Here is a 72,089-nt window from a genome sequence, read left to right as displayed (position 1 = left end):
AGGCCTTACTGCTCTCTACAGTGACTTGAGAGTAGGTGGTAGCAAGCTAGGGGTCAGCTAGTAGGTAACTAGAGACAGGACAAGAAGGAATGGGCTCAATTTGTGCTACAGAAGGGTCAAGACATATCAGGAAAAACTTTGCCAAAAAAGTGGTAAGCTGCCCAAGAGGTCATAGAGTCACTGTTCCTGGAGGTGTACAAGAACCACGCAAACTTAGGGACATTGTTTAGTGGGCAGTATTGGCGGTAGGTAGACAGTTGGACTAGATGATCTTAGAGGTGTTTTCCAAGCTTAATGATTCGATAGTGGTCTGCATAAATCCAAAACAATTGCCCCAAATAATTTAGAAATTAAGTCTTCACCATCCCATCCACTGTCTGAAATACAAACAGACACCAAACAGAGAGAAATGTAAGATAAGGCTTGTTTCTGTTTCTTTGAATACGTACTAGTCCACAATCATCCCCCCCCCAAATCAATATTTATGGAAAGGAGGGAGGGGAAGCACCTGTGTAAACAATACACAGTATAGACAAGGTAAAAGCTCTTGCCTAAAAAATTGTCCAGTTCTGAACAATGAATGGTTTCGATCATCTCTCATCTTACTGGTGACAGTGAGGAGGAAAAAAAGAAAAAAAAAAAAACAACACTAAATGGGATTTCTCCTGTGACTTGTTTAATGAGGTTTTGTTTTCGATTCTCCAGAAACATTTCATCTGAAAAAGTACTAAAAGTTCCAATAAATTCTATGTAGCTTTTAAGCAGGGTAATTTCAACAGTTTCATGATGCTTGTGCTCATCTTAATGTAGAAGTTAACATAACCCCCAAACACTTTTACACATAGCAAAGCACTGTCACTTAAAACCCCTGAATTTTGTAGTTCTTTTCCCAGATAGAAACACACTATACTCACTCCTTCAGATGGCCATTCAAGAGTTAGCTCATTACTGCCAAGTAGTTAGCTTATTCAGATGAATAAAACTTGAAGGTACTTCATGTTCAGGAGTGCACAGCAGTCATCCCACAACAACAGGAGCTGCTCCTTACTGACAAGACCTTGTGAGCTTAACTCCAAAAGTTTAGCATTAACAAACACTAATTCCCACATCCTCCCTGTTCTTTACCTGCCACAGAATACAGCAAATAGTATTCTTCACTCTAGCTTCCTTGCATGAAGCAAACTTAATTGTTACATGATTGCAATGCAATGGGAAGTGCAGCGATGACAGCGGAGCAAAGTCCCAGGCTGCAACAAGTAAGGATTTGCTCAAATGCAACAGCTGCAGGCATAGAAATAAAGGAAGGAAGCTGCTTACCTCCAGAATGCCTCACACAGTGATCTCTAGCAAGATACCCTTGCCTCCTTAAATGAGGTCTGAGAAGCCAGGATCCACCCATTCTAGTCAGCCAGGTGCACTGCATTGTACCTGAGCTCCCCTAGGCTGGCCCTGCCCTCCTACCAGGTGCTCAATCACTGTTTCAAGCCTTGACTTACCATTTCCACTACAATGATACTCCAGACTTTGTAACGAAGCTGATATGTTACCACTTGTTTCCTTTTGTTGATTGACTCTCCAGAACATAATTAAAACAAGTGGGAAGGCTAACTACTCCAGAAAGATTCTCCAGGGAACATAAGTTAGCAGTCAAAGTGAGAAGTATTTCTCATCAACCAAAAGCATGATAAAAGTAATTTTCATTAATAGGAAACTAGCACTGTCAATTTGGATTTTATTTTAACTTAAAACAAGAGTTGTGCATTAAAAAGAAAACAACAAAAAATGCACCAAGCTCCACCTCTAAAGACGTGCATGCAGTTGGACTCCAAAAGTCAACTATAAAGGAGACACAGGAATGGCTCTGGTAGGATGATTCTCAATCTGCTAAAAGCTATTTCCTTTCTCTTAATGTCATTCTCAATTTAAGCAATGGATACAATCTCTACCCTTTCCCACAGCACAGGAAACAAAAATAGTATTTGAGTCACTATAAAAAGAGAACAGATGTCTGATATCAACATGTTATCCTGCTCAGAGGAACCTGAAAATCAGTTTCCCATTTAATCTAAGTATTTTATGCAATGAAACTCTAAGCTGAACTGCATACTGCTTCTTACTCCAAAGCATTTCAGGTAGTGAGTATTGCATTAGCCCCAAGGGAGCCTGCCTAAGAAACATGGCATCCAAGACTTCCTAGGTTGTACCTGCGTCAGAGAATCTTTACACCACACTTGAGTTTTTACTCCCACTTCAGACTATGCAACCTGTAAACTTCACCACAAAAAAAAAAAAAATACAGCCTAGCTATGCTAGCTCATGAACCCTATGAATTCTGCTGCAGCAGCATGCTACAGGAATATCCTACCTCTACTCAGATCATTTCCACATAGCATTGTATTTCACCTTTAGCAGATATTAAATAGTTTGAGGCTCCCTCCGGCTCTTCACTCAGGTGAGTGAAGGAACAAGTGAATTATGAAAGATAAAATATGTTAGTGCTGCTCCACCACTCAGAAATCAGCTGTTCTAGGGTGACAAGTTAGATTAGTAGGGGAGATAAGCACAGATGGGGAGTGGAGGGGGAGTGGAACTACTACTCTCAATTCAAATTCTTCTCAAGCAACTTGGCCCAGTATCAGAGATTACCATCAAGATTTTCTTCAGTTCACTGAAACTTTGAAATCCTACCATAGATTTTTTTTCTGGTTGCTCATGAAGTCAGACAAAAAAAAAAAATCAGTTAAGTCAAATAGAAAAATACTATACAGGCTTTTCCTGTAATCTTATCTGAAGGTCTTAGAGGTACAGAAAAAGCCACCAGAATGTTAACACAAGTAATTTCCAGCCTCTTCATGGACTGCAGGTGGTTTACTAAATCAAGAGTTAACCCTTCACAACCATTGTCACTGATTGGAGAACTCTGATAAGAAGAATTTACAGAGGGCTTCATCTGACTTTGACTTTATTCCTCTTGATACAGACTTGCATTTCATTCCTGAAGCTGGTCTTCATTAATTCTTTTGAAACTCACCACCAATGCATTGTTTATCATATCAAAAATCACTTCTACTATTTGGTAAAGACCTACACACATAAGATTCCTTATTACACTGTTCAATGCATTGGCACCCTTTCCCATTTGACACCCCCACTTGAAATGCAAAGCAAGCTTAAGAGGCAGAATCAGATCTCAGTAGATATCTCCTCACATGCACAGATCCAGCAACAAAGACTGACAAAGTTATTTATGCCTTTGCCCTTCTGTAGAGCTTCCTCCAGTCATCGCAGAGGTGTACATCAGGACTTGGTATAATTCAAACCATCAACATCTTGAGATAGAAACAGCTGTCAGATTTTGAAATACTAAGTCTCTCTTAACAAGACCCTATGCAAAGGATAATTTTAAAGTAATGTTTCTCATGCAAATTGTTTATCTTTCCTAAACAGAATAAGACAACAAGCAAACAGTATAAGATAAAGAGTGTTGAGTGAAGTACTTCACTTCATGGGGAAAGTTGATCCAGGAGCCAGATAACACCTCAATGAAGCAACTGCTGTCACAGTGCAGCTGGCAATCTCTTCTATAGCATTTCTTATCTCTCTCAGAGCAGAGAAAAATGTTCTCATTAAGTTTCTTTGTTAGAAGACACTTTTAATGTAAATTCCAGCCATTGTTTGGAAAATAATGGCACTTCAAGAGTTAAACTCATTAATAAGTTTGATGGCCTTTATTCAAAAATAATTTTACTCAAACTAAGTTCCATGAAAACAATATTACTTGCTCCTACAAAGTCCAAGATAATTAATGTAATTTCCGCTGGATGTAATAGGAACGGTTTCAATTACCCTACTTTTCAATTATTCTCCATAATATCTTTTATTTTAGAAAGACTAGAGTGCCTTTATTAATAAAAGTGTTAAACTGATAATGATGATTGGGGAAGTTAGGGGAAAGAAGAGAGAAACTGTCTACATAGGAAAAATTGTATCGTACATTATTTATCCTAGTTCACTCAAACTGCAAAGAAAAGGAAAAGACAGAATAAGTGACTTAATGGGAATGTCTGAATTGGACACACAGATGAGTTATAAGGATTAAGGTCAAAGGATAGATAAAGGGCATAAATCTGTTCAACTTTCATTAAGATACAGATGTTTTATTTAAAGACACTCCTAATTCAGACCAACTTGAATTAAAAAGGTCTGCGCGATCAGTACTGACAGATTTTTACTACAATGAGCTCTTTCTGAATCACTGCACAGGATTTAAGCTAGTGGCACAAAAACGTAACTTCAGAACGCTCCTTCTGCAGCACTAAGTCCCCCATTTTGAGGTACTTTATATGAGGGAATAGGGTGAAAAATATTGCATTCCATTACAAATACTACACCCATCCCTTACAGCTGAAACCGCTGTTTACTGAAAATAATTTCCTTCCCTGACATAACATACTTGCTGATTACTGGGTATTCACATCCACACACCTACATTGTGCCTGTATAAGCAATGTCACATTCAGTTCTGAGTATGAAGAGCTTTCAGAACACAAAGGTAACACAAAGAACTCTAACACTCATTCTAGCAGGGTCCTCGTTATTTTATATAGAAGTCTGACCAGCAGATCCTAGAAGGCAGTGTTTTTTAACCTCAAAATTTTTAAATGGCTATGCTTGTACTTCTGCTATTTTAAGTGCTTTCCAGAGGACTATAAGCCACAAAGTACAGAATATTTTATTCTATGAAAATATTTCCATTTATACAGGTTTTTAATATACAAAGATCTCTGTGCATTCTTTCATTTATTTTTTTCTTTTTATTTCAACAGATCTTCAGTTTGAAGATTTCAAAACGCACCCTGTTAAGTTTGTTTGCCGTTTTAGAAGAAGTCAATGAACTTAAAAAAACAATGGATACTTGTTTATGCTAGACTTGGTATTCACAAAGTTCTCAAACTAACCTTAAGGAGTAGACATTGCTGTTTGAGTAACAGACCTGGGACTCTTCCATTAAGAGAATGCTGAGAGGGGATCTCATCACTGTTTATAAATACCTGAAGTGAGTCAAATCAATGGAGGCAGGCTCTTTTTGATGGTGGGCAACAGTAGAACGAGGGGCAACAGGCAGAAACTGGAACACAGGAAATTCCATATACCACAAGGAAGAACTTTCTCACTGTCAAGAGTGATGGAGCACTGGAACAAAGTGTCCCAACAGTTTGTGGAGTATCCTCCTCTAGAGATATTTAAGACCTGTTTGGATAGCTAACTGTGAGACCTGCTGTCACAACACAGTTGCACCAGATGATCTCTAGAGGTCCCTTCCAACCTCTCCAATTCTTTTATTCTGTGATATTAAAGTCATTAAATACATACTGATAGCACAGCAGACTCAAAGCATAAACACTATTAAAGTGCAACAATTAGACTATAAGTTATATTTAAACAAGTAAAATTTATACTACCAGTGGCACCTTGAAAACATGATATAGATTCAAATGTCTATTCATGCTTCCATTATAAATCCTGTTTTGAAGCAATTAAAGTCTTATCCAAGTTGATTTCCATCAATGCGAAGCCCAGCATTAGAGTTCTTCATTTGGATGCATGTTCACTTTCCTAATATTGAAAAAACATTTGATGTAAATCATTCCAGACCTTTTCATTATTAGATGAGCTTATAACCTTATTGCTTTTCCAACCAAGCACAAAAGCCTAATATGAAGAACTGATATAATCAGCTCATTCTTTCCATATTAAGTTTTATTTTTCAGTGTCCAAGAGGAAGAGGTTTCTCCAGAACGTTCATTTTCAAAAGTTTCTTTAAAATGGTGTCCCAAGGACTATATCTGTCCTGTGTATGAGCCCTACTTTTTGGAAAAGGCAGCTCTCATTCCAATCTAACCAAAGCTTCACTACATTGATCGACATTATAAAGATACACGTAGGAAGACACATTAGCCTGCAAAAGCCAGCGGCCAGATGTGATATTTCAAACCATTCCCTCAAAACCATTCACTCCCATTTTTGTTACCTTTCAATGTCATTTCAAGGGTCGAATGTGAGTTCCTGATCTAGTCACTGGCAGAACATCTTAAAGTAAGTTGATAAGATTAAAATAAAACAAGAATAATTGGGACAGTCAATCAATTGTACAACCAAATAGTCCTAATGGAATTTGCATACAGAGATCACAAATAACTGTAGCCCATAAGCACGTATGCAAGAACACTGTACTTCAAGCAAGTAGTAAGTTTTAATCCATCGCTTGTGTGCAAAGCAAAAGGTAAAACCCATGAACAAATGAAAATTAGAAGACAGGCTAACAAATACCAGAAGAATAGTGGTTTATGTAAGCTAAGAAAGCATTTCTAATAGTTGTATCTGAAGCCCTTTGAAAGTGCCAGGAAACACACAAACAATTTTGAACATATACATGTCCCCTAAATGCTTGCATCACAATTCCTCATTAAAGACTCTGAGAGAAACAATTTTAATTAGATGAGAGAAGATTCTACTTTTCCAAACCTTTGTCCACTTGCTGATTTATGAAAAAGTAAAACTGTCCTTTCTAAGCAGTTGCTAAGACAGTACTTGAAACATACATACTGGGTTCTTCACTGCTCAATAAACTCAAGTGATCAGGATGGAATGGTGGGAAGAAGACACATTAAGATGAATAAAAGCAGGCCACAAAGCTTGCAGAGAGCTAGCTGAGGATTACTGTGACAGGCTGTACAATGCATTAAGCAGATGAACAAAATCAAAGATGAATGCAAAGATGCACATGGAGAAAGTAAAATTATTCTCCTTCTTTCATACTAACATTTGACATGGGACAGTTACCACCAATGAAAGACACCAGAATTGACTCACTATGTAGAAACAATCCAAAAGAAGGCTAGAAGTTGTTAAGAAAGAAACAGTAAGTCACAATGCTTTCTGGCATCACTTCAAAAGGCCAAATACGCCCATTTATGAATTCTTATTTTATACAGTTTTATTAATCGTATGACAAAGAGAGGATGCTAAATGTTGTGAGGACAAAGTTATGTGAAAATCTTCTTTATTAAGGAATTAAGCAGATTAATTTGCTATTTAAAGAGAAAACTAAGTAAGAGAAATAGTAGTAGTTCACAAGATTATGCATAGCCTATAGAAGCTGGGAAAGAGATTATGCTGCACCTGGGTCACAACAACCTCCACTACCAATACAAGCTGGGGGATGAAAGGATTGAACATGGCCCTGCCAAAAAGGACTCAGGAATACTGCATCCAAGTGTGGAGTCCTCTTTACAGGAGAGACATGAACCTGCTGGAACATGCCCAGAAGAGGGCCATAAAGATGATTCAAGGCATGGAACACCTCTCCTATGAGGACAGGCTGAGAGAGCTGGGGGCTGTTCAGACTGGAGAAGAGAGGGCTCCAGGGAGACCTGAAAGCAGCCTTTCAGTATGTAAAGGGAGGCTGTAAGAAAGAAGGGGACGGGCTCTATAACAATCTGTTGTGATAGAAAACAAGGGGAGATGGTTTTGAACTAAAAAGATTTAGACTGGATATAAGAAAAAGTATTTCACAGTAAGAGAAGTGAACAGGTTGCAGAAAGTGATGGTGAAACCCTGCCACTGGAGACATTCGTGGTCAGACTGGACGGGGCTCCAAGCAACCTGATCTAGCTGCAGGTGTCTGCATTCACTGCAGGGAGTTAGACTAAAGAGGCCACTAATGGTTCCTTCTAACTCAAACAATTTTACGATACTAAGGATACTAGGCAGCTCTCAGAAATCATTGCAAAAGAATTTTAAAATTAAGCCAAAAGTAATTCTGCTTTATAAAAACTGTAATGAAAAGTTGTATATATTTGCTGCCAAAGAATATTGGTAAATGCTGCACGCTCTCAGGCAGCAGGATAAGATGGTCCTTGGTTAAACCTGGTACAGTGAGTGATCAGGCACAAATGGAAAGCCAATTAAATCTTTCTAAGTCAGCCTTGTTAAGGATTGATCAAAGGAAAGATGAAGGAGCCCTCAACCCTTTCTTATTTTCAGTCTCCAATTCATTATTCATACAAAATGTGTTGTATCTCCAATTCTGTAAGGAGTCTTTGTGTACACAAACATGTAGTCTGTAAAACTATCAAGTTCATTTATATTACATCTCTGTTAAGTGCAGTTTCTTGGGAATTTTTTTTTTCCTGGTTATTTAATTGTTCTCTCACACAACCTCACCCAGGGAAGTACTTCCTCGTGGTTAATTCTTGTGTAGTATACAGAACCTCATTCCAATCACGTTCCAAGGAGGATTGTAGAGGAGGTATTTTTCTATTCAATTCTATTTCCTGAAGTTTTGACTAAAATTAATTTCAGCACAAGACTTATTTGATCACTGCAAATGCTAAGACACTTCTGGGGGGGGGGGGGAAGAAAGAAAACTGCTCATTTTTCATTATTTGCACTTACAAAACAGTCCTTTTCTAAGCATGAAACCACATGCTTGGAACTACTGACAGTCCTCTAAGAACCTGTTCAGTTCTCTACCTGCTACTCTCACAAGACAGAGAGAACAGGACTGGCAGGTCCCCCACCCCACTTAATGCTCCTTATCTCTTGTTATGGACTTCAGTCTGACAGAGAACTAAGTTTCCCCTGAAACCACCAAGTCATATACCTGGATACCTAATCATGTATTCAAGTGTTTCCTGCAAGATGTAAAAACTCATTTTACTTTGATATTAACTACAGTAGCTAAATAAGGGTTGGATAGAAAAAAGAAATCATAGATGGGAAGTTTTGTAACATAGTAACCTATATGCTGAAACTAGTCAAACAGCTGCCTGAAGAGACTTTCCAATTTCAGATAATGTTTGATCACATGATTTAACCACACACACCTACACAAAGAGTGGTAGTTTGGGGAACACAATATAAATTCAGCCACAGACTTATCAAGCTGGACAGGTTTCCTAGTCAAGAACTAGCCAAAGCTTCCTTTGGTGCAGTTGTAAGTGAACATGGCACCAAAGAGTGTACCACCATTGTTCACCATCAGCTCATCAGCAGTTTGAACTACTATTAATGTGTCAGTAACTGCAACATGATTACTGTTTTTTTTTTTTTTTTTTTAAATATGAAGTTCTTGAGTGCATTAGCTTTTCTTCCCACTAAAAGCTATCCTTAGAAACAAAGACTACTCAGTGCAGTTTTGCATAATTCTACAGATTTTAGAGGCAGTGCATCAATTTACATTGAAGCATTTCACAATATTTTTTAGACTAACAAGGAGATAGATGATTAAAGGTCAAGGAATCATTTCTACTTCATACAAAGGGATTTCTCCTTTAGAATTATTTTGAAGACAAATAGAAAAATATATATATTTCTTCTACTTTAGTCTTGTTAAATTGAGTAACTCTTACAGTTCCTCAGGAAAGCAAAAGTGAGAGAAGCCTAACCTTCCTCACAGAGAAAAGATCATATATGAAGACTAAGCTGTAGCTTGACCTTTATCTTCATAAGTGATAACTCTCAAAAGTGACCAAAAGGTTAACTAAACTCTAAAAAGGTCACCTGTCTTTAATCTGGCTATATAGATCCTTTTTTGATGTTCAATAATACACAGCTACTGTTCATTAAATATCATCCGTCCATTCTGTATTTTTCACCTCCTGTTTTCAGCAACAGCAAGATTTTTGTTCTGTCACATTACATAAATCGCAACTTCTTTCACACCAATGCATTTTCTGGGATAGAAAATATTGTAGAATTACGCAGGTAAATCATTAATTGTTCTGCTTCTATTAATGCTTCTCCTACAATGTCAGGTATACGTACGAGTCAGATCACAACATAAGTGTTTTCCTCTTTGTCCTAGTATGTTTTTTCCCCCACACTATTACTATAATCATCTATTTTGCTCCACAGAAGCGATGCATTTCAAGCTGTATTCAGCTAAAACAGTACAAAACAAAGAACTAACCCAAAGTTTAGGTTTAGTCCCTTTCATTACACATTAATCAAAATTAAACTCGTTAAGTAGACAAGTGTTACCTTCTCATTTCTTCCATCAAATATATGAAGAAATCCATGGAAAATAGACTTTGTCTAGAACTCATTCTGTGTGCTTTCATTATTTTTTTTTGTAGACACCTACTAGAGTCAGCCCAGAACACTCACTCTGAGGAACTTAACCTTTCACTCGTTTTATGAAATTTGTGACACTTAGTTTGAAATAATATATTTTACACAGAATCTGCTAAAAAATACCTTTCAAACTACCATCACCAAGATGAACTATCTATCAAGTCACTCAAAGCATGTGCTGGATGAGCTTAGTCTCCTTCGTTCCTGGGTTTAAGACAAAATCCATAAGAGACCCACCTTCAGATGTTATCTGCCTGCTTAACCTACAGCAATACAGGAGGAAATGGAACGTAGTTAACCATCAAATGATTTTCCTCCAGTTCTTTCCTATCTGTAAGATAACTATTGTTATAATTATCATATTTATTGCAAAGTTCAGAAGTAGTTCTTCACTGTTATGCCCAAATTTGTGCATGAAAAGTCAATTTGGGCATTAATTCTAACCCAGCTCAACTGAACAGTGATCATCATCCAACCATGCAGTAGTTTGAAATGCTTGGGGAACAAGCTAAGAGAAAGCAGGCTTTCAAAGGAGGGATGTCTCTTAAAAGCAATACCACCACAGATGGATGTGTGCAAGACTCAAGATCAGGGTAAGGTATGATTTAATTCCCAGCAACTGCAGAATATAAGACAGGTCTGCTTGTCCTGGATAATCACAGAACAGATTCATGTAAATCCATCTTTCCTGGATATGAAGCATGCACCGGTTCAGTGATTCCTGAGAATTGAGGTTAAACAAAGAGGAGTGGTCCTGATCCACACAGCTGTAGTTTCTAGTCTTCTAAGAGCTACACAGTTCTTAAGGTACCCCCTGATTTCCCGTTGCAGCACTTTAGTCTGGCTCCCTCAGGGAAGAGTTACAAATGAAACATCATGATATTCTCACTTGCACGCAAATGCACATACATTCTTTCACAGGTCTTGGTCCAGGATCTGAATCACTAAATGTAACAGCTCAACTAGTGAGATGCTTAAATCAACAGAACTAATACTTCCTCATTCGCAAAAAGGTAAAACTAAGCATGTCGTGGGCATTTGACAATCCCATATGTTTCTGAGCAAATTGTAGAGGGTATCTTCTTAACCTGCATAGCGTCATGCCAAGGGAGGAGGGAGGGAAAGGAAAAAAAAAAAATCAACAAGGAGGGAAAGGTTTGTGGCTCAATGAATGCATGAAGTTGCCTTCTGACTCACCCTTCTCACTACACACATCTTCCCACATCAAAGATAATCACTCCTTCAGACTCAAAGAAAAAGGAAGGATGCTTTGTCATGCTTTGCCAAAAGCACAAGAGGGTAAGAGAGATTAAATGGATTTAGTGGGAGGGAGTCAAAACCTCAGATTTAGATATAAGCTTATTGTTGTAAAAGAACAATAAGAGGGTCAAAAGGCATAGGGGCAAGATTTGCAAGTTTACACATCTGTTTCTTCTATCTACATAATTCAGTCTAATAATAGCAAAATTATGAAGTGCCATTTCTGTTTTCAAAATTGAACTTTTTCCTCATTTCTTCTATAGCATCTGCAAGAAACAGAAGCTCAAGGGCTGAACAATACAGCATGCACTACACATTAGCATCTTAAATCTTAGAAACATTTGAGACGTGGTCTGACAACTGCTGAACAACATATTATGAAATAAAATAGAATCATCTAGGTTGGAAAACACCTTCAAGATCACGATAAAAGGTGTAATCATTAAATCACTTCTTGAATCTTCCAAAGGCATGCTTGCTTAAATATATCTCTACTCATAAATACAGTGGGGGGAGGTGTGTGTATGTAAGGCAAAAAACAGTATGAGGAAAAATTACTTTCACTCTAGCATGATTAAAGGACTTGCCATAGGAGTAGACTTCTAAGCAGTAGTTCTGCTGTACGCAACAACAATGACCAATGTCTTTCAAATTGAGTGAGGTTACTTTGATCAGACAAGTTCACAAACCTTACACTCTACAAATTGAATTGACTATAGGTTTGTCTTTTCCGATACCATCTTTCTTAAATGAAAAGATTCCTATGCATCAGAAGACAACACACAAAAAAAAAATAGTGCTAAGAACTAAATGGTCAAGCATTTGCAACTTTGAAAAGCTGACAGTTATTATTCCAAGAAATCATCTCCTGCCTTTTTTCTCCCTCATTCAAATTTCTTCTCTATTACTACTTTAACTGAAAGAGTTCAAGTTGAAACAAAGTCCAGAACCATACTGAGAGTTCAGCTCAACAAGGCTTGGAGGGGTGACTGCCTAATCTTTTTATGTTTTTTCTTCAAAGAGAACAGGCTTACAGACTCTAACTGTGCTTTATTAAAATGCTTTCAGACATCATTTTGCAAGATGCACCTAAGCGGAAAAATCTTAAATCTAGTGGATGATCAGATTAAAGAATCTGCTGAGGCAGAATGTCTCCCTCCCACTATTCACATCTCTGAAACAAGGAAAGGGGTCCCTTGCAGTCCCAGTTACCAGTCCAGCAGCAGCTTTCAGCTCTTCCCCAAGTTAAGCAAACATCAGACAATCCTCCCTCGGCTCGGTGCCAAGTCTTTCATCACTCCCGAAGTCTGGCTTGGCCAGCAGTTCCCTGAACTGCTGAAAGCAGGATCTCCACTTGCAGCTCATCTCACTAGCTGACCACAACCTCCCTCAGCCTGAGTATGCTAGGAAAGCAGCACTTCGCCCCTCTTCCCTTTCTAGAGGCAGTATGACATAGTAAACAGCACAGCAGCAGCCAGGACACTGTAAACAGATCATCCTCTCTTTCCAGAGGCAACTTAATGTGGCATTCACTGTTCAGCTTGCCTGATCGGCAAAACACTCCTTATACCACCTTTATTAATGCACTACTCTAAACTCTGAACACTCACTTAACACATTCTTGAATATTTAGCCTGCTATACTTTCAAACTTACCTGTACACCTGATGTCAGTTTGCATGATAATTACCTAACTCTGAACTTTGTTTTCCAGGTATCTGATACAGTAAATAAATAAAACTTATATCACCAGCTCAGAAATGAGATTCAGGTAGATGCTAGCACTGTTTTCAGCCAGTATTTCTCATCAACAAATTGGATTGGTCTTGCATTCAGTGCACTCATTTTTCTATGAGAATCTATAGACTATCTAAAAATTCTGCTGCAAATTCACCTGAACAGGAACAGAAGACAGGACAGAATTTCCTGCTGGAGACACCTGCATCTCTCTCATCCAAAAACCTTCACAATGTGCTGCATTAAAAAAAGCCATTTCAAGTCAGACACTGGATAATTTTTCTGTGAGGTTACAGGACCAATGAGCTGATAAACACAGCATTATTCCTAATAAACAATGATAAACGTGGCATCTTCATGTGATAATGTGTGTGAAGTTACTGCATATCTGCCTGTTGAAAGCAAGGACTTGATTTCAGAATGAGAATACCTGTCCTGCTTTTCCTCAGTTCCTTGAGGAGTTTCATGTAATTTTTGAAGTGGTAGACTAAGCACAACTTCTGTTTTTTAAATAATTTCCTTCACTGAAAAGCAAGAGACAACTCCATTGCCTACACCAAATAATTTCTAAGACAGAAGATCTTATCAGTTAAATCAGACTTCTCATTAAGTTCTCTCTTGCTTCCCACTGCCTGAAATTTGTCCATTACAAAGAAGAAAATGAATTGTTCATAGTGGCATTCTCATCACTTTTTTCAGTGCAGAAGAAAAGCTTTCAGCTGAGAAACCAGTTACAGCATAAAATAAAATAAAATAATAAGTGGAACATACGCATGAACTTCAATACAAACTTGACTCCCATTTCCCAGAAATTACAAGGTCTTGATCTCCAGATCCCATCAAAAGCTTTAAAATATTCAAGTTCTTAGCAATCTAAGAACTTCATTAAAACTTTCCTAGCCTTCGCAAAACTTCAACTCTTAAAGAAGTTGCAAGATACAATCATTGCAAAGACTATCAGCAAAGGGTATAACTAAGTTCATTATGTATTTCCACAGCTGAACCAAACACAGTGCTCACAGCCAGAGCATTTGAATTAGGATACATGACCTCACGAAGCTGATAACCTAGGGAAGAATCTGAATGCAGAGAAAGGGGGAAGGAAAAGAGGATGATAGAAATAGAACAATGAATTCTAGAGTAGTAAAAACATTTGCTTTAAATGACATTATCAATTTTTTTTTTTTTTTTTTTTTTTTTTTTTTACACAACTTCTACAGCTGGTTTTTAGTTGACCAGCTCTAAAGATATGCTAAATCAGTAGCCTCCAAAGCAGGCTGCATAGAACCCAGGGAGCGTGCAAACTTTACAGTGGGAAAGATTAGCACAGTGGAAGGACGTTACAAAAATGTAACAAAGAGACCAGCACAAATAGGATGGTATTTCACAGGAAATAAGTGTGCTCACCTGTCTCCAAAGATCTAGGTTTGCAGAAAGGACTCCACAAAGGAGGGATCTCCAACCAGAAATCCCTCCCCAGTGGCAATCAGCCCTTAAATAAGGTCTAGGAGAGGTGCAGCCAGGCTACACTCTCTCTGGTCACACAGCTGAATTGCCCTGTGCTCCCAGGGTACCCAGTCCTTTCCCCAGGTGATCAATCAGTGGCTCAGGCCGTGACTCAGCAGTTCCCATACATCAAATCAATCCACAGAGGCACAGGAAAAAAAATGTTCTGCATCATTAATGAATAAAAAATATTTTTAAATACTGTGTATTGCATCATTATCTCTTTTAGTTTCCATTTCTGTACGTTTTGTAACATACATAACATGAGTATGTTGGACATGTATTTAATTTATGAACAGAAATCAAAACATTGGAAGTGCATGCTCAAAGATTTTTCTTTCTGGCAGAGTGTGCAATTAAAAAAAAAAACAAAAAAAAAAACTTGAGGAACTGCTCTACATAACACATCCAACTAAGAGTAGCACTCTGAATACCTGTGAAGTATTTAAACCTCTCTCAAACATCTCAAACTACAACTTCCTGCTCAAGCTCTAAGCCATATCAAACAAACAAAACACAGTAACTGTCAAATGCATCTAGCTATTACATAACAAAATTTTAATGCACATGAAGTTTTCTTTTATCCTTCATAGCTCTGAACACGTAATATAATCCATTTTCAAGTACCAAAAGACAATTAAGGTTTTCAACTAGCTGATCCATTAGTTTTCAAGCTGGCTAGCTCAATCAAGGCAGACGTTTTTAATGGAGGCAGAATGAAAGAGAAGAGGGCAGGAGGGCTATTTCTTGAGCTCGTGTGTAACCACCACCACCACCTGACCACTACAGCAAAAGATTCTGACATTCTTAGATTTCATTCCGTGCTTATTCAAAAGAAACAAACAAAAAGCAGGCTTTCATCAATATACATAAATAATTACAAGATTCAGAAATTACTACCTCCAAAGCAGTTATTTTTCACTCGGCTCTATTTCATTATTTATTACGCCTCTATTTTTAGAGCAACATCAATAAGATGAACACAGAGGTTGGTTTCTGCTGATTAAGGCCCTCCCCCCCCCAAAAAAATACACTGAGGTCTAATTCCCGCTACAGCCTTGAAGGGAAATGCATCTAGAGTAACAATCAGAAATAGCATCCTACAGGACTCCCCACTCATTGATTACACTATCTCACCCTTTTCTTGTGTTTTTTGTGTGTGTGTGGTTTTTTTTTGTTTGTTTGTTTCTTTAATCCCATCTCAGGACAGGGTTTTACGTTTTACTGAAGGTTTTTGCAGCACGTTAGCACATTCAGGCTCACAGTTACCAATTGAATCCCTCACACCTTACTCTAGCACACGAAGCCAGCCTGGCTGACGCAATTTGCTCCAGCTCTGGTGATATCAATCAGCCCAAACTTCCTATTTTGTTTTTTTTTTGTTGTTGTTTCTAACTTATTTTCATTGCCTTTGAACAAAGCCACGAAGGCCGGTGAGCTGAGGACATGTGCTCAGCCCATCACTGCACAGCCCCAAGCCGCATCCTGCCACTCACCCCGAGCACAGATGCACCCGCACCCGCACCCACACCACCACCTGCCCCAAAGCCCCGCAGTTTGCTCGCTACCACACCACGCACAGAACCAAGCCTCACAACAGCCTCCCAACCTCCTCCCTTCCCTGATTTAACCGCCTCTCACGTATTTTTTACCTTTTTACACAGCAGCGCCGCGAATTCTCCCGGCACAGCCCACTCCTAACAGCTGTCCCCTCCTCCGCCAGGCTGGCTGATGGCGCGTATTGTAGCGCCCGTCTTCCCTTCCAGAAGCTTCTCGTGGCTCCTCTGCCTGCCCGGCTGCCGGCGGAGCCCGTGGACCTTCAAGACTTCCAAAGGAATCCCGGACTTCCTCCTGCTGTACTATGCAAGAAATTAATTTTAGGAAGTGTACAACGTTTTTGAGGGTGTGATTGCAAGTCCTTCCTATGTGAACAAAAACAACAACAACAAAAAAACTTAGTAATTCTGTAGACAGTGCCTTTTAAACAAAAGTGGAATATATGTGCACATAATTTAGCTTGCTGCATTAAAACAGAGAAAACACTTTACACTTTACCTGTAAAAGGACCTGATGCATTTCCATTCTTAGGAAAAAAAAGCAACAAACGTGCACAGCTTTTCAAAAGCAGATCAGTAGCAACTTTTGTAACATAATTTTTTATGCTGGTACAACAGTAGCACCTAAAATAGTTGTGTTTAGCTTTCCTGTTCTTCTTGCCCTGGCACATAGAATCACTGTAGAACTGTAGAAGTTGGAAGGGACCTCTAGAGATCATCGAGTGCAATCCCCCCATAAAGCAGGCTCCCTCCTGCAGGCTGCACAGGTAGGAGTCCAGGTGGGTCTTAAATATCTCCAGAGAAGGAGTAACATGGGGAAGACCACCGTGATATGCAGCAAATGCAAGCCTGGACTTGCATAGATCAATCAATCTAAGATAAAGTAATAAATATGTCAACACTTTGCTGTGGGCTTTCTCAGAGGTGAAGTGGTGATGAAGAGGGCAGGCAGGACAGGGGTGCAGCAGCTCAGCCACAATGGTGGTCTGTCAGCCCAACAGAGGGCCCTGCAAGGAGAGCAGCTGGGAGCTGCTTCCACAGACCCCAGCTCACCTGGCATGGTAGCAGGGGCTGCTTTGTGGCTTCTGCCTCTTCTTCCCAAAGCAGAAGCCCACTGGGATGTCTGCACGTGGGCCTTTATTTCTTACCCCAGGCCACTCCAGCCACAGTGGGAACTGCTGCACTCCACGGGGTTCTGTCTGTTTATACTTTCATTGCATTACAAATATGTTTCCATTTTTCTCTTCTGGAGCCAGGAGGCAGTGCTGGCCCTACAGGGGTGGCCTGCTTCTGTGGTGGCCTGCTCCTCCTGCCTCATGCAGCACTGCCTCACCTTTCAGTATTAAATGTAAGCTGATAAGCTCTCCCCAGGCAACATTTTCGTGCTACCCAAGACAGCCTCTGTGGCTGCAGAGATCCTTCAATAACCTGTCAAGAGCGGGCATCCCTGTGTAAAGAGCTGTTCGTCCCTATATCTCATTTTAGATTGATGTACGTACCACTTTCATATCCTTCAGCTCAGCGTAACATTTGCCCTTTCATGTTCTCAGTTTAAGCCACTGGGAATTCAAAGCTATTTCAAAGCATAATTATAGCAATCTGCATATAAAAGGCTATATGTCCTACAGAGGGTTCAGTGGAAAAAAGCAAACTCCTCAAAAGAAGAAAATTAGAAGTAAATCCCACAACTAAGATTCAGTAAAGTTAATACATTTTTCATCTGATGTGAACAGTCTGTGGATTTGTAAAGCCACTGGAAAATTGTCTAAGCTACTGTACTGAGTCAGTCTTCCTCTATAAAATAATGTAGCCGTTACAAGGGGCCCTCCACTTCAAAGCTCACTCTCTCCTCCTGTGCTGCCCTGCGCTTTATTGACCTTAAGGCATGCTGCAAGGCCCAGTTGTTTAAGTGATCTTTGAAGAGATGGAGAGCTTCCCCCACTGTCCTACCCATGAGCTGCTGCCAGCTCTTGAGGAAGGAGCATTCTGAAGCAACTTCACTGGCTAAAGATGTCATGAAAGTTAAAGAAGAGACCTTTTAAATAGGCAAATCCATCAAGAGGCCTTCTCCAAAAACTATACTTTGAAAATGAATTGTATAAAATGGTTTTGCTTTGACTGTAGCATGCTGCCCCTTTATATGGCAAAAGGCGATATATGGGAATTATAGCCACAAATGCTACTGAAATCAGGTGAGCCATAATATTCTTTAGACTTACTGAACATGAACAGTTAACTCCTTAAAACGCTTAAAAATCATTAGAATATTTTTGGTTTACCTTACTTGCTTTACCTACTTGGCTTAAAGTACATCTGGCAAGTACTTCTTTTTTTCTTCAAGTTGAGTTGCACGTAGTAACCAGATTAAAGGAACAACATAATCAATTTAAACCGGAACATTTGCAGCTTAATCATGATTATCTGTAATACTGCTTTTCTGCAATTGTATTTCAGAGGTGGTTTCACACAGAATCACAGGATGGCCCAGGTTGGAAGGGACCTCAAGGATCATGAATATCCAAACTCCCTGCCACATGCAGGGCCACCAACCTCCACATTTAATACTAGACCAGGCTGCCCCATCCAACCTGGTCTTGAACACCTCCAGGAACAGGGCATCCACAACTCTCTGGGCTGCCTGTTCCAGCACTTCACCACTCTCATAGTAAAGAACTTATGGTTTCTCTACCACATAACTTTTTCTTCTCCTTCTTTCTAATTTTCCAGGCTTCTCTAATTTTTCACTCTTCTCCACTGACTTGCCATCACACTCTCTAGGCCATTCCTTTTTCAGTTCCCCTTAAGCTTAGTATTCTTCCTCAGTTTCTTCTTTCTTCATCATAAATCCACAGGTTGTTTTTGGAGCAGCATAAAGGTACTGAGAAAGCCACTCCAGGTGAGCTGCTGTTACTTTCTCACAATAACTTCTGCAAAATCAGACCCCTGTCACCCACTGTAGGTGACATACTGCAGAAAACCCCACTCCTTCCTGTTTTTCTAAGACAAGCTTGAAACACTAGTAGTCACTGGTTGGCTGAGAAAAGCCTCCCTGAAGATTTAAAACCAATATCAATATCAAATCCACTATCAATAATCAGAATGTTTGCATCCAGGATGTTTAGAATTACAGATATGAACTTATATTATGGAACATTTCATTTTAGTAATGGAAGGTGACAATAATCTGGCCCTTCAAAGGCACTGGAACAGCTCATGTAAATCAACAAAAACAGGAAATGTATAACTACCATTTCTGTCTCTGAAGCCTTTTATTAGTAAAATACCTGTTTGTTAGTGTTATTGTTATTCAACTTTATTCTCTTCTACGAGAACGATGATGTACTGCTTTCTAAATTATAAGAAAACTTTCAGTATGGGTTTAGTTCTGATTACATTTCCTAGGAAAAACTACAGTAAAATTCATAACAGTAAGTTTTTATTTTTAAACACTTTGAAACATCTTGATTATAGGCAATTCTAGTGTGAGAATATGTATTACAAAAAATAAAATGCTGGTGAAAAGGTTGCAATTAGAAAGACAGGATTTCTCAAAAGTTCATGAGAGACAGCCCTCAGTCCTGATTAGGAGTGTTTTCTTGCTTGTTATTTGGAAAAGTAATAATTTGCCTTTATTTTAGAATCCTGTATATTTTAGAAAATGAATAACTTCAGGCTTTTAGCAAAGAAGCACTGAAGCATATGGTAATCCCAGTCCCAAACACTAAGATGTGCCTGTCTGTGCCAACTCTTAATTACCACCTCATTAACACTCAGGTGTCAATTGCTGGTGGCAAAGGCAATACTCAGTTGGCCTGGTTTCTGTCATGCACAATGTAATTAAATTGACCTCCGCAAAAGGAGCCCAGTAGTTGCCTGATACCACTTGGACACCGATTGCCGCACTAATCACAATCGTGTAATTTAGTGAATCACACAGTGTAATGAGGGAAAGACTCTGGAGAGTACCAAATTGTACTTGCATATGTAATAATGACTTTAAGGACAATTAGGGAAATAATCGTTGCTCTGTTTTCTTCCAAGCTAATAATGAACTGCAGTACTATTTGAGTATGTGTTGTTGATTTAAAACTTCAGCTGCTGTCTACTATTTTAAAATAATGGTAACCAGCAATTAAAATGTATTAAAAAAAGGTATATTTTTGTACCAGTAAGAAAGCTCCAGCTTCATTAGTAGCCTCACATCAGGTTACTGTTTCAAATGCTATTGGTTGCCTAATTAGGATCTGAGACCTCTGTTGGGTTTTGGGTCTCAAGAGAAAAGATTGATTAAATGTACTTCCCTATTCTCCATAATGGGCCAGTGTGCAGTCACTGCGCTGTGTCCTGCATGCACAGCAGTGATGTGAAGGAAGACCCAAAAAGGCCATCCACAGATGAGGGCAGACCAAGTGCATGCTACTTCCCAAGTGAAGGCTTAGACCATGGCACCGGCACCCAAATGCAACACGTGGACACAGTTACTCATTTTAGCCAAGGTTTTAAAAATGCAATTTTCTCTGATTCATGCACAGCCTGTACACAGGACTCTGTATCTTGGAACTTATGAAGACAGAGATCCTAGACTTGAGTTTATTTATTTGAATTTCTAGCACTTAAGTGAAGCATGAGAATTTGGAGCTCAGCTGTCACTAGCTCCCTCTTGGCCAGGTAAGCATCTCCAGGAGTTGTTTCAGTGCTGCTTCATTTCAGCTCTCCCTGATAAGCTCTTTTCCTGAGCTATCTAACACCTTACTGTTACATCCTAATGTAATCTCCTGACAGCAGCACCTAAATTTGCATGGAATGGATATGCGCTATAATATCCAACCAGAACACAAACCTGAGATCTTCAGAAAGGCCTGCTACATCTTAAATTCAGGGTTTTGTCTTGATTGCTTCTCAAGGCTCTGAGTCTCCAGGTAGACCTCTGGATCTTAGACAAGTACTGAAATTCTGGGCTTATATTTTTTCTGAGAAAAACTCTAATCTTCAACTTTTTGTGTCCCTATTAGTGCTTTGCCAGCTAGCCATCTTTCCTACATGCATTTGATTGGTACCACCACCAAATTTCGGTTCTGTGTAGATCAGGTTCCCACTTCTCATTGTTGGATGTTTTCCCTTGTGATCCTCTGTTTCTATCTCTAAGCTCTGCCTTGGACTCTGATAATTAGAATTGTAGAATCATAGAATTGCTCAGGTTGAAAAAGATCTTAAAGATCATCAAGTCCAACCACAACCTAACCATACTACCCTAACTCTAACAGCCCTCTGCTAAATCATGTCCCTGAGCACCACATCCAAATGGATTTTAAGCACATCCAGGGATGGTGACTCAACTGCCTCCCTGGGGAGTCTATTCCAGTGCTTAACAACCCTTTCTATAAAGAAGTTTTTCCTGATATCCAACCTAAACCTCCCCTGGTGCAACTTGAGGCCATTTCCCCTCATCCTGTCACCTATCACCAGTGAGAAGAGACCAACCCAACTCTTGCTGTAAGCACCTTTCAGATATTGGAAGAGAGCAATAAATTCTCCCCTCAGCCTCCTTTTCCCCAGACTAAACAGTCCCAGTTCCTTCAGTCTCTCCTCATAGGGCATATTCTCCAAGCCCTTTACAAGCCTTGTTGCCTTTCTTTGGACCTGCTCCAGCGCCTCAATGTCCTTTTTGTATTGAGGTGCTCAAAACTGCCCAAATTAAACAGTAAGATGAACATGGTGAGGCCATCTTTTATTAGTGCGTTTGTGCTTTCACTTGTACTAGTGCTCCACCTATGATTACGAATCCTATCTGCTATTGTTTTACCAGTATTGATAGACAGATAAAAGTCTGATATCCAAAACCAAGTATGATCAGGAAAAGTATTTTGTCCTTGAATTCACATACTACATATATTTTGCCCATTAACAGATCAAATATGATCCTATTTTATTATGTTGGCCCATGATGTCAGTGGATGTTGGGGATGTGGCAGTAGAGTTTGAATCTTCTCACCAATATTCCATTGTATTTTGTTGTCATGTGACATGTGGCAGCAGAGGGACAGTCTGACAAAATGGCATCATATCACACGTGGAAGCACTTATGAAGGAAAGGTGTGGAACTGAATTCCTTCAAGCAGAAAAAAATTGCACTCATTGACATTCATCAGCACTTGCTGAATGTTTGTGGAGACCAAACAGTGGATGTGAGCGCAGTGAGGCAGTGGGAAGTGAATTTCAGCAGTGGTGATAGCAGTGTGAAATACAAGATTTTTGCTACAGCTATATGAATGTGGCATGCAGGCTCTTGTTCATCACTTGTGAAAATGCATAGCTAATGGTGGTGAGAAGTAGTGTTGAGAAATAGTGTATTGTAGCTGAGAATTTACACAATCAGATGTCAATACATAACACAGACTGAGCTTAAAACTCTGCTATAGATATTTTTCATAAAAATTCAGATGTTCTTTTATGCTGATACCAGTGGGATATCTGAGCCCTGAGCTCAGATATGATCAATTCAATTGTCATGGTGAGTGGTTAAAAAACTGTGCCAAATAGTGCAAGTCACCTGATATATAGATACTGAGCTGGGGGAAGAACAAAGATTTGAAAAGAAAAAATAAATAAAAATTTTAGTTCCTTGAAAATGTTGCAAATAGATTTGCTGACAAGTTTATGCAAAACATGCAGAAGGAGAAAAATAATTTCTAGAGATGTTACAAAATCTAAAGAATAGATGAAAGCATTTTGTTGATGGTGTGTTTATTAAAGGTTGTGAATTCTGGAGAAGTGATCCATCTAACAAAGAGAAAGCAATGCTGTGCAGAGACCATGAACAAGCAGGGAGGATGTCTCTTGAAGAGTGACAGGCCATAATGGAAAGACACTTTCTAGTGAAGTGCTAACAGCTGTGGCAGGTGAGATGCAATCACTTGAAAGGTATCCAGTCTACAAACGAGGAATTCAACACTGTTTCATGCATAACTTTCTACCTGCAAAACAGTGCTCAGCATGGATTGCATAATTATGCAGCTAAAGGAGGAAGAAAGATTCACTATACTTTCCCATCAGACATCTGTAAGTGTATTCTGTGTTTGTTGAACAAAGAAAACTTAACACTGAAATACAGCTGATGGAAACACGCATACATAATTATGAGAGAAAGGAAGTCAGACTGTTTTTTGATGTACTAAGTTACTTTTGAAAAATACTAAGTATATATATCTAGCACCCTTTGACCCAAACAAGAGCTCTGGATGCTCAAAAATTCATAAAATAAGGCTTTTTAGGCATAAAAGCAACAAATTCCCTTTTGTCTCAAGTTATGTAGGAACCTCTCCTCAGCCAAGGTAAGGACCAGGTGGTGCTTCAGCAGCAATGGTCTGCTGTCTAGGGCTCTCCAGCTTGTCCAAAGAGAGGTAACCCAAAAGTGGCTTCTTGGTGATGTCCAAATAAAGTAAATCAATTGTGCTAGGAAGCAGATGGCATAACGTCAAGAATACGACAACTAGCTGTAACCTTACGAGGCTCCAAAGCTTTGCAGCTTTTATTAACTATTGTACAGCATAAGTGCACATAAACAACCCTAATAAAAATGCTTGACATTTAAAGGCATTTTCCATTCACATTTTGAGAGGCAAAGCACAATACAAATTTGGTCACAAGTACTGAGACATGTAAATGACGCTTATAAAGCACTTACCCCATGTTCCTTTTACAACACTGTGAGTTACTCATTCATCACCTGTATTGTCTATAGCACTCCATCTGCACTTCATATTGCTTTCCTCCCCTAAGGAATCAATCCCTCATTTGTGTGTGTGTGTGTGTGTGTTGTTCCCCTCCAACTCTGACTTACTTTCTCCTTTTGATCATGACAGCTGCTGGTGATTTAACATACAAATGGCAGCCAGAAATCAGCAGGCCACAGAGTGTCATTTGTTATACCATTTTGCCTTTGACTCCACACACTCTAAGGGGAATAAAGAGAAGGATGGTGCTGATATAATTCAAGGTGATGAGCAGATTCTTCTAACTTGAATGAGCTTCTTGTGATCTTCCATATTGTTTAAGGGTTCAAAACCTTCTGAGATTTTTGGCTATTTTCTCCCAATTTTGCTTCTATATGTTGAGATAAATTGCAGAGGGAATAGAGTAGGGTGTTAAAATACAAAATCAATCCAGAGAGGTGTTCTCACCAGCAGGGAGAAATAACAGTCTCTGTCATACCTTTCCTCCTTCTTCAAAGACCCCAGAGGAACACCAATCCTGGAAATAGGATGGGAGCAGGGATAGGTCTTCAGTTCTAGCAACAGTCTGAAAACAGTATAGTCTGAGTGGCTGCCAAAAAACTGATTGACTTCAGCTATTACCAATTTGCTTCAGTAGTACAAACAGGTTAATTCAGATACACTTTAATATCATCTCATGTATTCTGTAACATACCAGTATCTCACTTTTTAAATGTTTGCACTCACGAATTCTTTACGTATATTCACTCAGTTATAAAAATGTAATTCTAAATAGTTGTTTGGTATTTTGATTAATGGGCCAGTGTACATTTATGATAGATGACAGGACAAGATATTCACTTGGTATAGACAAGAATCACACTAGTACACACTGGACTACGAACCTACCTTTATTCTTATTGATTATTTAGATTAAACTAGTATTACAGGAGGATTTTAGCTTCATACCAATAAGTGTAGAAAAATTCTTCAAATAAATTTATATTCACTTCTCTCCTATAAGCAAAGGTTGATCAATCACCTTGCTTGTTCATGATACTCTCAAGCCAATTTAAGCATCTTGGGATGGAAAGGAAACTGGGGAAAAGGAGAGGCAGAACTTTTGTAGGTATAAGTTTTTTTTTTTGCAAGAGCAAACCAAGACCAAGAAGACAGAAGAACCTTGGGAAATATTAGTGACAACACATGCACAAGAAATGTTCTTTATTTGAAACAGCTATTTTCTGCAGTCTAAATACTCTAGTATTTTACAGTAACATAGCAATAAGGAAAAAAAAAATTATCAAAACTTCATCTCAAAGTGAAATATTCCTTTTTCTGCCCTCTTTGGAATATCTCTTACAACAAAGGCATGTTTTGCATGGCACTAGTACAGTCTGTAGGAAAAGATTGGATGAAATTGGTGAAGGCATTGCTAGAGCTGGTCCTGCAGTCAAGCAGGAAAACTGGGAGCGTTGGCCTCCTACTGTCTGGGTGCAGAGGAGCTGAGGCTGGGACTTTGTCCCTTGGTAGAGGTCAGATCAGGCTCAGCCAGGGAAATCAGGACCAGATACAGCCTCAGGATGTCTGAGGCCATCAAAATAGTTCAAGGGAGTTAGAGGGCTGAGCAAATCCTCTTTTTAAACCAGCAATTCCAAAAATCCCATTCTTTATTTTTTTTTCTTTTTGTCATTCCAGCCTATAATGCTAGTGTGCAGATACTTAAGCAAGGAAAAGTGACTTTTCCCAACTTAACTGCTGCAGTAATTCTGTTGTCCTCAAGGGGATGACTTAGGAAAGATTTCCTTTCTGGGAACTTAGCCAATTGTCCAAAATCTCTGATCTTTTCAACATCTGGCAGGTAAGTGCCAGGTAAGTCCTTCCCAGTAATGCTTTCTGTTAGTATTGGATTTTTAGACTGCCCTTACCACCACTATGTCTGAGTGTTTTTCAATAAAACATTTGTTTATATGACTAACATGTCAGATGCGGTTTGTTCTCTTGCTCTCTCCCTTTGGCAAGAAAGCAAGCTCTCTAATGGTTCCATAATATGCCTAGTATCATTCTGTACACCAAACTACAAATATCTATTGAGCAAAAACTTTGTATAAAATATTATTCACTGGGGAGCAGGCAAATGAGTCTGCATTTAGTGAGTGATAATCTGTATAAGGTAGCACATGTACATAATTCCTGCAGTAATAAATGTTTAATTGTTTTTGTAAAATGAAAAAGCAAAATAGGAGACAACACTCTAATTTTAGAAATGGCTCTAAGTTGGATTATCTGAGAAAGGGAGAACTGAATAAAGATTTCTCAAGTCCTGAAAAAATACTCTCGTCATACCACCTGCTCTGGAAATGTACCCAGCCTTTAACACCTTGGGTTTTCTGAAGGATCCTATTTTTAAGTGTACTGAGAAGACACGTATTGAACAGAACACTGCCAGAGAAAGAAGTACTGTAGGAGGCCCTTTTTATACCATACTGATCATAATATTTACCCATAATTTTGGCCCCTGAGGACAAATGCTTCTTTTATATGATGGGATCTAGACCCAATTTTCTTTTCCCAGCCCTCGCTAATCATCAAATCCAGAAGGATTTAAGTTCTGAGTGGAAAGATGAAGAGCTCTTCATTGCTTTCTTTGAAGCTGCCCCATTTTACAAAGAATAATTATATATTCTTTTGACAGAAAGACCAAGGGCACCAAATTACATATTGCTCTCTAGACTGCTAGTTAGCTCATTAACCTGCATGTGGGGAGATCTTGATATTGTAGCACCCATGTGGGCTTACATTATTTTATATTATAATCACTGTTGTTGGTTGGTTTTCTTATTATTTTGATTTAGGAACTAGATTCTATTCCCACCTCTACAATAAACAGCATTATGAAATTTCTGTTATGCTTCAGTAAAATAAGGATAGTAATACAGGCATCTGCTGTAACACTGGAGTACATTTTGCTTACCAATAAAGGATATAAAGCACACAGAACAGCAGTCAATAGAAATCTAACTTTTAAATGAATGTTTTTTCAATTTCCAGCTACTCATAGATTTTGCACTACAAAAGGTTCTCTTTTGGATGAGAAAAATAAGACGATTTCTGTTTTTGTTTTTCCTGAATCTTTAGATCTGTGAATATTAGCAGCATGTTCAATGGAGTTTTAGATTTCACTGTGCAAATGAAGAATTGAAAAACTAACAACTGCATGCGAATGGTGGTTTACAGTTTACTCCAGATAGAACAGAAACAGGAAAGAAATTTCTCCAGTCCAGTAAAACACCGTGCAGGCTTCCAATACTTTTTATTACTAGTTTTCATGCCTTTCATGCCACTCAACAGTGGAGGTCTGAAAATGAATTATATAAAAAAGAAAAGGTAAACTTCCTGCTTTGGCCTGGAATTGTTTCTGTGTTACTCCTACTTCTTGGATCAGATTTTCTGAGTAAAATGAAATAAACCTCAATCTAAAACACAGGAATTGATGATAACAACTCAGTTAGCAAATCTAAACCCAGCAAGCTTAATTTAAGTTTCTATATGGTATCTCTGACCCCAGTTCCCCTCACTAGACCTGATCCTGACTCCTACCCCAAGCTCCGTTCCCATCCTCCAGGAGTTGCTAGTGCTGAGGACTGGTCCCTGCTGCCCCCCCATAGTGTAAGAAAGACTATGATATGTCACCAGCCACTGTTTTTCAAACTCAGCTGTGATTGATCTTATTTAAATGTGTACAGGACACAGCATCATAGAATCATAAAGGTTGGAAAAGACCTCTAAGATCATCCAATCATCAAGGGGATTGTTTCTTTTTATTGTTTTTTTTTGTTTTGTTTTGTTTTTTTTCCAGAAGCTCAGTGAGGTTTAATGATTTCAGTTCAAGGTATACTGCATTTTCTCCCTAGATTGCATTAATTAACTGGCTTTTACTTCCAGCACTCATTCTCTGTCTTCTTTCTTTGTTGCTAGTCATAATATAAATCAAGCCAAGCCTGTAACAAAAAGTGAATGGCCATGATCTCCAAGGGCATCATTTAGTCTCATCTTTGGGGGTTTGAGCAGAATAATGTTGCCTTGCATTCATCATCTTTTTTTTTTTTTTTTTTTTTTGTAGATAGCATAAAGCCATAATAAATGTACTGCTCTCATGGTGAAATCTTTCTGTTTTGTGATTTTTATGTTCCTCAGCAGAGCACTACTTAAATACCAATTAATGCCATCAGTAAGACTAGGAAAAGAAGAGCACTCTCTTTCTTCTTGATGGCTGAACAGTCCCATACCACTGCTCTCCTGCCAGCATCCCATAAAGTTCTTGCTCTAGATTATTCTGAAACTCATCTAGAAAAGTAGTGTTGGAGATGAAATTACTATGTAGTTTTGACATCAGGCTTCATTTAGGTCTTTTTTTCTATTTTATTCTCACCGAACATCCACATACACATGGAGACCCTTCTATATACACCCTGCTTCTATATCCCAAGTAAAACTTAGAGCAAAAAATGTGATAGGAAATACCTTTCAGAGTAAATCTGAAAAGAGAGAAGGTCGTTAGGACATTTGTTACCTTCTAAAGCAAAACCTTCTGAAACATTCATCATTGGGGCTGGTATTTCTTTGCTGGCTTTATTCACACTTTTCTCCAGTGAATTTTTAATTATTTTCCCATTTGTAAAAACATTAATATATGTTTTCAGGACTGCATTTCTGTTGTGGTCTTCTAAGAAAATCTCAACAGAGATATCATTCAACTTTGCCTTGAAATAAAATCACTCAAAACTTGTCTGTTTTAAACTGACATATAGCCACATCCAAATTTCAGAACTTGATTTCACAGCTCATTAAAAACAGAGCTAGTAAAGTTTCCCATCTTTTGGTGTCAGATATTTTTATTGCAAATTGCTCTTGCTCAAAAATGCATGTGCATAAAGAAAGGAGAACTTTCTTTTGTTCCCCTTCAAATCACTGCAGCTTGGACCACTGCCTTTAATGGAATTAGGCTCTGATGCATACAAAATACAGTTCAGTTTTGGAGCCTGAATGTTTGAATTCAAGGCTTCTAAAACTTAAGGTTGGTTTGGTTACATTCACTTTATCGTGTTGTTGTAAGGCATTGTTATACAATACATTACTCTTCACTCTTAGTGCAACTCATAGATGAGTTACCCAAAATATGCTTTTAAGCTGATGATGAGGTGAACTTTAATCACTGAAGTGCATGTATTTGGAAGCATACTGTTTCATGAATTGCATGGCTTAACTGAATTTTATCTGTTGTATAATATAAATTTTTTAATACAAATTCAACTTCTTGTCTTCACCTCTCTTTAGTAAGAATGGTAATGTTATCTGAATCTCTTTTGCCATTCTGGGTATCTTCTGAATGACTACCATGGTTAACCATCCAGAGGACATTTTAATTAGTGCTGACACAGAGAACAAGAAAGTTTTGGCACAGTGTGTTTCATCTTGACTCAGCAAGATTTCCAGTACTCACATTTACACATTTTTGACAGGATGCTTCCTAAATGAAGCATTTGCCTTCTGGAGAACTACACCCACATAGATTTCATTTTTCCTTATGGCCCAGCCAACATACAATATCATGATCTTTATTAACAAATTCAAATTCAAAAACAATTTCAATTCAAGAAAGCTGTCCACGTTAGTTCTTGCTCGTTTCTTACATATGAGGATATCTACAAAAACACAGATGCTTCAGCAATGGATTTTAATGGCTGTATTTGTTCATATATATGTATCCATTTCATATCAAGACAGATCAGCAGATCAGAGGAAAAAAAAAGTGAAGGAGACCTTTAATATGAATCTGAGCTCTGATTGTAGGGGTCAGTGCAATGGATTTAACTCACTGTTTCAGAATTTTTCATAGCATAACATAATTAAGTCTTACTGGCTGCCTTTCACTTTGCTTCAAACAGAATAACTTTTCTGTTCTTCGTAGAGATCTGGTACCAACGTTTTGCAATCAAATTGCTATATCTAATTGTATATCAGTGATGCTTACTTACTTTGGCCCCTACAGCTTTGTATAATTTTTAATTAAAAAGTCCCAATGCCAAACAACTTAAGACTTGAACAAGGAACAATGGCAGGATATGATCAGCTTTCTCCACATAAGACATATAAATATTTAACAGCCTTGCAAAATTGCAATGACAATTTATCAGCCTAGGAAGACTATCTATTTATCCACCTTTTACCCTGAGGAATGATAGCACTTAAAAAAAAGAAGAAAAAAAAGTCTGCTGTGAGCAGGTAAAAGTTCTAAAGTCAAACAATGAAATGTGTGTTTGATTGTGGGTGTGACGCATGAGGAAGGGGCTGAATTCAAATGTTGAATACAAAACTCCATTCTACACTAAAGAACAAGTCTAATTTTCTAGTATCATAAATGCGTTTTCTACCCTTCTCTTTGAATTTACTGATAGGACCATACTCCTGCAAGAAAAAAATCCAGAGGCAACTTACCAGATTTTGAACTATAATATATACACACATATACCCCCCCAACACACATATATAGTGACTATAATGCATGAAGCATAATCTTTACAAATAATATATATCTGTGCATTGACATTCCACTTAGTTTTGCAACAATAATGTTGAAAAATTACTACACCTTGTTCAAATCAGCTGAGACTATTTAATGGAAATACTTCTTTTTTTCCCTTCTCAGTGGGCAGATTAATTAAAACCTGCATGAAATAATGGTAATTTTGTTTCAAGTAGTGAAACATTTTAGTATTTTTCAGTTTTGCAACAATCAGTCTGGAAGAAATGAAAGAAATTTAATAGGCAAGTTGCTTAGATATCCGTTGCTACACATCTAAACCAGGAATTAATAAATAAATAAATAAATTACACATCTGGTTTCATTTTGTTATTCTCTGTAAGACACTGTCTTGTGCTGGAACTTTCATTTACTCTAAAGAAAGTTCTTCACAAAGACAGCTTGTTCTACTATGCTCGCAGTTTTTATGTAAATTTAAACATTAAATATTGCTTCTGATACCTAATTGAAGGATAGAACATCTCTATTCCTACAGCTGTGTACAGATAACATCCTCTGAAGCTCAGTATGCCTTACGATGAAAATTACAGAACAGGACTGAGAGACTAGTCCATGTTATTTCTCTGAGGCAAGTTTAAGTACACTTATATCATCCCTGACAGGTATTTTTTGAACTCTTGAAAATCTTTAAAGAAGGAGGTATCAGAACCTTCCCTACTCCAACTTTCTGATGTAGATACTTCTTCTTAATATGCATCCTAAATATTTTCCAACTACTTCATTTTATTTTTTGCCCAATATGCAAATCAGAGTCCTTAGACATTAGTAGCACATACACTTAAAGGAAGAGGCAAATACAAAAAGCTAATGTTTAAAGGCATTTACATACCTATCACTGTAGATAGGCACCTAGTAGCATGATGAAATACATGGAGATGCTGAACAGTTCAATTTCAATGGGAGGTGGCTGGATGCAACAGGTATCTTCCCCACTACAACATAGAAACAGGGAAGGGATTGAACCTCTGTACGGCCAAATGCACTTCTCAGTACTTCTCTTGGGTCATAACAGATAGGTACTGTTATTTAATGTGACCTAAACCTCATGTCATCAAACATTAGCATACTGAAATTCACAGTGAACTAGGGAAATCCACAGAAGTGTTTAAATATTTTGGGAGCCGAGGATGTAGTAGTTAAAAACTTGCTGTTTCTAAGAGTCCCACATCCTATCACAATTCCTTCTGGGACTCTCCCTATGAACTTAGAAGGATTTCTATGCATATACGGATCACTATCTGTATTATCTAATATTAATTTAAAAAAAAAAAAAAGGAAAACGAGGTGTGTATCAAATACACAGTTCACTGAAAATGTTCAGCTATGGAAAAGAATGACGTGATATGATATGGTTAAGTTTTTCAGAAAAAAAAAATGCATGCAAATTGTGAAGGAAGCTTTATTAAATAAAAATACTTCACTGTCTCTGAAAAAGAAAGAAAAAATATTTCTTTTCTTCCCAAAACCTGAAAACAAACTTACTTTACATCTAATATTAATGAGGTACTTGGAAACAAAGAAAAACAAATTCCTTGGAGGCCTTTAAAAGCAGAAACAACCATTTAACATAATCCTTTAAGTGAAAGTGATGTCACGAATTTCATTGTTCTTCACAAAACTAAAAAGGCGTATCGGTGACTCTAAGTCCCACTGTCTACAGCTAGAGAAACATTCCATAGTTGGTGTATGTTCAAATCAGTAACCACTGTTTTCACTCCCTTCTGATTGTGTTTTGTACAATATACATATTTTTAAAAGGAGCCCCGAAATATATTTGAGTTATACAGATCGGCTAGAAATATCCACTAAAAGTGTTTAATAATGTTTGTTCAGAGTAGTTAAATTAACTTCAGAGCTCAGTCCAGCAGCCAGAATGATCAGGAATTGATCAGGAATCTTGTCTCAGGAATCCTCAGCAGGATGGTTTCCACATGGGTGAATTATCTGTCTTCTAGAAACTGTCATTATAAACAAAAATAATGACAGAGGGAAGAAAACCAGACTTAATAACCACATGGCAGTGGCTAAATTCAGCTTCTCACGCATTCCTCCTGTGGCAGCACTAGTGGGGGTATCAGAATTCCTGTATAACAGCATGATCCAAATTCAACTGCAATCAATGAAAGATTTTCTGTTGTCTTAATATTGGATCGTCCCCAGGCATTTGTTCAAATTTGGGTAGATGTTGCTTGATAACACAGTGTTCTATCATTTCTTTTCAGTACTTGACAGATATTAAGATACAGTGGGGAGGAAAAAAAAAACAACAACAACAAAAAGAAAAAAAAAAAGAAGAAAAGCACTTTACTACATTTTTACATTTAGTAAATGGTACTTAAGCTCCATGGAGATGAATTTACCTTTAAAAGTTTACTGTTTTCAGTATTTCATAGAAAAAAATTGCTCTAATATACCATTTCCAACCATACAATTATTACAGAACATAAAGATTATATGAAAGGGCTTGATCCTTTTCCCAGCTGAGATGGTTAATCAGCCCCTTTTAAACTCCTATGGGAGAAGGGTCAGATGAGAATGTGCCGTGTTCCTAATTTCAAACATCCTTTGTGATGAAAGAGTCGATATTTTGGCATATACTTTGCCTTTGTAGTTTGAATTCTATCAATAACTATTCCTAGCCACAAGAGAAATATTTTTAGGCAATATATTTGTATAGCTTCACAAAAGTATGTCAGAGAGATGTGCATGTGTTTGTGTGTGTGTTTATGTACGTATGCGTATTTATGAGTTTGGGATGATTTTCTTAAATTACTTCACTTACATATATCTTACATTGCAAAATGTACAGACACTCAGTGTTCTTTTCAACAACATATATAGGTGAGCTTATAGAGCCTTATAAAAGGTTTTATGATTCCAAATTAAAAAGCATAGAAATATCATCAAAATAATGGAGACTGAATTATACCTCTGATAGTACATAGCGCTCATTCTGGTAATATTGACAGCTGCATCTTTGGCATTGAAAATTCATTACAACTTTTAGACAAAATGTTGTTGTTGCTTACAGCTCTTTTTTTTTTTTTTTTTTTTTTTTTTTTTAAACAAGAAAAACAGGATTGACCAAGATACGAATATTGGGGAAGTACTATTAAAGGTTTATTTTATATTTGTTTTTAGCAAGGATAGCTTAGGAACCCTGAATTACCTTCTCATTTTAGTGTATGGTGTAGACTGTATGAATCCATTTAAAAATCAACTAAGTTGTACCACATTTTTCTCAAAATTATATATAATATAATATATATATATTTTATATTTATTTAGAAGCTTTGAAATAGTACAGTAAACACTTTGCAACACGGTGTATAAACTACAGAATGTCTTCGATAATTTGGTGGGTCTTCAGATTAACAACATTTTTGTGACCCACGGGTGAAAAGAACATGATCACAATCTCTCTTGTAAAGTTGGAATAGTTTGGGGAACACTTGATCACACAAAAATAATATAAAACAGTCAAGTTTAAAACAGTGATATTGCATTTATAATGCACATTTCTTTTATCTGTACGATTGGCTTCTTGTGGTGATTATAAACATCTAAAGGGCTCAGTGACATTTTGGAGAGAGAAAGATATATAGTGCTGTAAACAGGCACACACTGATCAGAGAGGCAAGATCAGTTGCCTCTGAAGTTTCTACAGTTCTACACATTTCAACTCATTTCTCAGGCCTGCTGAGAGCAATTAGGTCCTATTGTTGGCCATGATGTCTCCAACAGCACACAAATCCTTCAGTTAGACAGAACTGGATGGCCAAGATAATGAAGTTGAAAGTTGATGCTTTTTGTTGGTCGACTTTTGTGCAAATCATGCTGCTTCAGGTAAGTCCTGTAGAAGTGACTAGCATATCCTTTTCCGTGCTGCAGGAAAGAAAAAAAGACACTTCTGAGAGAAAAAGGAAAAAATCAGTCCCCAACAGTTCTTAGGTTTAGTATTTCTTAAAGTGTAGAGAGATAATCAAAACTTGTCACAAACTGTTGCTTAAAATTCCCATTGTAGCAAACAGTTTAATGTTGATTCATTTTTTTCAGAGAAAAGTCTTTTTGAGGCTTGATAGTCTGAAAACCAAACTTCTCATGTTGTTTTATTATTCTGTCTAACACATCATGGCAAGTATTCCAGTGTGCCTCTATAGAAACAGTACAAGAACAAGGCAAATAGTCAGACTTGTAGTTCAATATTACAGGAATTTCCAAGCCTATTTTTTCCTAGTTCGTCTTGTTATTTGAAGCAAGATCTAGAATCCCCCAGATTCAGAAGCTGGTTTTCCTTCCTTTCAAAGTGAACCATTATCCTCATCACCAAATGACCCTTTAGTCTGGTTTGACAGAGAGATGAAAAAATGGTACATTAGTGCTACAATTAAAATTTCAGCATTTACTGTTAGGCTGGAAATTAACTTGTGTTACACAAATGAAAAAGGTCAATGCATTAGCAAACCCATATCCTAATCCAGCAGCTGTGCTAGCTATATTATCTCAAGACACTGCTTATTTTAACTGTAATTGGGAGCAAAGGTAACAAATGATTTGTATAGCACTCAGAAAGACCCTGGGTTAAATTCTGATCTCAGTTGCACACAAAGTTGAGACAAGGAACTGGCTCAGTTGCTGAAGCATTATTAGTACCATTACTACCGTCGTCTTCATTGTTGTTATTGTTTAGTAAAGCTGAAATGTTAAAATCAGCTTTTACCTTAGCTCCAAATCAACTACATTCTCTACCTGAAATTCTGTGTATTCCTGACCATGAAGTGTTACAACTAAAATAAAAGGAAACTTAGCTTGAACTAAGCCATCCATATATACATGCCTGCATGTAACAAACAGATCCAGTCTCCATTCCATTTAACAAATATACACATGAGCCATATTTATTACCTATAGATACATGCACTAATAAACATATGAGGTTTATCACTGTATCACAATGACTTTAGTTTACTCACAGAAAAATGTTAACATGGCATTGTTTGTTTGATCTAGCCTACTTATCCCATGGGATGCATACAGAAAAATGTTACAAACATTTATTCGTAAGCTACTTGTTCAATGCACAGACACCTGCCAGATCTGTTATTAACATTAAAATATCTATTACAGTTTTGAAATTTCATTCTGTAGCAAATCAGCAGCAGAATGCAAAAGGATTTTTAAAAGCTCCAGCAAGAGTTTTGTTAAGATTAAGGAGATCAGAATCTTCACGATCTTTTGAGGTAGTATAGGATCAGACCAATCAAATTTCTAGACAACTTTATAAGAATATATTTTAAATATAACAAGAAACAATAATTCCAATAATAATAACAAGATTTATATTTGATCTTCAATACTTTTTCCAAAAGTTCATTAATAATTTCAATGCTCTTGTAATTACATAAGTACAGTAGTCTTGATTGTTGTCTGCCATTGAGAAATTCATACTGCAGTACATACACAGGACTTTCATGAGACAAAACTATATAGACACACAGCACTACTTTCTTTCTACTCCTGTCTAACAGTGCACTGGAGTTATTAGCCTGGTAGTTGAGGCACACAACATTTGTTAAAGATATTCTTTCAGATAATATAGAGTCTGAACTGCTGCCTGAGTCTAATCTTTTGCCATGAAAATCAGTACTTTTTTTTTTTTAATTTTATTTTAAACTTTTATTAATATGCTTATATCAGGCCATTTTATAGTAATAACTAAATATTATGAGTCAGGGTGCAGAACACATGCGACTCTCTCCACCTACAAAAATCCTTGTCCCAAATCCTCAGGTATCCTCTGCCAACATACAAAATACTTTGGATTTCAAAAGTAAGTTTTGTCCACCATGGTGGTTTTTTTTTTTTGTTTGTTTGTTTGTTTCCTCTGTAGCTGCACAGAAATCTATGTGCAGGGAAATCTCTCCATGTCTATACCAGTTTCCGTCTTTTTACAGATGGGGAATATAAGTCAGAGAGGTTAAATGGAAAGGAGGATGGAAGTAGTTTAAAACAGGGCAATAAAAGTCCTGACAGCTAATTCTGGTGCTGTGTGTGTGAGTGCGTGTGTGTTCATAAGTAAACTCAAAGTATAAACACTAAGCCTCTCTGTATCACAATTTCTCCATCTGTAAAATGGGAATAATATTGCTTACCTATCTCCTAGAGGTGCAGGAAGGTTTAAATCACTATTCTTTATAATCCACTTTGAGATCCAGAGATGGCAAATGCTACAGAAATGGAAGTATCAGAGTCAGTGTAAGAGCTGGAACAAGAACACCATAATTTCTGGTGCCTAATTCTCCTTCAAGATCTCAGCTCTCTCCTTCATCTTTATTTTATTTCCTGTTGCAAATTCTCAGACCAAGTGTATAGGGAAACTTCGAGTCTGTGTGAGTATGGATGTTAGAAAGAGGGTTTTAATGATGAGCCATTTCCTAATACTTTTAATGTACTATTTGTATATACGTATACATTCTCACAGTGGTTGAGGTGAACAGGATTATTAAATAATCACACGTATTCCAATTAAAATTCTTAGGATACATGATTTATGCTGTACTGACTATTGATTCTTCTCAAAAGACCTTAACTAAGGTTTTGAGCATTACAGTAAGAATGTTTAATGCATGAAATTTATACAGAATTTCAATAAAAACAGGAAATAAACACAGCAAAAATATATTAAGGTTCACTTATCCCACCATACTCATTAGTAAGCCTCCCATTCACATTGATGAGCTAGTTCTCTGTAGGTTGATGAGAGAAGACATGTAAATACATCAGTGGTAGGTGAACAGAAAAATGCTAACATAAGAAATAGAAAGTAGAAAATAAAATATGCCTTGATTATTCCTAGCTTATGAATCAGAAATGAACAGAAAATACTGTAAAGCCCTTATAAATAAATCTTCCTTCCAACCCATAATGAATCATCCTATTGCATCCAAATGTTGTCAGACTATTACCTCACAGCCAGGACTAAAGCAATATACATTTCTGCTTCTGGCAAACCCTGGAAAGTATTGCATGTACTTGGAAGACCTTCAGACTCTCAGAATAAAAAGAGTTCTCCTGTTTAGCATTGCTAGCTAATCTAACTAGCGCAAGAGAGAAGGCCCACTGCTTTCCTCCACTGCTGGCAAACAAAGCAGCAAAAGAAGACACATGCTGTACCTTTTATAATTATTGTCACCTTCTCTGTACTATATTTAGGAGCTCCAAAATGTCCCACAGCATTCTATCTGCTGTAACAGATTGACTGCAGACTTCTTCTAAGTGCCACCAGTCTAGAGAACCCCTAGCTAGTAAGATCTCCAAAGAACGTGGAATTCTGTGTGTGCTGCTGCAGTTACAGAAATACTACTGATGCCCCTCCACTTAAGAGAAAGAAGACACACCTAAAAGACTCTCCTTTACATCAGAGAAAGCTCTGCAACAGGAGAATGGGAAAAAACTATATATGAACTCTCATCTTTCTATTTCAGCTCCAAATTCTCTTTAGTCGGTGCAAGTAATCTCTTGGTACTATTTATTTTCCCACGTGCTTTCAGATAAGCTTCTATGCAAACATTCAATGCATGTTTTTTTATCTTCTTTTTTTTTTTTTTTTTAAACGTTATTGTTTTAACTCAGCCTCATTGAATAGAGATCGTGCTTTCAGTAGCAGCAAAATGTATCCTACATTAAGTAACCTGTCAGCTTCAGTGGAGCTCTAATTTAGCTATAAGCAACCAGATTTTAGGAAAGAGGTCAACAAGTGAGTGGGAATGCAGAGTAAACTATTACAGCTCCCTCATCTTTTGTAGTGGTGTATCCAAGTAAAGGGTGAGACACACGGCTGGGGGATGTAGGATGGGGAAGATTACTCTGCTGCCATTCACGTTCTGTGGATAAAAAATTATGCCAGTCATTACAGGTTCCAGTTCAGCATATTTTGCAATTCATTGTGGTTTTTTGTTTGTTTGTTTTGTGTTTTTTTCTTTTTTTTTTAACAAACTGTTATTCAAACAAGTATTTTAAAACATTGCTAATAAAATTTCATGAAAATTCTATTAGCAGCATTATAAGAGATTGACTTCTTCAGTTCCATTGTACTTTGGTACACAAATAGGAAAATAACTTTATCATATCTATTCCTCATGAATTATTCTTCTAGTTGAGTGAATCTTTAGTTAACTGTGCTTCATACCTGTGTACCCCATACAGCACACTTGAATGAAATAACTTGTGTTCCAGATGCCCACACTACTTTTTACCCATTTCATACAGTTTTGTTAAATCTGCATTATATCATCTAATTGAAAAAAGGAAGATGGAATATACTTACTTATGTCCCTTTAAAGTGGGGGGGGGGGAAAAAGAGCACCTAAAGTTAGTGATTCAGTTGGTTATGGTAGTCACTGCTTATGGGCTTATTCATATGTGCGTATATAAAATTTGTGATAGGTCTGAAGGCTCCTGAAGGCCCAAGGGAGTTAGGTAAAAATGAGGCCACATTCTGCCTTGCCATTGCTGGCATCTAATGGAATAGAGAAGAAGCTCATGCATGTAAACACTTGCATCAGAGCAGAAGATGTCTCTAACAAAGATATAAATTGCATCTTCATTACTTAAATAGCTTTTATGAGATCTGCAAAATGTAAAATGTAGTTTCTAAAACAAAACAGCAGCATTTGAACTGAACTGATGTGTACAATTACTCAGATTTCACCAAAAAAAAAAAAAAAAAGGCATTAGGTCCTGAAGCTTAGGCCAAAATGCAAGGGTTTAGAAATTATTGCAGTGAATCTTTTCTATAAGATTTTATTAAAATACACGCATCCCACGGACATTAAAATATTTCCTTGGAGACTTCGTCTTTACTTCTAGAACAAAGGACATTATGTTCAAGAGCTATCTTTCATACAAAATAAAGAATGTAGTCCCAAACGTTGTCTTGTATTAAGTGCATTACCAGCCAAACCAAATTTGACAGTGGTGGACACTGCACTGACCATAACCTAGTGGACACAACGAATAATATTACCTTTGGGGAAATAATATTACTTAGGGAAAAAGGGTTTTGCCCTTTGCCCTTAAGTACAAAAACATCACTTTTCAAATTTGAACACAGTGCTGAGATCCATATCAACAACTTGAATGTTCTTCTTTGAAAAAAAATTTTATTCATTGACGCATATTGTCACTTCTGTTAGCTTAATTTCAAAATATGAAAGTGCACGCCTAATAAAAAATGTTTTCTATTTTTAAGATGTTATTGATGTTTGGTGCCTACGTGCTTCTGGAGGTGTGCTGATCCCACCAGGAGTTCACATTGAATGTGCCTCGGTAAATATTTTCATATGGCAACGATACAATTGTTGACACCTTGTGACAGCCGTTGAAATCTAATTCCTTTGTGCTATTGAATGCTCTGAGATTTATATTGCACCTGGACTCAGCCGATTCTCTGAAAAAAGAATTACAGTTCTTAAGAACAGGTATTCAAGTCTCAATTCAAAGGATAGCCCTAAACATAGAAAATTTCTCTTTTTTCTTTATATGAAAGTTTAAGTCAGTTTAAGCACTGTCCATAATCAACACATGCTTTATGTTAAACATGTGATTGACAAGGATTCTCTTTTGAATCAAGCAAGCTTTTTGTCATCAGTTTTCTGTGGCAAATAATTCACTTGTATTTGGATTTCTGTGCTAAGTGTTGACTATTTTTTTCACTGCCAGGAACAACCCCGTGGCATAGTGTGTCGGAGTTGCCACTCTATTTCTGGTTGCCGTTATTTACTACAGAAACAACACTTTTAAATTACTACAACACAGTATAAAAAGTGCTGAGGTTCACTCTATAATGTACCCTAGAAATAACAAAGTCAGTTTTCCCACAAGTAGAATAAGAACAGGAAAACACCTTCATCTTTCTGTATTATTGCAACTGTATTATCTACCTGAATACACTAAGAATAATACATGACATCACTCTTCTAGTCAGAGAACCATGAAACATTTCATTTTGAAAGAGCACTTATAATTAAGTACTGTATTAGTTCTGATTAAGTAACTCCCAAATTATCCTTCATGTAAGTCATACATACTCCCTAAGAATATTGCCAATTTCTTCATCAAGAATTCATTCTAATTGCATACATATTCTTGTAGCAAATTCACATTCTCCATATTCACATTCACTTTAAGCTAATAATTTTGGTACCACTCTTAGTAATCCTAGTATTTGATTCCTTTCATTGTTGTAAGTATTCCTTATGTATTCGTATGCAACTATCATTTCTTCTCAGATCTTCTTTTCTTCCTTCGCTTAAAAAAAAAAAATCAACATTTTATTGTACTCTTCTGAAATCTATACTATACATCTCTTTAAGCTGACAAGCCTGAAAATGAACACGTCAGTTTGAGAGTTAAGCAATGCAGAATGCACTGAAGGTTAGCTACAATGTGACTTAAAATTTTCAGTGCCCTGGGGAGAAAAGGGAGGATATGAACAAGTCCTCCTAAATTGCCCTTAAGTGCCTAAGTTCCCCATAGATTCAAGACAGAAGTAGACACACACACACACACACATATATATATATAAGGTCACCATATGGTGGCCTTCAGAGGCATCTAAATTATTCACACTGACTCAAGCCTAAAATAATTAAACGTACTTCTTCTTACAATAGGCAACATGCATTACAGCATTACATCAATATCACACTGTGTATCTCTGTGCAATTTATCTTTGTCATTACATTTTTTCTACCACCCCTCTCTCCTGATGTCATTAGGATTTGGCAAGAATGATGTTTCCTCTCTTTTTGTGAGCATTTTCTTTTCTATTTCACTAAGCACAGTACTTTACATTGTCTTTTATGAGTAGCATAGATTCAGGTTTCAGAGAGTTCTTCCCGGTTTGCCAAGATAATATATTTAAGTGTATAATATAAACTTCAAAAAGACACATTGGCACGGTTTCTATCTATAAATGAAATGTGCCCTTAACCATTCTTTCTCAAAATACCACTAGAATGGAATGATTTACGTCCCCATTATTAAAATTTCTCAGCCCTATCCTGTCATATATGGGAGCTATACAGTGTGATTAAATTCATTCCGTCTTCAGGAATGGTTCCTGGCTGGTGTTCTAATCTACACCATGCCCAGTTACAAAGGCCAAAAGGACACCAGAGAGCATAAGGCATTATTGACCATAACACCTCAGTGTTAGAAAGGATCATGCTTAAGTAATGAGAAGAAATAATGGATATAAAATATACTGCAAATACAAAACACACAGCACTTTGTTTCAAGTAGAACAGGAAAAAAAAAAGTTGTCACTGCATTTCATTTGCATTTCCTATCAGTACTCATAGTTATACACAGTTATATTCATTTGTCATCTAAATGCCAAATGAGAACAGATAGATGTCAAATTAAAGCACAAATAGGAGACTAAGAAAGTAATAAAGTCATAGAATGTTATTCTGACATTAGATTAATCCACACTATCATCATCTACAACGTTGCTTATGAATAAAGACAGGCTTTGTTCAAGAAGTTTCAGACTAAATCCTTGTATGGTGCTGAATGCAGCCATGAAGCTGGAAGTGAAAAGATAAAGTCAAAGGACTTAACAGGAGTCTGTCATCCCCACAACTTCTTTGGTGAATCTAGTCTGCTTCCATTTTTTTCTAACCCACATGACTCCTGTAAAAACATCATGTAAAATAGTATCATTTACACATATGAAAGATTCCTGTGCATACAGGAAGTGTTTGATTTAGTCTTGCAACGCATACATGCACAAAATTTTCAGGTAGAATTTAGGAAGCAAGTTCAACAAGTCCACAGTATTTTCTTCAACCAATGATGACAGTTACCCTATCAAAGAAAATGATTAATTATCTTTGGTTGAATTTTCAGTGAAATCACATTGCTTATCATTCACGGTATTTAATTCTCCCAGATTTTAGGCATAGAAGTTAAAAATTGTACTCCAATTGTCTGCATCTTTTATTTCCTGCCTTATAAGAAGATACCAACCATATAATTTTTCACTCTTCTGACTTCACCTTACTGTGTTTCTAAAACAAATTAAACACACTGACAGGTATTTCCCAGCAGCAATCATCTTACTGCTTACGTGCAACTGTGGATTCTCAGTGTCTAGTGTACAAATAGAGCTGTTTACAGGCTTGCTAGATAAATAGCAACACTGATCCCTATAGTGTGCTTGTTCAAAAATGATAGATGTGGTTTCTTTTCTTACAGGCTATATGTTGCATTCTTTAAACAGTTTTTCCTATTCTTCCTCTTTTGGTCAAGAAAAAATTAGGAAGAAAAGCTCTCTAAAATTAAGGCAGTGGAAATGACAGCAGAAAATCAGAGTCACTGTGTGCATGGAAAGAGCGAGAAACAAGAATCATATCCTCTGCCATACAGCCCAAGTAGTTCCTAAGAGAGGCAAACAGAGAGGAAAACACTTTTCAGCATGTAGAGCCAAGAATAGTTACACATTCAATGCTCCGGATCCTGACTGTCACATTAAGGTTTGTACATGTAAGAACAACATTTATTCATAATGAAGAGAGTTTGCCTATCAAAAATAAATAACTTCAGTGGCTTTGAAAATTTTAACTGAAAACACCTCATTGCTTTCCAGAGAAACTCATGTCCATAACTGACTAAGTTACTTTTGACATAGGATTTACAATTACAAGAGGAGAATTTCAAAAATGACTCCTGAAGTCTTTTTTTTCTGCAATTCCTTCCATATTCTACTGGTATGAATGCAGAAAGTAGCATTTGGTTATTATTATTCTTTTAAAAACTGACGAGAGATGGCAGAGTATATTAAGTCAAACCAAAAGTTCAGTATTATTTCAGATTTGTTACTCATGTTCCCTTTTTTTTTTCTGTTTACTTGTCTTTGTTATAGATGCAAAGAGTGCTATAGTCTTCCTAGATAAAAGATGCTATAGAAGCCAACTAACTGGTGAGTGTTTTCATCAGTTCTTTAAGTAGCACAGGGTACTGTGCTGTACTGTTCTGAGACCATAGTGGCATAACAGGATTCAAACAATTGTATATACATATAACAGTTACCACCTGTGCTTTAAAATTAGAATATCAATATTAGAATATTAATTGTTTTTAAAAAGCATTTTTATATGTTTTATTGAGTTGAAGCCAAGTTATCTTTGCATATTTATATATTCCTAATTTTGCTTTCTGAATTATCGATTTCCTTTCTATCATTGCAGTAATATCTTGTAAGTGCTCTTCCCTTTGAGTGATAGCTGCAAGAGGAATACATTCAGATGAAGAATGCAAACCAGTCAGGAATGTAAGGCAGAAATACCTTTCAGAAGTTACGCAATAATCACTGAACAGTAAAGCATCCTAAGTGGTTTATTCAAAACCGTACCAACTATAATGAATAAAAGCATCATAGTCTTCCTCTGCCTTGATCATAGTTTAACTGTTTAATTATAATAACCTATGTAATTTTTAAATTATTATTTTTATTTCTTTATCTAGTAAGCTTTATTTACCTCATATAGACATACCTGAACTGGCAAAATTTTACATTTATTTTAGAATAAATTTCTTAGCATTGCAGATACAGATATACATCAGCATAAATGGGAACGCTCTAGTAGATTTTGTAGAAAGTATGTTTCTTAGCATTATATGTTGGCTTTTCATCTCTGCTTCCATCTTTGCTGAGCAATCCTGAGCAGTATCATTCTCATTTGTGCAGAAATGAGAGTTGTACCCTGTTATGCAAATAAATTCCTGACTATAAGTTGAATTCCACTGCCTGTTACAGGACAAGTGGGATGCTGAACTTAGCAGATCAGAATTGAAGTTGAAAGACACAGTTTTAACAACTGTTTTACTGCATGAAGCTGTTCTAATCACAAATGAACAGCTCTCCCATGGCATTTCAATGCAACTTTTTCTTTTAATTCAGCATTAGAATATTTTCTTTCTTCTGAGCCCAAGAATTATATCAAAGATGTAACCTACTGGTACTAATTCGTTCACTTTAACTTATGTGCACGTTTACTTAAAGTATGTGTGGAAATCGTAAATTGAGTTTAAAAAGACTTAATGGCAGCAATAGCCAGCTTACAAGCTTACCTGATTGGTATTAGAAATCAAGTTGACTAATTTTAAACACATAAATGTAGACAAGGATAATATTTTTTAGAAATGAATCAAGCGCTCCATTCAAAATAATTATTTACATCAGTGTAAATGCAATGCGATAATTTCTATCACAGCTGTGGTAAAACCACATAAATGATTTTCAGAAGTATGATGTAACTAAATAAGACATAAAGAAAGTACTTATTTTATGATACAGTTCTTACTCCATGATACTTAGCTCGCTTAATCTTGGTAACTTTTCTAAAATAGTAAAGACTTCATGCTTAATACATCTTTCATATATTTATGTTAAATAATAGCAGAAAATTGTGTTACATTGCCCTGTCACACAGGAATACCCTTTGTAATCCCAAATACATATCTCCACACATATCCTTCGGTGTACATTTTTTTATTCTTTTGAAATATAATCAAATACGTAAACATTTTTCTCCTATTTGTTCTAATCCAATTCAGAGAGTGTTTACGTTAGCTCTGTGGTAGATTACTTGAAATAAATTGATAGTCCAGTTCTTAAACATTCAGCTCTGCAAAGACTTCTGAGAGCTTTTCAATTTTATTTGTAAAGCTGACTTGGGTACGTTGATTTGAGAAGATGCCAAACATTTCATAGAACCAGAACCTTGGACTACACTTTAACGTAAACATAGATACTTTTGCCCAGACCCAAGCCTGATTTCCCTGATCACGCACAGATCTTCACTGTGCCTCTTCTGCAGAATGAGGCAATGACTATCCAGGCTAAGAAACAGAATCACAGAGTGAGGAGAAGCTTACAATTACATTTTTCGGGTGGTAAAAACAAAACTGATGAAGTCATTTGACACTAGAAAGCTAGACTTATGTGCATCTATCAGAGGCAGTGAAAATGTTTAGTATCCATGCCACGCAATACAAAACAGCCAAAGAAGGGAATTTTTCTTGTTCCACTTTACCTTCCTACCAGCTTTACCTGGCTACCAGCTATCTGGGAAAGGGATCAGGTTTTATATTCTTTCTCTCTTTTCCTATCAAACCTAATAAGGTGTTGGTAATAATTATCATGATAATGATAAGGTTTTCTCAGTGAAGATGCTTTTGTGTACACTGAAAATACTGTAGAGTTAATTAGGGGGCTACTTTAGAACACAATTGTTATTCTACAATATCTCCTTAGACACTGTTATGTTGTGCAGTAAATAGCCCCGTATGTATTTACTTAACTTGCTTCCACAGTAGATTAAGCCATGCCTAAGTAATTTTTAAAGCAAAATAATCATTTCCATACAGAAAATTAAGGTATTATGGCAGTATCTGACTCTTTTCATATATCAAAAAGCAGGAAAAAAAAAAAAAGAAGTCAGTGCATTTAGGAAAATTCTAAGGCATTATTAAAGTATCTTAGAATGACCCACAGTGACGGAGGAAAACAATGAAACAAAACAGAAAAAGAATTTAAAAACTACCTCTTATCATCAGTTGTAGACCAGCCCTCTACTGGGAGGGATAAGATGGTGCTACAGTAATCACTTTAGCACCTTGCCTAAAGTAGTAGGAATAGATCTGTCTGATAAGACATTCACTGTGAAGATGGTCTCTGTTAGAAAGCCTACAGTATCTGGTACATCAGAGTTGAAATCTTGGATTAGAGCTTTTGGCGACTATAGCAAAAATATTATAAATAAGTACTAGAATAACAACTATTGATTGAAAAATTACACCAAAATGGTTGCTGTTAATTTTAAAATATATATAAATCACCCAAAAGCTACATTTTATTTTCCTTAACAGTGCTACTTCACTTATTTAAATTTTCCTAATCAAGTCCAGAATCTCTTGTATGTTTTACAAGCATTCTAGTCATGAGAATATCTTAACTATTTGCAGAAAGTCATTGTTGAAATCACATGGATGAATAAGAAGAAAATGAGTCTAACTTATGCAGATCATTGCAAGTTACAAGTATTCTGGAGTCACTCTGAGGAAATAATTTTGAAAAATCCTACAAATCAGCGATCCTAATTGTATTCATGACAAACACATGAAAGAACTTTAGAAATATATACTTCAAAATATATTAGGTCTAGAGAGACTTACTTTCAGTGATTCTGTGGAAATTGGCACGTAAGTCCAATGGCTTACATCAGTAAGATGAAAATTTGTTAATGAGACTTAAAGAAACACTCTAAAGTATGAGGATCTGTATCTATTTCTACATTCATTTACTTTACAGTACAGCTACTGCTGTTTTCTTTTATCCATGCAATGTCCTTAGCCATGAAAAATCAAACAAGCAAACCTCTTGTTTGTCTTTTCCCTATTATGAAGCCCTTTGATTCTATTGATCCCCATAACCATGAGTTGGAGAACATTTCTGTTAAATGTATATAATCTTATCAAACATATATTTCTTTATCAGTTCATGACCTGGTAGCCCTTCACCTGTTTTGCTGACTTGATGGTCTCATTATTGCAAATGGAAGTGCCAGCTTAACTCCTGTTTTCTTTCATTCTCCTGTTTTATTCACATCCCTATCATTGTCTAAATTACCTCTATCTTTTGATACGGCTTTGCATATCAGCATTTTTCAGTATTTTTGCTCTTATACTGTGGATTTTTATGGAATGAATAACCTGGCTAGAGTAACATAGCGAGATGCTTTTTGTAATGGTTTGATACTGTGGTAGTATATTTTCAATTCCATTCCTTTTTACAACTTGACATTTCATTTCTTACTCGCTGGCTCTGCACACTGGGAGATGCTTTTCAGGGAATTGTTTCATGGTCTTTTTCTCAGGAAGAGTTCACATTTCTCATGATAACTTACACTGCCTTCTTCATTTGTCTTTTCTAAGCCTCCACGTTAAACATACTCATTGGAACGCAGGGCAGGAATCACCATGAAGACACGTACTAGAGCAGATACTCTCACGTAGCACAGCGAAAACTGCATGTAGAGCTATCAGTTTACACACAAACCTTTTGTGCTAATGGCGCAGATTGAACTAAGTAAGCTCAGCTGTTCCACTGCTCTGATACTGCTGTGCAGCTTTGAACGCCAGAGCAAGCTAAGTCAGAAGCAGACTGGGTTTTCTGGATCATGCTTCAGCACACAGTGTGGCCATACATGGTCTTACTAGGGACTTGATAGTCCTAAATTGCTGTATGTCATTTGCAAATATAGTCTTTTATGGTTTTTTTTTTTTTTTTTTCTTTCATATTTCCTCTCCTAGAAAGGCAATATTTTAAACTCCATGGATTTCCACATGGCCACAGAGAGAACTTTGCTTCTGTTTAAACGCGACATTTATTTTTCTGTCTCTTAGATGCACAGAATCTGATAATGCTTCCCCTCAACAACACTTGTTTACTTTAGTAGTTTCTACTACACAGAAACATGGCTAAAGACTTTTTTTGACAGTTCAAATATGTTGTATTGATTAACTCTCACCCACTCTGTCAAAATTCTAATAGATTGACAATCTTTCTGCGCTGTGTTCTTGGACAAATGCCAGTTACCTTATTTCTAAAACTCTGTGGTCACAATTTTATGCTTTATGCTAAAGTTTCTCCCTGGCCTCAAATTTACGAAATTTTCTACTACTTAAAAAAAAAAAAAAAAAAAAAGATAAACAGAACTTCTGACTTTCTATGGTCACTTGCTTTTGTTAAGAACTGAAAATAAAGAACAGCTAATCCCAACTTCTTCCTATATATTTTAGCCAATTTTTCAACGGCATCCTCTTTTATGAAGCAATCTTGCACATTTATTTCAGAAGACTACCTGAGACGGGTAGCTTCTTATAAAAATACCTTTCTTTCTTTCTTTCTCCCTCCCTCCATCCCACCTTCCTCCTATAAAGACTAATTGAAAGAAACTGCCTAGCCCCTCTGCAATATTCTTCTTACTAAATGCAGATTGGGATATCCTCCAGTTCTCTCTTATACTTCTTACACTTGACTTCTTAAAAATTATCTGTGTTTATTTGCATTCCTTTGGGTATTTGTTCTAAAGAGTCACTCATCTTTCTTATTTTCTATTCTGAAGCTTACCTTCTAGAATATCTCCCTTTTTCTGACCATTTCACTTGACACTGTTTGTTTGGGGTTTTTTTCAGTTTAAATAGCTTTTGTATCCTGTAATACTTTTTCTTCTTTGCTACTGTTTCCTTTTTCATACATTTTCTTATATGCTCTAACTTTTTATACAGCAATTTTGCTGAATACGAGGGTTCTGTTTCACACACTTTAGTCATTTCTTTTTAAAAAAATTGTCCAACTGACAAACTGTTTTTGATACTACCTTCTTTGCTAAGAGACTGAATTCAAATTTTATTACAGTTGCAATTACTCAACTGCAATTCCTTCCAGAATCAACTTCCCCTTACACATTCCTCTTGCCTTATTCACTGAACACAGTATTATAAATGACTTACTTACTTACTGATACAACTGTTGGGCTCATTTTATTTTCTTTGCTCCTGTTATTTAGTATACAATTTTAATCAAAATTTTTTCTAAAGAAAATATTCAGTAGGAGAAAATAAAACAAAGTATTACATGGTTTTCTGACAGTTTCTGGTTTGAGGGCCAAAGAAGAAAAACAAAATTAAATCTGGATTCTCAGATGTGGATTATTTAATATCATTCATGTACACTGTTTACTTCCAACATTTTACCACTATTTTTTTCATGCCTCTCTATCAGATAAAGGTAAAACATGAACCAAGATCTATATATTATACATGCCCAATTAAACTACTTCTGTTAGCTGAACAAAATTTGAAATTCCTAAACTATGAATTAAAAATATATACATCATTATTCCTTGATGCCACTGGATATAATCATCACTATAATACACATATTGCATCAGAATTGTTGTCGCTGTAAAATCTGAGCATTTAAACTGCAGCAATAGATATGTGAGTACTACTGCTAAATTACAGTTCAGTTCTGAAGAATATTTCTTAGATGTTAAGTGGTAGAAGAACATCTAGGGAAAGTCAGAGACATGAGTCATTACATCATAGCACAGTGAAACTTTACATTAGTCTTTAGAGTACGACAAGATGACTGACACTTGAATGATTGAAATACCCACACAGAGCTAATTAAGAAGGAATAACTGAGTTGCTGGAGAAGGATCTGTACAGAGATCCTTCATACATTAAAACTGCCAGTGCAGCACCTTTCAGAAAAACTAAATGCTTTAGAAAAAAATAAATATCATTCAGTAAGATTTTTTTTCCAGATCTACAGTCCTAGAAGACTTCTATTGCTTTGTTAGTATTGTAATGTTAATGTCTTTGGCTTGTTTGGATGAGATAAACATCATAAACTCTTGAAGGCAAGGAGGTTACAGTCTTTGATAAAATATAGAGGGCTACTGAATAGAATGAAAAGACTTACTAGACCAATGTATTTCTCAAGAGTTCTATATCCAGCTCAGACTCAAAATGAATTATGAATGTCTTTCTGAGATTTATTGCGCTCTTTCATGTCACAAATCACAGTCAAAAGTTGACTAAAGAGGTAACATTTTGGAACAAGACAAAGCATGGAAGAACACTGACAAACACCAATATTATGCCGGTTGAAAGATGATCAGATGGAAGGCAAACAACTTTTTCTTCTTCCTTCTAAACCCTTACTTCCAAACTATGTAAATCATAGAATGGCATAGGTTGGAAGGGATCTTAAAGACTAGTTCCGACCCCTCTGCTATGGGCTGGGTTGCCAGCTATTAGATCAGAGCCCTATCCAGCCTGGCCTTGAACACCTCCATGGATGGGGCATCCACAGCACTGTCTGGGCAATCTGTATCAGTGCCTCATCACTTTCTGAGTAAAGAATTTCTGCCTAATACCTATATTTTTCCCCTCTTTGAGTTTAAATCTACTCCCCCTTATCAACATCAGATCATGCAAAAAGTCTTCTGCTTATAAGCTCCCTTCAGGTACCGGAACAGTTACCTTAAAATAATTCTGAGGGCACTGCTCAAAAATAAATAGAAGTTCCCGGGACAGTTGAAAAAAGAAATAAACAACAACAAAAAAAACCCTTCACTTGACTTAATTTTCTTCTTTGAAAATGTCACCCTGGCAATATCTATACGTATAAAATTTAATCATGAAGTACTTCAGAATCCGAAAACAAATTTGAACAACTCCCTGACTGATCAGTTGATGCTTTTGATGTTGACAATCATGTCATGCTAATAAGAATCAAGGTTTTGTCTTTAAAAAAAAACACTGAACACTACATTCTTCAGTGGTGCCTCAATCCAAGGGAAGCCACGTTCCCCTACTGCTTCTACGATTGCATTTGTATTATTTTTACAATGAATAGGAGAAAGAGCTAATTTTTATTCTTGCAAAGGGAACACTTTCATACAGCCTTTTGAATAGTACTTACTCAAATATGGTGGTTTGTAAGGCGCTCGTGTATTAGACAGCAGTCCATCCAACTCCTTCCTCTCCAGAGTGTTGTGAAGAGACTTCTCTTTGCCGAAGGTGGAGAAGGACCTTTCTGCCCCCGGCTGGGCTTCTGGCGTTTCAAACACTTCAGTGTCTGGAACGGAGTCCATGCCAGGTACATGCAGATTGCTGCGGTAATCTGCAGCTTGGCGTCCGTCAGATGGGACAAAGGAAGGCATCCAGCACCGATCTGAGTGGCCCAGTGCTTTACATTCCTCTGTGCAATTGGAGAAGAGATCCATGCCTGAAAGCATGAGAGAAAATGAAACTACAGATACAAGCTTCAGCATCATGAACTGACAGCTGACAGATTAAAAAAAAAAAAAAAAATTATGCTGAGAGAGAGATCTCATTAGAACTCCTATCCTATTACCATCATCTCAAAAAATAAAATAAAAAAAAATGAACGTCCAGTCTTCAGCATTCAACACCATTTAATAAGAATAAATAAATGCTAGAATGTCACACACACACAGATGTGTCACAAGAAGAAAGGTACTGATGGATCTATCTCACAAAATAACTTGTAGATCTTTCTGTTTAGAACTCATTTCACTGAAGATCACTTCCACTTGCAGACAATGGCTGTGCTTCACCAGACATAAATACTTGTTTAAGAACAAGCGTTTAAGAGCAATTGAAGGAATTATGTACATAAACCTATACCTGACCAAAGAAATTATATGACCTGATTGAGTAATCACAGATCTCAATTATGAAAATGAAGTATTAGTCTTATAAATTAATTATCTGTAAATATATGCATACAGATAGAACCTATTGTTATTAAAAGCAGATCTTACGGAGTTGGAATCCAGCCTGTAAGCAATCGAGAGATGGCTTACTAAATCAATCACTATGAGTTTTCACTGCTACAGCAACAGTTCTTACTATCTTGTCATTCAAGTAAAGGGATGGAATCCTATGTTAAATTAGCAGTCTGAAGGTAGTTGTAGTGCAGTGCAACATAGCCATGGATACTACTGACAGAACAGTTACTGCTTCCCTTATATCAGCAAATCCCTTGTATCACCTATCCCTGCCAACATAAAACTGTTTGCTTATAAATGCTTTAATGCCATTAAAATTTCATATGACAAGCAAATGCTTCCATTGACTACTTTACGATGAGCAGTCCAAAAGAGTATTTTCTGACAGTGATTCACTAAGCTGTTGGATTGTACGTGTTTTGAAAGGAATGGTGTAGGAAATCATAGGCATAAAGTAAAATAAATATTAAGGTCTCCCAGTCACTGTTCAACATCACACACAAAAGCAAAACAGTGAAGAAATGTCTCTTTCTTGAACTTAGAAAGATGTGTCTCAGAATGGGAGTATGTCAAGACTGAACTAAATCTGTTATAAGTATCACATTTACAAGTATTTCATTAGAATTACAAAAAAAAAAAAAAAAAAGACTCAACTTGCAGGAAAAATAGAAAAAAAATAGAAAAGCTTTAACAAAATTTGTGCATTGTAGCTCGTTCACCAGCCTACACCACAAAGAACTTGATTAGTTTGATCTCCCTTGTGAGGATTAGAGTATTAAGAATGCTACCACTGTTTTAAACTGTTGATTTGTTTTCTATTCATAATATTATTGTGTTATCTCACAGTAAAAGAAACAAACTCTTCAGCAAGCAAGACCCCTTTTCAGCCACCAACAAGCGCTTGAGAAATAAAATCTGTCTTCTAGACAGACTAAAGAAAAAAGAAAGAAGGGGAAAAAAAGCTTTTTACCTCAGATTAATCTCACTGCATCAACTTATTAATTTTAAATTAAGTGAAATACAATGTCAGGTCCTGTTTTGATTAGAAACTTGCACTGATAATTGGCACACAGAAGTCTGAAAATAAATTACTGATTAGTGAACTGCTAAAAAAAGTAAACTTGAACTGCAGGTATGATTAAACAATCAGATGAAGATCATTATACAAGATGTAGAAACTGTATCGTTCTACATTCTGTAATGGTAGTAGCTATCAAAGACTGAAAAGAAAGGTTTAGATCACGCTTCCTGCGAAGAAATATGTATATAACCACATCTTTAAAAGCATGTGTGTGTGTTCACATGTATCTTATGTACAGAAGTATTTGAATAAAAACCTTTCTCATGCAAGAAAAGACATATTTTAAAAAACAAACTTTTTTGCTGTTCAGAACATTTTAGCGACAGCACTAAAATGAGTCTTCTGTTTTTTTCAGGCTACCTAGCAGTTACACATACTCTAGAAATAGCCCTGGTTCTAAAAGAGAATTGATTACAATTACATTTTGCCAACAGTATATCACTGACCATACCCATTCTGAAAGAGCAGGGGAAATACATAAAAAAAAGAATGGATGAATGTTAAATTTCTTGCTTATGTCAGTGGGGAGGGAGATATTATGATAATATTGCCTTCAAGATATACAGATAATCAGGATAGAGCCTTTTATTCTCTTCTTGAGGTTTTACTTCTCCTGAAAAATTACCCTCCATTTCACTATTTTGTTTTCACGTCAGTTGCTAAATAGCAAAAATCCTCAACCCAAATGTTACTTTTTAGTTTGCTTTTGAACACTGCTTGTCTATGACAGTGCACATAGTACTACATAACAGCTTATAAAAGAGATGTTATAGCCTCCATAAATCAGGATTTTGAATAAACAAAGTAATGAATGTAGGGGATATAAAATGTAAGCTCAAAGTTTCCCTCTGCTGAAAGCAGATGAGAACTTTTAAAAGAAAATATGTGTAATCCCGAATTTCAATATCCACTAATACATACCTAGAAAGTAAATATTTGATAACAAATGTTCAAAGACGATTGGGTTGAATATTGCTCTTCCTTGAATCAGTCACAACATTCCCTAAGAGGTTAATGGGTGCAGAACTAAGCAATTAGTTTTAATATTTTGAAAGAAAATAAATTCAAAATATCGGACTGATTCTGAAATCCCTTCACTGACTATGATATAGGTTATTCTTCCTCCACCTTCTTCCTGTGGGTCACAGTATAGAATGATTTTTTTTTAATTAAAAAACATTTTTAATGGGGTGGATGATGAGAGGGGAGGCAAAGCTGCTTGCTAAATTTGTAGAAGGAAGAATATAAAATGGTAAATTAATAAGACATGCAGCATAGAACTCCCTTATACACCAAGAATCATATTTTTGATTCATAACGAAAAGGAATGTTCAGCAATGTAATACTTCCATCTCATCTTTCTCATAAATCTGTTTACATATACGTAGAATGAATTGAACTATTCATCATTATTTTAAATCCACATTAAAGAAAAATGCTTTAAATTTGTCACTTAGTTACATTAGACGTTGCATGCAGATAAACTGAGATTTTAAAGGTGACTCTGCATTATGAATTTTAAATGTCCTTTGAAGATAAAAATAGATAGTATAGAGTACTGAAGAGCTGAGAATTGATAAGCTTTGAGCTATTCCAAATACAGCATACATACATATAAAAGCTCGTGGCAAAGGTGAACATTTATCTAGATAGGCAGCGGGCAATATGAGCTCTTGCATAACATAACTTTGCAGATTTTGAAGACAAACAAGCCTCTGCCCTTCCCTCATGGGAAACTAAAAGGAAAAAAAAGGAGTTAAATACTAAGATTTATATCTGCATCTGAATTTCCTGAGCTCAGGTGCTTTGAATCCTATACTTGGCAGCGTTGCTTTTCTAAAGCATATTCCCAATTTGCTTCCTTTTCATATTTCTAAAGAAGAAAAGCAAAATTTCTGTGTGCATGAATTCTAATTGATTTGAAAGATGATTTAAGATCAAAGTGAAAAGTAAGCCTACAACCATTTTTAAATAATTTATTTTTTCTTAATTTAAATAAAGGAGAAAACCACAAACCAAGCCTTTAGAGTAATGAGTGAACACATTCATATATACATTACTGAGTAACTGATATAATCAAAAGAAAAAAAAGAAAAAAATGTAAATTAAATGTTGACAAAATGTTTTTGTAGTTTTGTTTTTGAGAGGCTTTTCACAAAGTTTGTCTTTTTTTTTTTTTTCCCCCGCTCATAAATTTGTCTTTTCTGCAGAACTAAATGGCATTTGTTGCTTCTTCAGCTTTTTAAACGTTATTTGGGAGGTAGGTGTGATATAGGGAAACTCTTCTTTTTGAAACTCCATGAGCAAATCAGATACCTGTTTGGTTGGATTATCACTGAGCAAGTTCGTAATTTATCTGTGAGTCATGTTTTCATGTCTGTAAATAAGGATAATTATTTTAACCTTCTTTGTGGAGAAAGCTGACTTCATGAAACACAGTTATTATCATTCTTACTTGTTAAGTAATTGGTGCGCTGCCTTGGATAAAAATGACTTCATCTGCATGAGAACATGAAAAAAAGACTTAAAGATCTTCGATATTCAGCTCTTCCAAATCTCAACTTCAAAGCCCTGTCTGGACCATTGAGATGTGAACGTTACTAAGCATGAAACACAAAGAAAGAAGAAAAAAAGAAACAAAACAAAACAAAAAAAACCCTCACCTCAGTTTCAAGTCAAAGCACTTTTCTAAGCCACCTTAATGTTTAATGTTTAACTCTACTTTATCCAAGACAGAGTGTTAGCTCAAGAGATCTTCAAAACAGGATTTACCTGTTACTCTGAACAGACTTTGAAGGAATGCTGGTTTTCTCTGTCCCTTTACCACCAAAATTCTCATTTAGACTTCTCAAGTTCTTGTCTCCATGAAAACTGAAATACCATAGCTATTCTACATCCTAGCAGTAATGCCTACTAACCCTCTTGAGGTTTACTAAGTCTAGATAGAAAAGGTGTGGGGTAAAGTTTTACTGTGTGTCCTTGCATTAGATCTCTAACAATTCCCTTCATAAAGTTCAACAATAGAAATCTGATTTCAGATCTCAGGTAATCACCAACATGTACTGTCCAATGCAGTACAATCTACTGAGTATATGGTAAAAAAAAGTAGATGCACTTTGTAATAGATAACATACAGAATATTTATTTAGCTTCTCATCTTGGATATTCCTTCCTGAAGTACACCTCAGAGATCCTATTCAGTGAAAATAAGGAAATAAAGGTAATACTGTAAAGAACTCTGCATGTCTGATGTGAGAAAGCTGAGTAGCTGATGACCAACCAAACGAAATAAATTGATGGAAAAAGTCCAGATCTTACAGGACAGGTGTCTAATCACACAATTTAAACATACACACACACAGAGTACTAATTGGCACCCAAGTCAGCAATTTCACATGGGAGGCCAAGAATTTAATCAACCATGGGAAATAAACTAACCTCAAGCTTAGAAATGACTCCTACAGAACATGATTGAAATACTATGTGTTAATAATAGGTAGCAGTGTTGCATTAGTTGCATTTGTTCCACAACAAAATAACTGCTTTTGTCTCAACAATTTTCAGATAGAGAAGAAGAGCACATGTAATTAGCACACTCATTTGGGGTTAGAGAAACTTTCACTCCAGTAGCCAAAACTTATTGCATGACCCTAGGAAAGCTGTTTTTTTTCCCCAGGAAGCTCAGATCCTTACCCTACCTAAATGAAATGATTATTCAAACCAGAAAAATTAGGTTCTTGAACAGTTTTGCATATCCCACTATATGGCATTCTCTGCTAATATCACAGATGACAGTCGTTTCCTAGTTCATGGATATGAAGGTAGCTAAGAATGTAGATAGTAATATTGCATTCAAGTGCTACCTTGATAGGAACAGTACGAATCCCTTACAAGCATTCATAACACTTTAAATCATGATTAAATCACTATCAAGAAAACATACTCTGCCAAAGGTGACCTAGAATCTTATTTCAAAACATAATAGGGCATTTTATGACACAGAGATCAGCTTAGTGCAGAATTTTTGTCGATAATTTTGTAAGAGTCATCTATGACACTGTGATAGATCTCCATCCTGCATGTTTACCTTCCCAACTAATAATTCATCATGCCTTTGACAGTCAGCTTGCCTAGCAATGGACTACTATGGAATAGCTAGGCGTATGCAACAGGACTGTCCATTGGTAACAATAACAGAAGTAGTGCACAGAAGATGAAAAGTTCATTTTGCGATTAAAACAGTGCTGAATAAAAATTGGTAGAAAGTTATATTGTTTGATGGGTCTTGTCAACTAAACATTTTTAGATAAGAATATGCCCCTTTTGAAAACAAATATTATTCTGTATGGTATTAGTGACTTAAAAAATTATCAACAACTGTGTTTTCTTTTAATAATTTAGATAGAATTGATTATTCAGCAATGACTGAAAAACTGAGAAGGGATTCCCTCAGACGCTTTCTGTAGACATTCAAGATCAAACAAGATTTATGCTTTTTTTTTTTTTTATTTTAATAAAATTAATCACTAAAAGCTAATAGCAAGAGTGAAGTCTTGATATCAAAATATCTTTGACATATGTCAAAGGGCACATTCTTTGAATCATGACAGCACAGTTCAGCCCAAAACTTACAGAAAAACTATATCACACACTGTTAGAAAATAAGAGCAGTTTCTTCAAATGGGTTGTATTTAAATATTTACTTGGAACCAGCATTCTAAAAATTGCTCGTGCTAGTTACTCCAAAAGGACTGCACCAATATATTAAATTGGAAATTCTGTGTATTTGAGGTTTCAGTTAAAACTATTAATTGTGAGCAGCCTAAGACTGCCAGCTTTCGTTACTTCATATGTATTCACCATTTAAGTTACAGTTCATAAATCACACCATAATCTTAAGCAATTTGAAGTTATTTTGCAAATACAGTTTTTTCTCTCCCTATTTAGTAAAATGGGAATAATAAAAATAAGGAATTTAGCCATTTAGGAAATAAATGTCAAGTCTGACAATAGTTGCAGTGTTCATATCTGAGACAGACTACTTGCAAAATTGGAAAAAAGGATAAAGAGCAGAGGCACAACAATAACAGTACTGGATGCAACTAAAAGAAAATAGCTTTCAGTTGATGTGCAACTGTATGATTTTATTCCCACCATCAGTCAAATCCAATCCCTTCTGCAGATGTTTGTACTTTTCTCTCCTGTTTGGCTATTATGGTTCATTATGTTGAGGGACTAAACTGATTGAAATTTTCACTGAGATGACTGCTGCAGTAAAATGCGTAAAAGAAAAAAGAAATGGAATGCAGGGAGGGCAGGAGGAGAGGGAGTTTTTTTATCACGCAGTAGCTGGTTGCTGTATCAGAAACAGTGCAAAAGAATGGGTGGGGAAGGCTAAATGCATGGCTTTTTAAGACAACAATAAATCATACGCCATATATAGGCCAAAAATGAAAGAGGCTCTGTGTTCAGATGTAAACTTCTGGCAAGACATGGTTTGTTGTCAGGTTCCCAGACACAAAATAGGCACTCTGTTCATTTAGCATGAAGCCCTGCAAGAAGCAGGGAGCTCCGGAGACTCTTGGCTCTTCTCAGTCTCATTAGGTCTGCATATTAATGACTTGCAGCAATATAAAGGGGCCCTGTAGCAGCCTCCTCTTTCCCCTGGTTCCTGGGTTTCCCATCATTAAGGGAACAGTGACTATAGCAGAAGGAAAATAGAGGATACTAACATGCAGGAGATGCTGCATGTTATGACAGCACTGAGTTCCTTGCCCTGAAATCTTTTAAGACAGGAAAAAAAACAAAACACCACCACCAACAAAAAAAAAAAAATAAAATAGATAAAAACAGGAAAACTGGAGAAACTCAGGCAGTATTTGTATGACATACTGGTAGCAAATCCTGGTACATGACAGAGAATAGAAGAAACAAGGGGAAAGAATCACTCTATTGAATCACTGAATCAAGACATACCAGACCTTTGGAAGCTGCAGTAGAGAGGAAAGGAAAAGCATTTATGGCTAAAATGCAGTATGAGGGCAAGAATGAATTCCAGTGCATAGAATCTAAACAAAAAATGTCCCTTTCAAAGGAAATCTGAGTGTAAGAGAGCAAAGACAGCAAGCTATACACATAGGAATAACACTGCAATGCACACTGTTTCTAAATGATTCAAATCACAGCTATATCATTATCTCTTAAAGCACTTATTTCCTTTGTATGGATTGAAAGAAATGTATTTAAGAATACTCTGGCCTTATTAGCATGGAGATCACTTATATTATATGGTTCATTAATTTGAATTAAAAAACAGTCCTCTGAAAATGCTAAGGTATTACACATTCAGAACACCCAATGTGTCTCTGGGAGCAAAAATCCTCAGAGTCTGGCTGTCATTCAGTCAGCTGGCTCATTCTTTCCCCTGGGAACTCCCCTTGCACTCCACGCTGCCATGCCAGCTGAAGTGCCTACTAAACAGAGTTGCCTAGTGCATTGAAATCTACAGTTGAGGGGGGAAAAAAAAAAAAAAAAAAAAAAAAAACAAAACAACCCATAATAAAATGTACAAGAACTTTGGTTTTACTTGCAAGAAGTTTTGCTACAGCCAGTGACGTAGAATAACACACCCCAAACCCCCAAGATCAAAAGAATTAAGTTCTGCCCCTTGAATACACAGTGTTCAAAATTGTTTCCTTGTTTAGATCACCATTATGGCAGGCTGACCTCAACCCAGCCTCCCATGCAATATGCTTATGTCATTTTGTGCCACTCACATTTTACATTCCTCCAGGTAACTCTTCCTTCTAGTCTCCCTACTTACAGATCGACTATTTCCACTTTCTTATCAGACTTACCAGAGGATTGACCTCGATTAGTGGCATCATGATCACTGTCTCCTTGCTCACTGTCTCCATGACCACTGTCCTTAGAGCTTACTATGTCTGCTTCCTGGAATGCAGAACTAGACACAGAAACATCTTTACATTAGAATAAACATTAAAGAAGAACTCATAAAACATTCTTCTGCCATCACATGGCCAAACAAGGTGCTGCAGTCACTCACCCCTGCCTTGTACCTCTGCAGAGCAGCACAGCTCTGTCCACCATGAACAAAACTTGCCTTTTCAGACATGGGTAGCCTAACCCAAAAGGTCAGCAGGCATTGCCACTCTGTCTGTTTTTCATGTAATTGGTATAAATTGGGCATCACTGATGTAAGCTGGATGGCAAAACTTTGATTTAGAGAGGCCAATGTTATAAGGAAGACTCTCCAGAAGGATTAATAAGTACTTAAAGGATGTTTTAGACTAATAAAACATGAGATTTTTTCTTTTCAGATGACTTTGAAACCAATTCAAAAAAGCAGTAATTCATACTCATTTACTTGACAGCGTTTTATTTCATATGTCTACATACATCCATTTCCCCACTGCTTTGCTACTGTTTTACATCTGCAGTGAACACATTTCTGCATCACATTCACACTTGCTAAAGCATGCATTATGAAAACATGACTAAGGAGCTCATACCTGTTTACCCGTCGGGGTCTGTCAACTAGATAACTGAGCTCAGCACGCTGATGTTTCGTCTAGGAGAAAAAAATATATTGAGAAATATTTGAACACTTGGTATTTCTGTAACCAACATCAGAAAACGCGCAAGAGCAGCTCTTCAGATTCACTGTAAATGGTAATGTTTAGCTGCAAGTAGGCCCACACAATCTATTTCTGGGATGTATGAAGAAATAAAAACAGCCAAATACTCTTCTTCACACATATGGGAAAGAGTGAGGGATTTTTTCCCCCCAAGTTCTTTGGGATGAGATTCTGACACGTTTTCTCAAGTGCATGCTGTCAAGCATCACAAGGACTCCCACAAAAATCATCCAAACTATTTCTAGAGTTGTGTACCACTTGCTCTCAGACAAAACTTATTGTAATCTGGTTTTCAGCCCGTTTTCAATTCCAGTATATAAAAATAGGGAGAGACAGTATCATTATTGCACACTAAGGAAGAAAATACATCAAGACAGCCTTGACTCCTCAGAATGGCAACAGAAGGAAGAGCTTTACAGACATTTTGAGGGAAAGTCAATGTTAAAAGCCAATATGAGACACTGCACTGCAGAACTTATCCAGCTTTAGAAAATATCATGCAAACCGCGTCAGCCAGCCTGGACAGAGTTCAGGTTTCAGTATTCACATTAAGAGAGTTTTGTTTCCTGCAGCACACAAGCAGAGAGCCACCAATAGCATGTAGGAGCTAACAGAGAGAAAATGTTTAACAGGAGAGCATTATGACAGCCATACGCTGGGACAGAAATTCTCTACACACTGGGCAACACAACATAGACAACGTGTTTAACGAGAGGAAACTGTAAATCTCTGCGTATAATTTCATGGCAAGTCTTTCACGATGCTTTTCTTTGCAAACAAGGCTTTGAGTTACAAAGCGAGAGAGGAAAGAAGAGTCAATTAATAGGCCCTAATTCACACATTAATTAAAGCTCCTGCTAACTGCAGAGATTTTCACACTCCCAGAAGGGGGTTCCCCCGTAGCCTTTCTCACACATGCTAAGGTTCCAGGGGGGACTGATGGGGGAGGAGACGTGGGAGGAAAGCGCAGTTTTAAGAAACTCAGAAGCGCTTGCAGCCAATGGCTCGGAGAGCCCTAGCGCTGCTTTACAGGGGCGGGGGCCGGCCCGACCGAGCCGCCCTTCGGTGCGGGGGCTCCCAGCCCTCACCCCTCCCTCTCCGGCAGCCGGCAGGTGAATCAGAACGGGGAGGCGGGCGAAGCGCCTTCCCCGCCGGGCAGCGGCTTCGTTGGCCGACGCGGGAGCGCAGCGGCGCGGGGCAGCGGTGCGGCCGGTGCCCGAGGGTCCCCCAACGGCCGCCAAGGGCCCGGCGCGCAGCCCGGCCTTACCTCGCTGGACAGGATGCTGCCGTTGGAGATGATGTCGGGCTGCTGGTCGGCGTAACCGGTCACGATGGCCCCGCAAGGGTTGTGTTCGGCGTCGGTGCTGCGGGAGGGGCTGCAGGGTTTGAGGAACATCAGGTCGGTCTTGGCGGACTCGGGAGTGAGGCAGACCTGGTAGCAGTAGTTCTGGTTGTGGTGGTGGGAGCCGAAGCTGCCCGACTCCTCCACCGGCACCTGCGCCGGGTTGCTGGGCGCGTTGGAGCTCTGCACCAGCATGATGTCCGACTTGCTGAGTTTCTTCTTGCGGGCCCGCGCTTGGCGGCTGCAGCAGGGGCAGCAGCAGCAGCAGCCCAGGCAGCAGTCGCTGGCCAGGCAGGTATAGATGTTGAGCTTCTTCTCCTTTTGGCAGCGCACGGCCAGCACGATCATGGCCAGCAGGAAGATGAACGAGACGGAGCCCAGGGCGATGATGAGGATGAGGGTGAGGTCGAGCGAGGTGTCCCCCCCGGAGCGGCTGGGCCGATGCTCTCCGCCGCCTCCGCCGCCCCCCGCGCCCACCCCCGCACCCAGCGCTCCGCCGCCGCCGCCGCCGGGCCGCTCGGCCGCGCCGTCCACCAGCACCACCTGGATGGCGGCGGTGGAGGAGAGCGGCGGCTGCCCGTGGTCGCGCACTTCGACCACCAGCTCGTAGGGCCTCTGAGGGTCGCGCTTGGCCGGCACCCTGCGCGCCGTGCGCAGCTCGCCCGTTCGCCAGTCCATGCGGAAGAGGCTAGCCTCGTTGCCCCGCACGATGCTGTAGGTGAGGCGGGCGTTGTCGCCGTCGTCGGCGTCCACCGCCGCCACGCGGCTGACCAGGTAGCCCGGCTCGGCGCCGCGCGGCAGCACCTCCCGCGCCGGGGTGCCGTTGCGGCCGGGCAGCGGGCTGACGATGGCTGGAGCGTTGTCGTTCTGGTCCACGACGATGATATTGACGGTGGCGTTGCCGGCCAGCGGCTGCGGTTCCTCGCCGGCGTCGCGAGCCTCCACCTGGAAGCTGAACTCCTTGAGCTGCTCGTAGTCGAAGGAGCGGAGCGCGTAGAGGAAGCCGTTCTCGGAGTTGATGGAGACGTAGGTGAAGACGGACATGCCCTGGATCTGGCTCTCAAGGATGGAGTAGGCGAGCTGGGCGTTGGCGCCCTGGTCCCGGTCGGTGGCGCTGACGGCGTAGATGTAGGCGCCGGGCACGTTGTTCTCGCTCACGTACACCTGGTAGACGGGCTGGCTGAAGCGCGGCGCGTTGTCGTTCACGTCGCTCACCCGCACCTGGATGGACTTGCTGGTGCTGAGCGGCGGTTCGCCGCGGTCCCGGGCCACTACCGTCAGCGTGTAGGCGTCGCCGCCCGGCTGCTCGCGGTCCAGCGGCCCCTCGGTGACGATGGTGTAGTAGTTTTTGAACGAGCTCTTGAGGCGGAAGGGCGCGTCGCCCTGCAGCAGCTCGCACTGCACCTGCCCGTTCTCCTCCGAGTCGCGGTCCGAGACGCTGAAGAGGGCCACCACGGTGCCCGGCGCCGCCGCCTCGCTCACCGCCTCCTTTACGGTGGAGAAGCTGATCTCGGGCGCGTTGTCGTTGGCGTCCAGCACCCGCACCAGCACCTTACAATGCGCCGGCACGGCGTTGGGCCCCAGGTCCTTCGCTTGCACGTACACCTGGTACACGCTGCTCTCCTCGTAGTCCAGCTCGCCGCTCACCTCCAGGCGCCCGGTGCGCGGCGCGATGCCGAAGAGCTCCCGTGCGCGGGCCGATATGTGGCTGCTGAAGGAGTAGATGACCTCGCCGTTCTGCCCCTCGTCGGGGTCGCTGGCGTTGAGCTGCAGCACCAGCGTGCCCGGCGGCGAGTTCTCCGGCAGCGACACGGTGTAGACGGGCTGCTCGAAGGCGGGGACGTTGTCGTTGGAGTCCAGCACCCTGATGGTGAGCAGGGCGGTACCGGTGCGCTGTTGGGGCTGCCCGCCGTCCACCGCGGTCAGCACGTAGCGGTGCACCGCCTGCTGCTCGCGGTCCAGCGGCTTGTCCAGCACCAGCTCGGCGAAGCGGTTGCCGTCGCCCTGCGTCTGCACGTCGAGTGAGAAGTAGCTGTTGGGAGTGATCTCGTAGGTGCGCAGAGAGTTGGTGCCCACGTCGGGGTCGAAGGCGCTCTCCAGGGGGAAGCGGGTGCCCGGCGTGGCGCTCTCCGAGATCTCCACGGTGAGGTCGGGCTCGGGGAAGGAGGGTGGGTTGTCGTTGATGTCCAGCACCTCGATCTCCACCCGGAACAGCTCGAGGGGGTTCTCCAGGAAGACCTCCAGGTGCAGCAGGCAGGAGGGGCTCTGCTTGCAGATCTGCTCGCGGTCGATCTTCTCGTTCACGTAGAGCACTCCGGTCTCCAGGTTGAGCTCCAGGTAAGGGCTGCGGGAGTTGGACGCCGTCTGGAAACGGCGAGCCGAAAGTTTTGTAATGTCCAAGCCCAGGTCTTCGGCGATATTCCCCACGAACGTGCCATGCTCCTGTTCTTCCTGCACCGTGTAATGGAGCTGGCCGAGGGCCCCCTCCAGCATCCAGAGCGAGGCAAAGAGGAATAGCACGATCATCTCCAACGGGGAAAGAGATCCCCCCTCCCCAACGCCACCTCTTCCTCCTTTTCCAAAAGCCTCCACCACCTCCTCCTCCGAAAGCACACAGCACAGTGCGTGCGCCTGTGTGTGGATGTGTGTGCGCGACTCTGTGTGTGTGTGTGTGTGTGTGTGTGTGTGTCCGCGCCTGCGAGCGTGTGGCGAGAGAGGGAGCGGGGAGGGGGAAGGAAGGGGGGCTCCGGTTTAGGGGGGGGAGTGCGCTAGGTATTATTTCTTCTGAATCATGTCAAGATTTTTTTCACCCCCATCTCCCTCCTATTTGTTACGAGTATTATTGTTTCACACGCTGACCAAATGAAGAAGAAAGGCGTCCCCACTTCATCTGTGATCTTCGAAATCAATGGCCAACTAATAATAGCTATTAGCTGCCCGCATCTACAGACACACAGTAGCCCGCTTTTATTTATTCCGAGAGTCTTGGCACTGCACCGCGGCAGCAACAGCGGCGGCAGCAGCAGCAAATCCCAGGGAAGAAATTTTTGTATTTCAGGATTGTCCTCGGTTTGTCTTCCTGGTGGGAGCCGGAGGGGGAGAAGCTGCTGGCGGAGCCGGTGGACATGCCCTCTTCGGAGGCGAGAAAAAGGCAGAAAATCGCGAAATTAAAAAGAAAAAAAAAAAAGAAAAAAAATTATAACCCGTAAAAACGTTTCATATCAAAACGGCAGAGAACAGCTTCTCTACCCAAACTTTCATTCCCTGATTTCTCTGGGATTTCCTCTTTTTATTTCAAGAGCTTAGATTTTTCTCTCTTCTATCAACAGTCTTTCATTTTCTTCTTTTATTGCTATTATTACGTTCATCATCATCACTCTGCGTTTTATGGACGTGCCGATCAGTTTTGCTTTTTTTTTTTTTTTTTCCTCCTCTCTTGCTGCTTTTGCGCCTAACCCCTCTCTTTGCTTGCTTGCTTGCTTGCTTGCTGCTGCTGCCGCTGCCGCCGCCGCTCTCCTCCCGTCCCGGCTCCAGCCCGTCTCCGCTCCTCTGATCTCTGCCGGCAGTTTCTGAGCCCAGAGCGCTCGGCTTTGCTGTTTTTGCGCAGCGCTCGGCTCCTGCCAACCAATCGGCTGGCAGCAACGCCCCCGGGGGCGGCACCCTATTGGCCGCGCCGCACGTCAGGTTGGCTGCATCAGAGGCGGGTAGGCAGGCAGGCGAAGCAGCGCAGGCAGTGCGGGCAGGCAAAGCGGGCAGCGTAGGCAGGCAGGCAGGCAGTGGAGACAGGGCGGGCAGCGCGGGCGGATGGACGAGCAGGCAAGCAGGCAGCTATCTATCTATCTATCTATCTATCTATCTATCTATCTATCTATCTATCTATCTATCTATCTATCTATCTAACTAGGCAGCTATTCCCCTGGCGCAGTAAGGGAAATCACTGCTCGTCATCAGCACGACTGATGGTAAACAGCCATCTCCTTAGAGAGGGAGTTTCCACCAGCCACCAACTTTCCTTTCCCAGACCGAGCGCGGCAGCGTTGTTAGAAAAACCGTAAACAAAGGGAAACTTGAGAAAATTCCTCCCCCTCTCCCCTCCCCTTGGGCTGCCTTAGCTAATTAGTTTGCGTGACAGTGGAGAAAGCGCGACTTTCCTTCCATCCGCACTGTGTTTCCAGCTCCGTCCAACCCCAGCTGCCACGGCCCCGTGCCTTTTTTCCCCGCTTTATCTTTGGAATTTCCCCTCGCGGAACAGAAACGGGTGCGGGTGGAATGGAAAGGAGCCCCGTGCCTCACGGAGAAAGGGCAGCGCCTCGCTCTGTGTGTGCGCGGTAGGGCAGCGAGAGGTGCTGAACAGAGAGCCGCGATATGCTCGTTTCCCAGCGAGGGGCTCCATCCCGGGCAGCGCTGTCCCCGGCGTTTCCTGGTGCCGCTGCGTGGATTCAGCCAAAGGCTCGGGACGGGAGCGCTCCTGTGCTGTGCTCCGAGGCTCACAGCCCTTCTCTGGCACCCAGACAGCGCCAAATAAAGTCACTCCTTCCACCGGAGGCTGCCCGGGTTCGGGCAGAGGGCAGGAGGCAGAGCGGGGCGGTGCTGGCGGCCCTGACGAGTTCCGTTACGGTCCGGACCGTGCGTTTTGTACAGCTCAAGTTACATCCTGTAACGTTACAAAATAACAAAAGAGAACAGAAGATTAAATGTAACTTTATTTTTTTTTTCCCCAAAAAAATGTTTTATTATTTCTAAAGGACATCACGCAGCAGGTGGGAACGGCTTCTGCACCGCACAGCGGTGACCCCGACCCAGCCGGGCAGCGAGCGCTCTCTGCGGACACTCCGCTGCTCTCCGCACTTTCCGTTGCGGTCGCGCAGCAACGCGTCGCTCCCCGCACAGCAGACGCATCCCCGCCGCCCTGGGGAGCGATGGGGCCGCGTGAAGGCGAGCCGCGGGCAGAGCAACAGCCGGCAGCTGCGTGACCCCGGCGTCACGCCCGGCGCGGGGACGCGGCGGTTGGCAGCGGGACGCGCGGGGCGATGACAGCAGCTCACGGCCTCCGGGTTCCCGCGGGGCTCAGCGCGCTGGGGGCGGAGGGCTCCGCGTCCTGCGCGACGGCCGTCGGCGGAGCCCTCCCAGCGGCCAGCGGCCGCCCCCGCGCCGCCGCCGGCCCGGCCGCAATCGCGGGCGTCGGGCGCCCCCCAGCGGCGGCAGCGCCGCACTGCGCCTCCCAGCCCCGCCCGCCGGCCCCGCGGGGGGAAGCGGAGGGCCCGGCCTCTCGTTCCCCGCGGTGCTTCGCCCCGTCTCCTCCCTGCCCGCTGCGGGCGGGGGTGCACGTCGCTCTGCCGACAGTCAGGCGCGGCCCCGCGCCTGCCGCTAGTCCAAGCCCGCGGTGGCGAAGGAGCCTCGTGAAGCGGGTGCGGAAAGGCAGCGGCCGGGAGCGGGGAACCGTCGGTGCGGTGCGCCCCCGAGCGCCGCGCTGCCCCCGCAGTCCCGGCCGGCGTTTGCCGTACATCGGCTTTCCTCGGGAAAAGCCTGCGGCTGCGGGCGGACGGTGCGGGGCCGTCGCTCAACAGCCGCAGACGGGGGAGCGGCTCGGAGCCCACGGCACCCTGCGGCCGGGCGTCACCCACGCGTGGGGCGGGGGCGACGGGACTCGACCGGCAGCGGCCGTCGAGGAAATCGGGACCGAGGAGCGGCGGGGCGGCCGAGGTGAGGGCGGCCGGCAGGGCACGATGCTCGGGGCAGAACCCGCACGGGAACGCGGATAGATGCATATCTATGCCTCTATGCGCGGTGCGAGCCGCCCCGCTCCCGCCGCCCCCAGCTGGCGCTGCCGCGGGGCTCCGGGTGGGGCCGCAGCTCGGCGCTCAGACCCCCGCCCGCTCCCCGGGCGCCTCCATTTTGTGGGTGCGCTCTTCTGCCGCTCGTCGGGCCGCGCCGTGTTAAACCCCGAGCGGTGAATTAAAAGCGCCGCTGATCTGAGGCAGCCCTCTAATGCGGAATGACAAATTGCATTTGGGCGATAACATGAACGAGAAAATGATTTATGGATTTTCGCGACGGTCTGAGCAAATGAAGGCGACGTGAATTATACATCCTAATGTGCAGTATATCATTTTCTAATAACACTGCTTTAGTTCTAATGCTCTACGCTGCTCTCTTCGATAGAGGGTATTGATTAAATGAAAATTCAGAGGGCTATCTTTAAACTGGGTGCATATCTGCTGCAGGCACCGGCCGAGGTTTGTGTGTTTACCCATCGCTAACACAGACGGCTGCCACCGGATCTCTGGCACCGTGGCTTTCAGTTTTTCTATCTGTCATCGTTTAATTTGGCAGTTGCTTCACCAAATGAAGAGAGCTCTCTCGTATCGCCACGCTTCACTCCATGCTGCGGTCCAGAGATGTAAATAGATGGCATTAGGTTTGTATACCCGTGGTGCAGGCAGGGATAGTAGCACCTTGGGAAGCCCTGCTCTCTGCCAGCATCCTCAGGTGCCTCCTTGGCACTCCAGCGTGCCTGCCAGGGGGGGCATTTTTCTCTCAAGGAGAAGATACAATAAATAATGCTCTTGCTCAACAAGGACTTTGCTAGCATCTCCTTTTACTATATTGCACTGAATTTCTTAAAGAGAAGAAACTTCCCGTTTAACTCATGCACACTGGGAGTAAAGCAGCATGAAAAGATGAGTGCATATGCACAAGGGGTGAGAATAGATGTCACTCACGGGGTGGCTGAGCCCTACATTCAGCTTCATTACAGTGCCCCAAGCCCGAGGCTTCCAGCCTCATAGCCACGTTCTCTTGCCCTTCAACACAGGGCAGTGATTGATGAAGTCATAGTGACACAAGCAATGAATATTCCCAGTTATTTCAGTGGTCCCTAGGCTAAAATCTCGACACTGAGGACAAGCAAGACCTGCACTTGTTTGAATTGGTTTAAAACAGAATTGGGGAAGATGAGGTAGAGGATTTTTGCACTCATTTGGGGGTTAACTGATTATTTTTCATTACCCAACTGCAGTATTTCAGTTGTTTTAAAACAAAAAGAGCCACATATGTCAGAAATGCCCAAGTGCTGTATTTTGGATTGAGCAAATGCTTTCCTAACGTGGTTTGGGGAGCAGAATGCTGCTCCCAACTGTTTATTTCAGTTACCGAAACGAAGTTCAAGTATTGGCCTTTGTCTCAGAAACATTGTGGACTCTTTACTGTCTGTGTGTTAAAAACACTGAGAATGGTGGACTTCCCCCCCTCTTCTCTCTTCTACCCCTAATCTTAGATTGCTATTGCTTGATGTAATTTGAATTATCTGGGTCTTAAAAAATATATACAAACCCTACCCAGGACCCCTTTGAGAGAATTAATAACAGCTCTTAGTGCCAGAAAGATTACTGGAATCAATGATGTGATTAGGACTGTAAATAAGATCTAAAAGATGTCACCATTAGAAAAAGCCTGCTCTGCTAACTGGAAGATGTGTATGTGTTACTGAAAGGGCCATAGGATGAAAATCCTGCTTCAAACAGAGGTCGATACTGCACAATTTCAGAAATTAACTAAGAGGCCTGATTAAGGTTATTTGTGTCAGAGGGAAAGGTTCACTGCCACCACTCCCTCAATGGATTTCTTTCTTAATTGCCAATGAGGAGACAAAACAGGAAGGCTACCCCATTTGGCTAATCAATAAAAAAGCCTGCCTTCATGTTTGCCTGAGGAGCTCTCCTTGGGTCAGATCAATACACAGCCACCAAAGTTCTCACAGAGGTCACCAGCAATCCAGACGTACTCTGATGGCTTTTAAACAACACCAGAGCCAAGCATCTGCTGCGAGCTTGTAGATGTAAGCAGAATTGGAGCTATGATGTTAATCATCATCCTCATGCTTATGGGAGGACTCCCGGTGATAAAAACAACTCGTATTTATGACCTTAGACAGCTGTTTTAATAAATGAAGACAAAGTATTACTCCATTACATGCACTGTACTGTGCCGGTGATCAGATCTGATCTCCAGAAGCTGCTGGGAGTTTTTGTAAGTAAAGATTACAGTGGATACACTGCAGTCCAGAATGGAGTTGCACTGGGTGCATCCTTTAGGGATTTAAGGCCAGCTTCTGCCTCCTTTTCTTTGTCCCTGAGCATTTGTACAGATTTCAAGGTGACAGCTCAAGCAGCAAGAGACTGCTCAGCATGATGCAGTAAGTGGGTATAGTCCATTTCTCCTATCCCACTTTCTCCAGCTTTCAAACAGTTTTATTGCAATGTCTATTAGAAATAATGCCAGCCTGCTTTAATGACTCGTGATCTTAGCTGGTTTAAACCTGTGTTGAGCTAACTACAAAAACAAACAAAACAAAACAAAACAAATCCTCTGATATTCCGTAGTTAAGCTCTCAACATTTTCCTGTCACCAGGCATTATTAGAGCAACCATATCAGAGCACCTGAAGTCCTGGTCACTTCAGAACACTCACTTCTGCACGACTGGCTTATGCTAACTAAGATACATGGGGTCCAATTCCTATAAGCTTGTCTCATGTTGTGTTATTTTTTATCTGTTCTCTACATGATGGGAAATCTGACTATATTGAATTTATTTTTATGGTAGCATTACAGGTTCACTGTAAACCCATGGAAATGACATTACAGAAGGCAATCAGTTTAAAGCACATACTCCTTTTAATTCATCTATTTACTTGCAGGAGGGAGACAATGTCCCTGCATCTGACTTACTTGATGAAGATGTTTCTCACAAAATTCTCCAATAAGGCAAATTATCTACCATTTAACTAGAATTTTCAGAAATATAGTTTAGTCCATAGGTAGAAACCAGGTATCGCATCAGCTGAAAATCAAAACATTATTCCCTTTATCAAGGTAGGCATCATCAAGCCCCTATTTTCTGTATATATCCCTGTCTCTCTGCTATGGCTCAATCAGCTTCACTCATTTTTTATTTTTATTTTTTTTTAAGTTTATGGGAATCCAGTTAATGTGTATTTGAATTTAACAAATTCTGCTAAGCTTGAATGATTACTGGTGCAAACGAGGACAAAAATACAGTGAAAAACTCCAGTAGCTTGAGATACTGTTAAGCTTCTTATTATACACTTGAAGTTGTAGGTAAATATAGCTACTCACGATAAAGAGACTTGTTCTGTTGATTTTCTTTTCAACAGAAAGTTCAAGCCTTGAACTAAAGAGTGGCTTGTTTTGAGGTTCAGCTTGAAAGCAGTATTTAAGAACGTAGAAATTTCATTCTTATCCTTATAATATTGTATGTATGATGCTTGACAGAATAAATACAAAAAAGCAGGTTCCCCAGGAACATTTATATTCTTAGGCCTCAGTTTTCTGCATGTGTAGCATAATTCTTTCCTGAGTAACCTTGCCAGCTACACAACAGGTAGTAGTAACACTGACTAGGAAGGGAAAGAAGTAAGATGAGGAAAGCGATGTTAAAATTATTTACCCACTCGAGAAGAGAGTTCACATCTGTATTTTTATAACTATTCTATGTGAAGCTACATGCACTACCAGTGGGTAAGTCTGAATTTTTTCTATATGAGTCTTCCCATAAGACCATACACTCAGCTGCTTGCCTTTCATCTTTAAGTTGCAGGTGGGAAGTGTTGGCCTTCCCATAGTGCTATGGAAGGGCCCCACTTTCAACGTTTCGACCTTGAGGAAGTTCCAGCTGTTCAGAAAGGTATAAGAATAACCAAGGAGGATACGTTATTTTGCCTATGTAAGAAAAATAGTAGTGCTCGATTCAAAACTTTTGCCATTCGCTCTTCTTTTTGGAAGAACGAGTCTTAGCAGATGGAGGCCTCAAGTGGTTTTTGCCATCCTCAGGAAGATGCATAAAAGTGGGGAGTCCTTAAAAAGCTTCAGTTTACACACTCTGGGGTTTATAAGTTGGTCCTTGAAGAATCTATGCTAGACAGATTCTCTCGCAACTCCTGCTTAGAGGGCAGCCTGCATGACAACAGCTGTGTGAGTTCATAAGTTCCACACAATTGCTGTGGAGGATGAACACCATTTTTCTCAAAGTAATTATTTCTGGGGTTGTGCAGAGCTGGATATAGATTCAAAGCATGTGTACGC

At 39.4% G+C, this 72,089-nt stretch overlaps 1 protein-coding gene across 4 annotated transcripts; it reads right to left on the bottom strand.

Moving 5' to 3' along the window:
• Positions 1–30,226: 30,226 nt before the first annotated feature.
• On the bottom strand, positions 30,227–66,543 carry PCDH10 (protocadherin 10). 4 transcript variants are annotated; one of them, XM_085222077.1, is made up of 6 exons: positions 61,913–66,543; positions 60,520–60,578; positions 59,845–59,951; positions 51,075–51,380; positions 36,664–36,738; positions 30,227–34,396 (listed from the first exon to the last, which is right to left on the bottom strand). In XM_085222077.1, exons 1-5 carry the CDS (start codon positions 64,511–64,513, stop codon positions 36,704–36,706), a joined length of 3,108 nt encoding a protein of 1,035 aa, XP_085078203.1. In that variant the 5' UTR covers positions 64,514–66,543; the 3' UTR covers positions 30,227–34,396; positions 36,664–36,703. The 4 variants fall into 4 exon arrangements, with proteins under 4 accessions (XP_085078203.1, XP_085078205.1, XP_085078206.1 ...); XM_085222079.1 differs by lacking the exon at positions 36,664–36,738 and having other exon boundaries at positions 61,913–66,541; XM_085222080.1 differs by lacking the exons at positions 30,227–34,396; positions 36,664–36,738 and adding an exon at positions 34,428–34,854.
• Positions 66,544–72,089: the final 5,546 nt, after the last annotated feature.

The sequence above is a fragment of the Meleagris gallopavo genome, chromosome 4, assembly GCF_905368555.1.
Source record: "Meleagris gallopavo chromosome 4, MGAL_WU_HG_1.1, whole genome shotgun sequence".
NCBI lineage: Eukaryota > Metazoa > Chordata > Aves > Galliformes > Phasianidae > Meleagris > Meleagris gallopavo.
Note: the sequence above shows the minus strand (reverse complement) of the source record. Positions and strands in the feature narration are given on the sequence as shown.

Bases quoted from the DNA above. Each gene is read 5' to 3' on its own strand.
- PCDH10 (XM_085222077.1), bottom strand. From the start codon at position 64,513: ATGATCGTGCTATTCCTCTTTGCCTCGCTCTGGATGCTGGAGGGGGCC. The intron at 51,381-59,844 runs GTAAGTCTGATA...TCATGCTTTCAG, and splicing joins TAATCGAGGTCAATCCTCTG to GCATGGATCTCTTCTCCAAT. The intron at 36,739-51,074 runs GTAAGTACTATT...CCATTTCTGTAG, and splicing joins TTACAAACCACCATATTTGA to CATTTGCCATCTCTGGATCT.